Source organism: Cibotium barometz, chromosome 56, assembly GCF_041138505.1.
Source record: "Cibotium barometz isolate CiBa-2024 chromosome 56, ASM4113850v1, whole genome shotgun sequence".
Taxonomy (NCBI): Eukaryota; Viridiplantae; Streptophyta; class Polypodiopsida; order Cyatheales; family Cibotiaceae; genus Cibotium; species Cibotium barometz.
In genome coordinates this window covers 3,157,500-3,229,588 of record NC_141101.1, presented here as the reverse complement: position 1 = coordinate 3,229,588, position 72,089 = coordinate 3,157,500, and the positions used below count along the sequence as shown (strand labels likewise).

The 72,089-nt window shown below is 38.7% G+C and overlaps 1 protein-coding gene across 3 annotated transcripts; it reads right to left on the bottom strand.

The window, feature by feature from the left end:
• Positions 1 to 45,506: 45,506 nt before the first annotated feature.
• LOC147606799 (uncharacterized) lies at positions 45,507 to 65,489 on the bottom strand. 3 transcript variants are annotated; one of them, XM_086791201.1, is made up of 3 exons: positions 65,245 to 65,489; positions 64,031 to 64,533; positions 45,507 to 45,888 (listed from the first exon to the last, which is right to left on the bottom strand). In XM_086791201.1, exons 1-3 carry the CDS (start codon positions 65,248 to 65,250, stop codon positions 45,672 to 45,674), a joined length of 726 nt encoding a protein of 241 aa, XP_086647327.1. In that variant the 5' UTR covers positions 65,251 to 65,489; the 3' UTR covers positions 45,507 to 45,671. The 3 variants fall into 3 exon arrangements, 2 of the variants coding, with proteins under 2 accessions (XP_086647327.1, XP_086647326.1); XM_086791200.1 differs by lacking the exon at positions 65,245 to 65,489 and having other exon boundaries at positions 64,031 to 65,225; XR_015264847.1 differs by lacking the exon at positions 64,031 to 64,533 and having other exon boundaries at positions 45,732 to 45,888.
• Positions 65,490 to 72,089: the final 6,600 nt, after the last annotated feature.

The window sequence follows — 72,089 nt, the reverse complement described above, 5'->3', positions numbered from 1 at the left end:
GGGCCAATAGCATCAATCCATGTGTAGGGAAGAGATAAATCCAAATTTGTAAAAAGAAGATACCCAAAAATGAGTAAATGCTCACATAAGGTGAAGAGTTGAAAATGTACAAGGTTTATTAGTAAAAAACTATGAGCAATATTAAAATGATTCCATTATGACACATATGTAAGGAAGGGGAATTCTTTAAAGGAGGTGCATATTTCACATAAGATGAAGAGTTGAAAATGTACAAGGTTTATTAGTAAAAAAACTATGAGCAATATTAAAATGATTCCATTATGACACATATGTAAGGAAGGGGAATTCTTTAAAGGAGGTGCATATTTCACATAAGATGAAGAGTTGAAAATGTACAAGGTTTATTAGTAAAAAAACTATGAGCAATATTAAAATGATTCCATTATGACACATATGTAAGGAAGGGGAATTCTTTCAAGGAGGTGCATATTTCACATAAGATGAAGAGTTGAAAATGTACAAGGTTTATTAGTAAAAAAACTATGAGCAATATTAAAATGATTCCATTATGACACATATGTAAGGAAGGGGAGTTCTTTAAAGGAGGTGCATATTTCACATGCTTGAATGAGTTTTAAACTCATAAAAATTGAGATATTTTATCTCTCCTCTCTCCTCATTCAAGTCTAGTTCCAAAAAGTTAGCTTAACTGACCTAAAAATGGTCAAATATTGACCAAACTGATTTAGAAAATTCTAGAATCAATTTGTTTGGTTAGGAGCTCAATTTTTCCTATAAATAGAAGCCTCCCCCTTGTTGAAAAATATATAGTGTTTATGCATCGTTACTCTACTCCACCTAAGCCAAGAACTGTGAATTCATTTAATAATTCACTAGTTTTTGGAGCTTCCCTCTTTCTTCAATCCCCATTAGTGGCTCCATCAACATACTTAACCAATTGATTGGTTGGGGGCCTCTACCGTGAACAAAGAATCAAGCAAGTTGTAAGGTAATTAGTGAATATTGATCTTTCTATAATCTCTCAATGTTTCTCTCTTCTCAACCCCTCTCAAGCTTGAGAAGTTTAATTGGTATGGTTTTTTTTAAATGCTATTGAAGTTTGAATAGTGGTGAAGAGTTACATAATGCTATTGAAGTTAATTTTCATTTATGTTTAAATTCTAATGATTTTTATGTAAATTCTCTCTCTCACTCAAGAAATGGTCATACTCATGACCCATTCTCAATCCAAATCAAGCTTTTCATAAAGCTTTTCCTTAACCCAAGATTAAGCTATGCTTGAGGCCAAATTAATGGCTTTTTTCTATGCTTTTAGTTTATGTATATTAATGATTCAATCCATTATGGATTAATAATCCAATTAGAGATCATTTTAATTATTTCCTTAATGATAAGCATTATCCCTTAGAAAAATTGAGATTTATCAGTCATAGCAGCGGAGCTATGGCAAAATTTTTATAAAAATTATGCATAAAATAATCTCATTCAAAGCATAAAAAGAGGACTTCCTACTATATTCTAGGAATTATCATCCTAGATTAATTGAAAGAATTTCATTACAATCATGGAGAAATTGAATTTTAATGTCATGCATAAAGGATAAGTTTTTATATCAAAAGTGTTATTTTTACCATTTTTATTTCATGCATAGAAGTATGCATAATAGATAAATTTTTATATCAAAAGTGTTATTTTTACCATTTTTATTTCATGCATAGAAGTATGCATAATGGATAAATTTTTATATCAAAAGTGTTATTTTTATCATTTTTAATTTTCATGCATAGAAGTATGCATAAAGGAAAAATTTTTTATATCAAAAGTGTTACTTTTATCATTTTTAATTTTCATGCATAGAAGTATGCATAAAGGAAAAATTTTTATATCAAAAGTGTTACTTTTATCATTTTTAATTTTCATGCATAGAAGTATGCATAAAGGAAAAATTTTTATATCAAAAGTGTTACTTTTATCATTTTTAATTTTCATGCATAGAAGTATGTATAAAAGAAAATTTTTATATCAAAAGTGTTACTTTTATCATTTTTAATTTTCATGCATAGAAGTATGCATAAAAGAAAATTTTTTTATATTAAAAGTGTTACTTTTATCATTTTTAATTTTCATGCATAAAAGTATGCATAAAAGAAAATTTTTATATCAAAAGTGTTACTTTTATCATTTTTAATTTTCATGCATAGAAGTATGCATAAAGGAAAATTTTTTATATCAAAAGTGTTACTTTTATCATTTTTAATTTTCATGCATAGAAGTATGCATAAAGGAAAAATTTTTATATCAAAAGTGTTACTTTTATCATATTGGATTTCATGCATATAGGTATGCATAAAAGATATTCTTTTTATACTAAAAGTGTGATTTTCCTCATAAATAGATTTTATGCTTAACTTAGATGCATAAGAGAAATTCTTTTATTCTAAAAGTGTAATTCCCTACCAAATTGAAATTATGCATAAGAAGATGCATAAAAGATTGATTTTAATTTCGAAAGTGTTAGTCTCCTTAAATGGAATTTATGTATAAATAAATGTGTAGAGAAATCTTATATCAAATATAAGAATTCTCTTTTAAAAAAAAGATATGAAATGTGATAAGATGTGATAAGAGGTGTATGAGATATGATAAGAATTGATAAGATGCGTATGGAAAGTGATAGGATGTGATAAGAGGTGTATGAGATGTGATAAGAATTGATAAGATGCGTATGGAAAGTGATAGGATGTGATAAGAGGTGTATGAGATGTGATAAGAATTGATAAGATGCGTATGGAAAGTGATAGGATGTGATAAGAGGTGTATGAGATGTAAAAAGATGTGATAAGATGTGTATGAGATGTGATAAGATTTGATAAGATGCGTATGGAAAGTGATAGGATGTGATAAGAGGTGTATGAGATGTAAAAAGATGTGATAAGATGTGTATGAGATGTGATAGAATGTGTTAAGATGAGTTAGGATGTGTTAAGATGTATATGGGATGTGTTAGGACGAGAATGGATGTAATATGGTTGTATGAATGTGATGTGGATGTATACATGTAGATGTATATGTATGAATGTGAATGTTGATGTGGATGTGGATGTATGGATGTAGATACGGATGTGTATGTATGTATGTGGATGTGTATGTATGAATGAGGATGTAAAAATGGACGTATGTATATAGATGTGGATGTATGGATGTATGTATGTAGATGTGGATGTATGGATGTGATTGTGAATGAAGAGGTGGATGTGAATGTATGGATGTAGATACAGATGTGGATGTATGTATGTAGATGTGGATGTATGGATGTGATTATGAATGAAGAGGTGGATGTGAATGTATGGATGTAGATACGGAATGTGGATGTATGAATATGAATGTGGATGTGTGGATGTGGAAATGGAGGTATGGATGTATGAATGTAGATGTGGATGTATGCATGTAGATGCGTATGTATGAATGTGAAATTGGATGTATGATGTGGACGTACGAACATGGATATGTATGTAGAATAATGAATATGAAGATGTATGTGAGATAATGTAGTCTATATGAGTGAATGGATGAGAACGAGTACACACTGAATGGAATGTGGAATAAGTAATGTGGTCCGAGAGTGGATAATATGGAAAGACAAGAGTTCGTTATAGAAACTGTATTTGTGACTGTTTGTAAATGACTGTTTTATGTCAAGAATGCTGGAGAAGCATTTTGACCGTCTTGAGGATTAAGGTCATGAAGACTGAACTGATAAAGTTGCAACTGCTGACAGAGAGTCAATGGAGGACGTCTCGCGTAGCAAGGTCGATCGAGGTCTTGACCAGCCTCGGCTCGATTTAAATGGTGAGCTTCCGGTACGGTGGATGAGGGACCAAGGAAGCGGCCTATGAGTGAAGCGCTAGGTCACCTGCGAAGGATCCTAGAGGGTGCTGACCATACGGTGCTCGGGCTCTGGGTCGCCGAAGATACCCACACGTGCGTCGTGGAAGATATTGGAATAAGGAGTAAGAGTTATTTTTCTGAAACCGGGCATGGATCTGGTTGATTGACCTTGCTGGTCCTCAACAGATGAGTCCATGGCTCTTTTATATGGATCTGTGGGTTGATCTTGCTGATCTTCCACGGAGATTCCATTCTATTATATGAATATATTGCCGGTTACTATGAGCTAGGAACCATGGAAAAGGCCCCTGAGAGAACAGGTGGTGAGCGTTTTGGTTGCCAATGATGCCATAAGTATACCGATGAAAGAATGACTGGAAATAAGGATTCAACCAGAGACTTTGAGGATTGTCATCAGTGACATAATGGTTTTATTAAAGGATTGTTTTAAAGCTAGTTGATGCTAAGAAAAAGGCAATTTCATATTGGGTGTGTAAGTGGTATGACTAGTTTTATGTTTGCATGAACTTCCGGCTAGGGGGCCTTGGAACTCTTTTCCTTGGTACCCGGGACAAAACCTAACCAAATTCCAAATTGGATCCCATCACTACAGTGGTTGGGCGGTTGGCTAACCCATGGGATCGGATGGGGTTAGGCTGGACTGATGGATCCGTAAATCGAGATTTAATTTCTATTATTACGATAGATGAAGTAAATCCCGGATAGAAATTGTTCTATGGATAGGAATCAATGGCTGTGCCTCTTGATGGGGAAAAAAGCGTTGATCCCAATGATCCAAGTGCAAGTTCTTCCTTGATTTGACCAAGTACCGTTAAAGGTGTAGTCAGATCAGTTTGATCAGTAATGATCTTGACTACGTTAGAGTAAAGAGTTATCCTGGTGGAATCGCCCGTGCTTTCCGGGTAAAGGAAGTTTTTCCGGTTTCGGTTTTGGACAAACCGATGGATTAGTCTCTTGTCCGGATATCCGTGGGCGAGGCCCCGAGTGTGGGACCCCTGTCCCGCACGAGAAGTGCTACTTCCGCTGCTAGTACCCCAAATCCGTTGCATCGGTGGGAACAGGGATCTCACAGTTGGTATCAGAGCGGTTTTGAAAGCTAATAAAGATAATTAAATTCTTATCTGAAATTGGTAATAAGAATTCAGAAACAGCATTTTCATAATGTATTTTCATTCTGTAAGCTTCTTTAATGAAGAAATTTTAATCAAAGAAATTGTTTTTATAGATGGAAGTTCCACATTTATCTGGTATTCCCGACCTCACCCAGTCTCAAGATATGATTGTATTTGCCTTCGAGCATCTCATCTCTTCCGCTTCAACTCAAACAAGCCGAGCAAGACTCGCACGCCATTTCGCGGATTTATATTTTCCTACCCCAGCGGAGAGAATACAACATAAGTGGTTTGCAGGGCAATATGTCCACGCCCATTGCAACCACCATACAATGCTGTGGCAGAATCTCTCATTGACTATGATCCTGTTAAAGCTGAAAATGGTGCGTGGTGTCATTCTATATCATTCGACACCTCGAAATTTTAGACTTTCATGTCGAATTTATAGACTCCTTAGTCGATTTATCCCTAAGGAGAAAATAATAGCTCCCTTCGCAGTTAGAGAACTTATGTAACAGGGCATGACTATGGCCCAGTACCGTCGTCTTATGCGTCTCTCGAAGAGATTTTGAATTTTGGAGCCGAGCCACTCTATGTAATTATTGCAACTTGTATATAAATATACAAATGTTTTTTTTTACGGACGATCGGATAAAGAAAAATCTATTTATCACACTTAAGTCATAGATCTCCAATAAGATCAACTGAGGAGCAAATTATGTCAAAAGTTTATCAAGACGCACAAAAAGGTTGTAATTGTTTGATATAATTCATACAAATTGTTAATTCAAATTGAAATTCGTAAATTAGTAATTGGGTCTTCAATTGGAAGTACCGCAATTGTATGGAACCCTGACTTGCTTGAGACCTAGACATGATGGTATTTACCATATAGTTTCGAGTATCATGACTATCCGTATATACCGAGGGTATAACTGCAGCTCTTTACCGACAGTATATACGAGTAAATCTAAGACTTGAAATTATAAGCGTTAATGCTATCCAGATGATGATTTTGAATGTGGTTGATATGATTTTTAATTCTGTTTGGGAACTGATGAATTGATTTGGATTCTGATTGAAAAATGATGATCCTTGAAAATGGGTTGAAATGTAATAAGCTGAGCGAAACCACAATGTGGATGATTGGGACGAGTCCCTGTAATGATAAATGATGAAAATGATTCAGCAAATCACTATGAGATTAGTGGATTATGTTGTCAAATTGCTACTGTTAATACTTGAGACGGTAGATCAAGTTAAGGGATGACAAATTGAGAACTTGCTTAACTTAAATTCCGTGGAGGAATGTTCAGAAGGAAATTTTCGGTCTAATGGACCATTATCGTGTTAAAGATATGAATGATATGATTTGAATGAATTGTTATTTAATGATGAATTCTATATAAGGGATATTTATCCCCATATTCTGTTGGGTTGACCGAAATATAAGGAACCCCAGAATAAATTGGATCTTAAGCAAAAAAGTTGTCCTCTACTTGCGAGATGAGGACATCTTGCACCTTTTAAGTGGGGTAGAATGTAAGATTCCTCCCCCAGCCTTAGAGGTATACAGGAGTAAGAATCTCCCTTTCTGATCTTATAATTATTCTATCTCTAAAATAAAAGAAAGATTCTGTTTAAAAAAGGAAGAACCTTTTTCCTGAATACTTCTCAAGAGTCCCACCTGTTTTAAGGATTCAGAACAACGAGTTCAGAAGTGAGAATCGATGTTTTGGATATCAAGGTTTTGGTCTCGAGTACGGCCCAAAAGAAGTTCTTTATCTCTTGGGAAGTATAAGAAGTTATCTCCCAGATATTGTGGACCAAAGAAAGTAGGTGATTTAGCTTACGAACTTCTTTTATCTCCTCATCTCAAAGTTCTGAATACCTTCTATAGAAAAATGTGCCAAACCCAAATCATGGAAAGACGGTAAAACTTTAGTGGCAAGTTACCGTTGGCTTCTAAGTTACGCTAGCTCCTTCCTTTATATAAGTCGCAACTTTTACTTGTCGTTCACAGTAATCTTACTTCCATCGATCTTCTTTCCTTCTTAATCTCCTTCATGGCTTGGCAACAAGAATTAGTTTTATCCATGATGATTTCTCACCTTCAAGACGCAAGGGAGTCTGTGAAGAAAGATTTTATAGAGCAGTATGAGCGCTCACTTTTCCCTCACTTGGGAACTTCTGTAGCGCAGACAAAATGGCGGACCTATCAAGACATAACTAGGGTAACACCCTGGGGTCAGCAGCACTTTCGTAACAATGTCCGCTTGGCCATGGTTATTGAAGCTTTGGGTTTGGGTCCCCGATACTACTGCGTCATGAGATCAAGGCATCCTGGATTTTCTGAGCGGGTCTTCTTACTGGCGTGTTTTCTTCCTCATGAGAAGATATGCCTTTACCCCGTTTTTGGCTTGCCTCTCAGAGGTCCTTTTGTTAGAACACCTCATACCACTGAGATAGGCGCAGCAATAACCCACAGAATCATTCCCATAGATGAGTTACCTTATACTTGTGCAGCTTGTGAGGACTGCTTTTGTGACCATATGATGGACGGGCTTATGGAAGTGTAAAGAGTTCCTCTATCTTTACTGTATAAGTTCCGAGAATGAATAAAGTTTAAATCTTGTTCGTATTTTGAATCTTGCTCTCTTTAAGACTTATCTTGGTGGTTAATCTTGATTAAAATTTTTCTCTAAGTCTCATATTCGTGAATCTTGCGAAATTATCACAAGTTGCGAGATGAGGACATCTCGCGTTTTTTAAGTGGGGTAGAATGTAAGATTCCTCCCCCAACCCCTTTTTGATGTCTAGTATCTTCCCCTGTAATCAACCCTCTTCAGAAATATAAAGACCCTGTTGCTAACTATTTTAGCCTAGAGAGAGGAAAATTATTCTAGAGAGAGAATATTCAGATTTTGAATATTTTTGGATAGAAAAATATCTCTTATAATTCAGATGAGTTCCCCTGAAACAGAAATTCAAAAAGAATTTTCCAATGTGCAATTGGAATTAATTGGAAATAGGTATAAAGAACCTTAGTCTAAGGGTCTAGATTTTCAGAAATCTTTAGACTATGGTCCAATTAAGGTTCCTATGGGCCAATAGCATCAATCCATGTGTAGGGAAGAGATAAATCCAAATTTGTAAAAAGAAGATACCCAAAAATGAGTAAATGCTCACATAAGGTGAAGAGTTGAAAATGTACAAGGTTTATTAGTAAAAAACTATGAGCAATATTAAAATGATTCCATTATGACACATATGTAAGGAAGGGGAATTCTTTAAAGGAGGTGCATATTTCACATAAGATGAAGAGTTGAAAATGTACAAGGTTTATTAGTAAAAAAACTATGAGCAATATTAAAATGATTCCATTATGACACATATGTAAGGAAGGGGAATTCTTTAAAGGAGGTGCATATTTCACATAAGATGAAGAGTTGAAAATGTACAAGGTTTATTAGTAAAAAAACTATGAGCAATATTAAAATGATTCCATTATGACACATATGTAAGGAAGGGGAATTCTTTCAAGGAGGTGCATATTTCACATAAGATGAAGAGTTGAAAATGTACAAGGTTTATTAGTAAAAAAACTATGAGCAATATTAAAATGATTCCATTATGACACATATGTAAGGAAGGGGAGTTCTTTAAAGGAGGTGCATATTTCACATGCTTGAATGAGTTTTAAACTCATAAAAATTGAGATATTTCATCTCTCCTCTCTCCTCATTCAAGTCTAGTTCCAAAAAGTTAGCTTAACTGACCTAAAAATGGTCAAATATTGACCAAACTGATTTAGAAAATTCTAGAATCAGTTTGTTTGGTTAGGAGCTCAATTTTTCCTATAAATAGAAGCCTCCCCCTTGTTGAAAAATATATAGTGTTTATGCATCGTTACTCTACTCCACCTAAGCCAAGAACTGTGAATTCATTTAATAATTCACTAGTTTTTGGAGCTTCCCTCTTTCTTCAATCCCCATTAGTGGCTCCATCAACATACTTAACCAATTGATTGGTTGGGGGCCTCTACCGTGAACAAAGAATCAAGCAAGTTGTAAGGTAATTAGTGAATATTGATCTTTCTATAATCTCTCAATGTTTCTCTCTTCTCAACCCCTCTCAAGCTTGAGAAGTTTAATTGGTATGGTTTTTTTTAAATGCTATTGAAGTTTGAATAGTAGTGAAGAGTTACATAATGCTATTGAAGTTAATTTTCATTTATGTTTAAATTCTAATGATTTTTATGTAAATTCTCTCTCTCACTCAAGAAATGGTCATACTCATGACCCATTCTCAATCCAAATCAAGCTTTTCATAAAGCTTTTCCTTAACCCAAGATTAAGCTGTGCTTGAGGCCAAATTAATGGCTTTTTTCTATGCTTTTAGTTTATGTATATTAATGATTCAATCCATTATGGATTAATAATCCAATTAGAGATCATTTTAATTATTTCCTTAATGATAAGCATTATCCCTTAGAAAAATTGAGATTTATCAGTCATAGCAGCGGAGCTATGGCAAAATTTTTATAAAAATTATGCATAAAATAATCTCATTCAAAGCATAAAAAGAGGACTTCCTACTATATTCTAGGAATTATCATCCTAGATTAATTGAAAGAATTTCATTACAATCATGGAGAAATTGAATTTTAATGTCATGCATAAAGGATAAGTTTTTATATCAAAAGTGTTATTTTTACCATTTTTATTTCATGCATAGAAGTATGCATAATAGATAAATTTTTATATCAAAAGTGTTATTTTTACCATTTTTATTTCATGCATAGAAGTATGCATAATGGATAAATTTTTATATCAAAAGTGTTATTTTTATCATTTTTAATTTTCATGCATAGAAGTATGCATAAAGGAAAATTTTTTTATATCAAAAGTGTTACTTTTATCATTTTTAATTTTTATGCATAGAAGTATGCATAAAGGAAAAATTTTTATATCAAAAGTGTTACTTTTATCATTTTTAATTTTCATGCATAGAAGTATGCATAAAGGAAAAATTTTTATATCAAAAGTGTTACTTTTATCATTTTTAATTTTCATGCATAGAAGTATGTATAAAAGAAAATTTTTATATCAAAAGTGTTACTTTTATCATTTTTAATTTTCATGCATAGAAGTATGCATAAAAGAAAATTTTTTTATATTAAAAGTGTTACTTTTATCATTTTTAATTTTCATGCATAAAAGTATGCATAAAAGAAAATTTTTATATCAAAAGTGTTACTTTTATCATTTTTAATTTTCATGCATAGAAGTATGCATAAAGGAAAATTTTTTATATCAAAAGTGTTACTTTTATCATTTTTAATTTTCATGCATAGAAGTATGCATAAAGGAAAAATTTTTATATCAAAAGTGTTACTTTTATCATATTGGATTTCATGCATATAGGTATGCATAAAAGATATTCTTTTTATACTAAAAGTGTGATTTTCCTCATAAATAGATTTTATGCTTAACTTAGATGCATAAGAGAAATTCTTTTATTCTAAAAGTGTAATTCCCTACTAAATTGAAATTATGCATAAGAAGATGCATAAAAGATTGATTTTAATTTCGAAAGTGTTAGTCTCCTTAAATGGAATTTATGTATAAATAAATGTGTAGAGAAATCTTATATCAAATATAAGAATTCTCTTTTAAAAAAAAGATATGAAATGTGATAAGATGTGATAAGAGGTGTATGAGATATGATAAGAATTGATAAGATGCGTATGGAAAGTGATAGGATGTGATAAGAGGTGTATGAGATGTGATAAGAATTGATAAGATGCGTATGGAAAGTGATAGGATGTGATAAGAGGTGTATGAGATGTGATAAGAATTGATAAGATGCGTATGGAAAGTGATAGGATGTGATAAGAGGTGTATGAGATGTAAAAAGATGTGATAAGATGTGTATGAGATGTGATAAGATTTGATAAGATGCGTATGGAAAGTGATAGGATGTGATAAGAGGTGTATGAGATGTAAAAAGATGTGATAAGATGTGTATGAGATGTGATAGAATGTGTTAAGATGAGTTAGGATGTGTTAAGATGTATATGGGATGTGTTAGGACGAGAATGGATGTAATATGGTTGTATGAATGTGATGTGGATGTATACATGTAGATGTATATGTATGAATGTGAATGTTGATGTGGATGTGGATGTATGGATGTAGATATGGATGTGTATGTATGTATGTGGATGTGTATGTATGAATGAGGATGTAAAAATGGACGTATGTATATAGATGTGGATGTATGGATGTATGTATGTAGATGTGGATGTATGGATGTGATTGTGAATGAAGAGGTGGATGTGAATGTATGGATGTAGATACAGATGTGGATGTATGTATGTAGATGTGGATGTATGGATGTGATTATGAATGAAGAGGTGGATGTGAATGTATGGATGTAGATACGGAATGTGGATGTATGAATATGAATGTGGATGTGTGGATGTGGAAATGGAGGTATGGATGTATGAATGTAGATGTGGATGTATGCATGTAGATGCGTATGTATGAATGTGAAATTGGATGTATGATGTGGACGTACGAACATGGATATGTATGTAGAATAATGAATATGAAGATGTATGTGAGATAATGTAGTCTATATGAGTGAATGGATGAGAACGAGTACACACTGAATGGAATGTGGAATAAGTAATGTGGTCCGAGAGTGGATAATATGGAAAGACAAGAGTTCGTTATAGAAACTGTATTTGTGACTGTTTATAAATGACTGTTTTATGTCAAGAATGCTGGAGAAGCATTTTGACCGTCTTGAGGATTAAGGTCATGAAGACTGAACTGATAAAGTTGCAACTGCTGACGGAGAGTCAATGGAGGACGTCTCGCGTAGCAAGGTCGATCGAGGTCTTGACCAGCCTCGGCTCGATTTAAATGGTGAGCTTCCGGTACGGTGGATGAGGGACCAAGGAAGCGGCCTATGAGTGAAGCGCTAGGTCACCTGCGAAGGATCCTAGAGGGTGCTGACCATACGGTGCTCGGGCTCTGGGTCGCCGAAGATACCCACACGTGCGTCGTGGAAGATATTGGAATAAGGAGTAAGAGTTATTTTTCTGAAACCGGGCATGGATCTGGTTGATTGACCTTGCTGGTCCTCAACAGATGAGTCCATGGCTCTTTTATATGGATCTGTGGGTTGATCTTGCTGATCTTCCACGGAGATTCCATTCTATTATATGAATATATTGCCGGTTACTATGAGCTAGGAACCATGGAAAAGGCCCCTGAGAGAACAGGTGGTGAGCGTTTTGGTTGCCAATGATGCCATAAGTATACCGATGAAAGAATGACTGGAAATAAGGATTCAACCAGAGACTTTGAGGATTGTCATCAGTGACATAATGGTTTTATTAAAGGATTGTTTTAAAGCTAGTTGATGCTAAGAAAAAGGCAATTTCATATTGGGTGTGTAAGTGGTATGACTAGTTTTATGTTTGCATGAACTTCCGGCTAGGGGGCCTTGGAACTCTTTTCCTTGGTACCCGGGACAAAACCTAACCAAATTCCAAATTGGATCCCATCACTACAGTGGTTGGGCGGTTGGCTAACCCATGGGATCGGATGGGGTTAGGCTGGACTGATGGATCCGTAAATCGAGATTTAATTTCTATTATTACGATAGATGAAGTAAATCCCGGATAGAAATTGTTCTATGGATAGGAATCAACGGCTGTGCCTCTTGATGGGGAAAAAAGCGTTGATCCCAATGATCCAAGTGCAAGTTCTTCCTTGATTTGACCAAGTACCGTTAAAGGTGTAGTCAGATCAGTTTGATCAGTAATGATCTTGACTACGTTAGAGTAAAGAGTTATCCTGGTGGAATCGCCCGTGCTTTCCGGGTAAAGGAAGTTTTTCCGGTTTCGGTTTTGGACAAACCGACGGATTAGTCTCTTGTCCGGATATCCGTGGGCGAGGCCCCGAGTGTGGGACCCCTGTCCCGCACGAGAAGTGCTACTTCCGCTGCTAGTACCCCAAATCCGTTGCATCGGTGGGAACAGGGATCTCACATATCACTTCTAAATGTCCTAACAAAGAGTCAGAGGCTAACTTTGTATCAGCCTCTAACTCCACTGAGAAATTGTTTTAAATGTCAATGTAACCACACCTATATTCGTAACCTTGTATGCCTAATGTTATAAAGGCAACCTATGTCCAATACCACCTATTCCAATTTTCTTTCATAGTTGGTATTGAGGGGGGGTATTAAGAGACTAAGGTTATGTAAAAGGGGAGAAAAAGGTTGTGTGTGTGAATGGACTTATAGTCCAATAGCTCACCTATTTAAAGGTGGAGCTAGAAGGCATTGTATTGAGCAAGAAGCCTAGTTGTATTTTGAGCTACTTAATAAGCAAGATATTTATCTTGTATTTTGTGAGTCTCTCTCCTCCACATCTTTGATCTAGCATGAGCACCATGAAATTCTAACACTAACCATATAAGCACCTAGAAAAAGAACCTATATATTCTCACATAACTTTAGATCCTCAATTGGACACACCAGTTGCCTTGTAGCCATGTTTCCAAAGGCTTTGACTCAATTTTGACAAGGTCTGACATGACCATATGCCATAATCAAGGCCGGGTTAGATGTAGCCACCGTCGGTAAGCCTCTCTTGGGACTCTAATGTGTAGTCTAGAGATGCATACATGTCAAGTTCCTTCATAGCTAGGTGCTTATCCATTTTTGGCTCAAAATGGCACTGGTGTAGCGACCACCAGCAATAAGACAATAAAGGTACAAATCTATAGGTAAAGTTATAGTAGATGGAAGAGCATGTATACTACCTCACATTTGGATTCACCCTGACAAGAGAGATGTATAAAAGAAAAAGTCTGATTTTTCTTTTTTCGGAGGGAGCATAGTGGCTAGAGAAAGGAGGAATGGTCCCGAATTGGACTATTCATGGAACTAAGGCATATGTGAAATCATTATTTGGTTTTACAACATGAAAGCTAAGAAAGTTCATAATGGACTATGCCTAGATGCCTATAACCCCAAAACAGAGCCACTACAACCACCATGATGTCACCAAATGCCAAGAAAGTGCATTAGTCTTGAAAACACAGATGTTGCCACCACGTCAATAGCCACTTGAGTAGGCCCTCATGCTATGTCAGAGCATGGGCAATGATACCATGTTAGAGTGTGAAAATGCGGAACGATGGAAACCTATTGCACAACATTAAAGCAAAGCACAACACATCTTGGACAGTCCATCTTGAGAGGGGATCTCCTCAAGCACATGTTGTGCCTTTGAGAGAGCACCACGCTTGGCATACATGTCCCTAAGAGCATTGCCTAGCACAATTATTAAAATCCTTCCATATATGCTTATGTTTCTTATAAGCCCTTGAAAAATTTGGCCCACCTCCTGAGCTACATTCATGCATAGCAATCTTGTTCAAACTACTGATACTATGCAAAATATTTCCAAAGTCGAATGCTCTCTCTTGCCCCACCATGCCTCCAATCTTACTGAAATAGATTTCAACATTCGATCCAATGAGATGTAATGGACACTTGAGAGTAGGATAGAAGTTGTAAAACATCTTTATGAGGAGCACACAAAAGTGGTAAGAAAGCTAAATATCTGTGTAGGCCTCTTTTACAAATGAAATTTCTCTTCAAGTTCTATGTTTGATGCTGATGAATCCACAACCTCCAAAGCTTGAAGAATAAAGTGACCTTGGCTGCCATCACCACATACTCCTTCAAGTCGAGATATGGTGATAAGAAAATATCGATGTAATCAACCACAATCTGCAAATATGCCACGATTCCTTGCATACTCCTCCCTTTCTTTTGTAATTGCTTGTGTTTGCTTGTGTTTGCTTGGAATCCTTTGAGCAACTCCCCAATTTTGGCAATCATTTCTTTGTATATCCCCATCTCGTAACTTCTTTTGTAATTTCTTTTGTAATTGCTTGTGTTTGCTTGGAATCCTTTGAGCAACTCCCCAATTTTGGCAATCATTTCTTTGTATATCCCCATCTCGTAACTTCTTTCCAATATAATCTTCAAGCATGATCTTGCAGTGTCTATTGTCTCCATTTGAAGCATGCCCTATTGTATCCTTTAGCTTTGCATTCCACAAACTCTTCACAAGATTCTATTGGTTTTAACGAAAACACTATGCAGTCGTCAATATCACCACCCTTAGCATAGAATAAGCCAAGGGACTGAGTGCCCTGTATGTATTTGCATACTTGCTTGGCAGCCTGCCAATGCTTACCTGTGCATAAACCTACTCAATTGGGGGACCCCAAATTGAATATCTATGTGAGCCTGAGGTGGTGGCTGCAAGGAGAGCTGCAGGAGAGTGTTGAATAGGGTAGCTTGGTTCTATACCTGTGAGCTGCACTATGGGCAACTGAGTGCAAGTAAATAGGGCCCTGTGGGGGTCTCATAAAGGTGACCTCCAAAGGAGCTCGAAATGACCAGAGCTGTTGCATCTCAGTTATTGGCAGCGCAAAATCGGCCAGCACAGCAAGATAAAAATTGATGCTATTTTTATTATGAATGTTTCAAAACCTTTGTGGTGGTTTTTTATTGTATATCACTTGGGAGAAAGGTTCAAATACTCTTTGTGAGTGAAAAAAAAAAGCTTTGTAAAAAGGTCCTTCATATGTAAAGGACTCTACCCTCATCAAGTCATTCTCTCATGGTGAGAAACAATGCCATCCGCATGTGAATCCACCGATGTGGTAAAACCAAAAGAGAGATTTAAGAGCAAACATTTTAAAAAGTAAAAAATCCTTGTCAATAAAGGGAAGGAAGTTCCATCCTAGTGCAGCTAGGTCTTGGGGATTCACGTGTTTTTTAAGTAAAAATTTGGATTTATATGGGGAGGGAGACTTCTTTGTGAAGCAATAAGAGTAGTAGTACACTTATCTTCTTTTGTTGTATAAAATCCTCATCTATAAAGGGTTTAAAGAGGGTAGTTTTGTCATTTTATAACAATGGGAAGCAATGGAAATGGGTACTTCAAAAGGGGAGATAGGTTTGATGGATCTAAGTATCACACTTCGGCCATCAAGATGCAAATGGCTTTGATAGATAGAGAGCCTTGGGGAACTACGAATGGAATTGAGAGGAAACCAAATGCAAGGAATCCTTATATGGTTACAAAATGGGAGAGCAATGATGCAAAGGCCCTCTCATACATTATCAATGGTGTGACAACCAAATACATCAAGTTAGTTCCTCCCCCACTTCTAATGATTCTTCGCTAAGGTTAAGAGTAATTTTTGGTCAAGTAAATGTTACATCTCGTCTTTTCTTAAGAGAAAATTATACAGGTTAGAGAAAGAGGAGAAGACCATAGTGGCTTCTCATAGTAATGACATAAGGTGTCTGATAGACCAGCTTACTTGAAAGATCCCTGTCCCCACCGCACAACGAATTCTGGGGTGCTAGCACAGCGGAAGTAGCACTTCTTGTGCGGGGCAGGATCCCTCACTCGGGGCCTCGCTCCACGGATATCCGGACAAGAGACTAATCCCTCGGTTCTTCCAAACCCGGAAAAACTTCCCTCACCCGGAAAGCACGAACGATTCCTCCGATATTTTGACTCTAATGTAGTCAAGAGCCTTAACTAATTGAACTGATCTGACCGAACCCATAAGTCCCATAGTCAGATCAAGGAAAAGACTTGCACTTGGATCATAGAGACCAATGCTTTTTTCCACATTGAGAGGCACATCTATTGATTCTTTTCCATAGAATAATTTTTATCCGAGATTTACTTCATCTATCGTACCATAACAGAATTGAGTCTCATTTTAGGGATCCATCAGTCCAGCCTAACCCCATCCAGTCCCGTGGGTTAGCCAACCGTCCAACCACTGTAGTGATGGGATCCATTTAAGAATTTGGTTAGGTTTTGTCCCGGGTACTAGGGAAAAGAGTTCCTAGGCCCCCTAGCCAGATATTCATGCAATCTTAGAACTAGTCACACCACTTACACACCCAATATAAAATTACCTTTTTCACAGATTCAGCTATGAAAAAGCTGAATATTCATGTAATCTTAGAACTAGTCACACCACTTACACACCCAATATAAAATTACCTTTTTCACAGATTCACAGATTCAACGATTCAGCTGTCTTTTTCACAGATTCACACAGATTCACAGATTCAGCTGTCTTTAAAACAATCTTTTAATGAAACTATAGTATCACTGATCATAAACCTCCAAAATATCTGGTTGAATCCTAATTTCTAATTTTTCCTTCATCGGTGTACCTATGGCATCATTGGCAACCAGAACGCTCACCACCTATCCACTCAGGGGCCTTTTCGATAGTTCCTAGCTCATAGTACCCGGTAATATATTCACTTATAAAAATCAAAATTGAATCTCCATTGAGGATCAGCAAGATCAACCAACAGATCCATATAAAAGAGCCATGGACTCATCCGTTGAGGACCAGCAAGGTCAATCAACCAGACCCATGCCCGAATTCAGAAAACAACTCTTACTCCTTGTTCCAATATCTTCTACGATGCACATGTGGGTATCTTCGGTGACCCAGAGCCCGAGCATCGTATGGTAAGTACCCTCTAGGATCCTTCGCAGGTCACCTAGCGCTTCACTCATAAGCCGCTTCCTTGGTCCCTCATCCACCGTACTAGAAGCTCACCATTTAAATCGAGGCTGGTCAAGACCTCGGGGCTGACCTTGCTATGCGAGACGCCCTCCATTGACTCTCCGCCAGCTGTTCTGTTGCAATTTTATCAGCTAGGTCTCCATGACCTCATTCACAAGACGATTAAAATGCTTCCCTAGCATTCTTGACATAAAACAGTCATTTAAAAACAGGTCATAAATACAGTTTCTATAGCGAACTCTCGTTTTTCCACATCAATCCACATTATTTAATCCACATCCATTTCATATGTATTCCCATTCTCATCCAATCACATCATTTTCATCTCATCACATCTTTCCTCATTTATCCTCATCAGATCTCATCCACTCGCATCTACCCATATCCACATCTCATCACATCACATCTCATTCACATCACATCTCATTCATTCACATCTATCCCGTTTCACATCACGTTCATTCACATCACATATCATCCATTCACATCTATCCCAATTTATATCACATTCATTCACATCACATATCATCCATTCACATCTATCCCAATTTATATCACATCCATTTCACATTACATCTCATTCATTCATATCACATCACATCTATCCACATCATATCTCATTCATACACATCTCATCTCATTCATCCACATCCATCCAATCATTCACATATACGACTACCCACATCTATCCATACATTCATATCTATCACTTCACATCCACATATATTCATGTCACATCACATCTCTTTACATCACATCACATTCTTTCACATACACATCCACATCCATTCTTTCACATACACATCCACATCCATTCTTCACATACATATCCACATCCATTCTTCACATACACATCCACATCCATTCTTCACATACACATGCACATCCATTATTCACATACATACACATCCACATCCATTCTTTACATACACATTCACATCCATTCTTCACATACACATTCACATCCATTCTTTCACATACATATCCACATCCATTCTTCACATAATTCACATACACATTCACATCCATTCTTCACATACACATCCACATCCATTCTTCACATACACATTCACATCCATTCTTCATATACACATTCACATCCATTCTTTCACATACATATTCACATCCATTCTTCATATACACATTCATATCCATTCTTTCACATACATATCCTCATTCATTCTTCACATACACATTCACATCCATATCATTTATTTACATCCCAATTCACATGACATCACATCTATTCACTCAAGGACCGCTTCGTCGGTCCTCGCTCATCGTACCAGAAACGCACCATTTTTCAACCATACCGAGGTTAGTCAAGGCCTGGGCACGTTTTGCCGTGTGAGCCGTCCTTTGAACACTCCCCACTAGATGATTGCAACCGAACTTCCCTTAAAAAAACATATACCAATTGCTCCCTCCAGCATTCTGGCGTAAGATAGTCCTTTAAGAAAACAGGGTTTCTATGCAAGTTTTTAGTTTGATTTTCTTTTGAATACAAGAGTATTTCTTGAATCAGTATCCCCAAAACTCCTTGATCGGAATTCTGAATTTCATACCAGAATTCCTCGAATTCTATAACCTTGATCCACAAATCAATTCGAAGGGGTCTCAAGCTTAGTTTCAGATTTGGCGGGAGTTTTGAGTGTATTTTTCTCAACTGGTCACACCTTCTTTCCTCGAAACTGACGAAAGAGTTTGGTCTTGGTCATAGTCTAATTCAAAGTTCGAGTCGGATAAGATTTCTCCTAAACTATCTTTCTCGAAAAGGTTTGATAATTCTGTTACTATTTTACTGAATTTCTTTCTTTGAATATTCACTTAACTGATTTCTAAATTAGATATGAATTCTAATGAAGAATAAATTAATCATTTATCTGAATATTTCGATCTCGATAGATTTCCTGAATATTCTTCTTACAATCCGTGTGAATATAAAACGATAGAAATTTCTCTCTTAGAGTATTTAATTATTCATTTATCAAATACTCATAGAATTTAAACATAGAATTTAAGAGAATTCTAATTTTGATTTAAAAATTCTTTCTGTATCTATTTATGCATAAAAATCAACTTCAATGGGAATAACACACATATATATATATATAATCCTTTTATGCATCTATTTATACATAAAATCAAATTTAATAAGAATAACACTTTTAAAAAGAATTTCTTTATGCATCTATTTATGCATAAAAATTAATTTTTATAAGAATAACGCTTTTATAATTAAAAAAATTCCTTTATGCATCTTTCTATGCATAAAAATCAATTTTAATGAGAATAACACTTTTGTAATAAAAAAATTCCTTTATAAATCTTTCTATGCATAAAAATCAAATTTAATAAGAATAATATTTTTATAATTAAAAAATTCCTTTATGCATCTTTCTATGCATAAAAATCAATTTTAATAAGAATAACACTTTTGTAATTAAAAAATTCTTTTATGCATATTTCTATGCATAAAAATCAAATTTAATGAGAATAACACTTTTGTAATAAAAAAAATTCTTTATGCATCTTTCTATGCATAAAAATCAAATTTAATAAGAATAACACTTTTATAATAAGAAAAATTCCTTTATGCATCTTTCTATGCATAAAAATCAATTTTAATAAGAATAACACTTTTGTAATAAAAAAATCATTTATGCATCTTTCTATGCATAAAAATCAAATTTAATGAGAATAACACTTTTGTAATAAAAAAAATTCCTTTATGCATCTTTCTATGCATAAAAATCAAATTTAATAAGAATAATACTTTTATAATAAAAAATTTTCCTTTATGCATCTTTATATTACTAAAAATCAATTTTAGTAAGAATAACACTTTTGTAATTAAAAAAATTCCTTTATGGATCTTTCTATGCATAAAAATCAAATTTAATGAGAATGACACTTTTGTAATAAAAAAAATTCTTTATGCATCTTTCTATGCATAAAAATCAAACCTAATAATTAATATCAGTGATATCCATGCATATTCATTTGTGAATATGTACATGGAGTAATTAGAATATTTCTTTTAGATACAAAAATGGTGGGAATTTCTCTTTTGGAATAACATAAACTTTCTTTTTCATAAAATTTTAGAAAATTTTGCCATAACCTCATTTGTATGGCTGACCATTTCTCATTTTTATCTTTCTATAATTAACTTAATTAACCTAATTTAGATTTATAGAACTCTAATCTATACAATTTTCTAATATCAAGAGAGTAAACAATAAGAAGAGTTTAATTAATCACTTAGTTAATCTTTCTAGGATTAAGAAGGGTTGGAATGTAAAAAAGAGAAGGGTGTGTCCTTTTCATCAAAGGCATAGCATTTGAATTTAATTCAATCATCTGCAATTCATAAAAATCAAGAAAACCATAGGTTTTTCATTAAAATTTATAAACAAAGTAAGAAAATTAGCTTACATGGAGCTTGTAAGCTCTCCTTTGGCTTGAGGGATTTAGGGTTCTACTATTGTTTGAAGCAATAGTGGCCACCAATTCACTTTGAAGAGGATTAGGCCAAAAACAATTGGATTATTAAAAAATTCAATGTAGATGGCTCAGATAGGAGTAGAGTAATAGTGCATAAAACACCATTAAGCTTTTACAAAGGGAGAGGCTTCTATTTCTAGAAAAAAGTGAGCCTCTAGAATTTTTCAGATCAGTTTGGTCAATTTTTGACCATTTTTGGGTCAGTTCAACTTACTTTTTGGATCTAGTTTTGAAATAGGAGAGACGAGAGATAAAAATATCTCATTTTATTGATTAAAAATTGGGGGTAATGATGAGAAAAAGGTGCCTACTTCATGAGGGGAGATCCCCACACTGAGGTGTCAAAATTAAGTTTTTTTAATTGTTTTCTTTGGTCCTTAGTCCACTCATCATCTTATGTGAGCATTTACTCATTTTTGGGGGGGTTTTTCTTTTATTATTTAATTTATCTCCTCCCTACATTTGGATTAATCTTATTGGTACATAGGAACCTTAATTAGACCATAATCTAATTTTTTTAAAAAATTTAGACCCTTAGGCTAAGGTCCTTTATACCTATTTTCAATTAATTCCAATTGCACAATGGAAAGGTCTTTTTGAATTTCTATTTCAGGGGAAACCATTTTAGACATTAGGAGAATTTTTATATCCAAAAATATCTCAATTTTAAATTACCTCCCTCTAGACATTTTCTCTCTCCAGGCCAAAACAGGGTAAAACAAGATCTTTCTTTTATTTCAGAGAGGGGAATAATTATAAGATCACAAGGGGAGGTTCTTACATTTGCACACCTCAAAAGCTGGAGGGAGAAAATAAGCTCTTTTATTCATACAACCTCATGTTTATTGCACCCTTAGGTGCCAGGTTTAGGCTTATGCAAAGAGATATGGGGCATTATTGTAGGCCATCTAGAATGTTGTTTAAGTCAAGTTAGGAGTGGTTATCCATGAGTAGATGGTTATAGTGGAGGAAGAGCCCTCAATATTTTCTCTATCCTTCTCTTATAAAAGAGAAGTTGCCTTTGGCTTTAATAGTGAGGGGCGTATGGAAATTCCTCAGAAGCTATCATCCAAAAGGGGCATTGTCCACTCTGCTTGTCTAAGTAATATTGTAGAAGGTCTTAACAGTGTTCTAATATCACATGTTTGCTTTTTTGTTTAAGATTAAGCTATATGCACAGAGATTAATGCATGCATTAAGCTATGCACAAAGATTAATGCATGCATTAAGCTCTATGCACAGAGCTTAATGCTTTTGATTCATAGAGCTTCAAAAGTAGCTAATATGCTTTGTTTTGTTTGTGTAGACCATGGATCATACACTCGATGACACACTCGCTAGCCCTAATCTCTCCACCTTGCCTACACCAGAGGCAGTGTCCTCGAGCCGATTTTACCATTTCATGTCATAGATGAGCCCCGAGAGCAAAGGGCTATGGTGAAAGCCTACTTTGGGGGAGGCACTGACACTTCTACAAAGTCATCACCACGACCCACCAGGTACAAGGTGAGCAAGCATGATATGACCTTTCTTGATTGTCACCCACGAATAGAGGTTGTAATTCACCAATATAATAGGCCAAGTAGACCATGATGTGGACTTGAAGCCAAACGGGTTAACACCATCCATGCCCAAGCCAAGACGTAAGTGACAGGGCTCATCTTTAAACTTTGGCCATTGATGCTCCACATGTTGCCCATAACAGTGAATCAGCTAACGATCCTCATAATGCCATTGGTTGAGCGATGAGTAGCATGCCATGTCATGAGTTTTGCAATCGCCTTACATTTAAACATGTGTTGGATGCGAGGAATGATAGGGAAGTGTCTCAAAACTTTTTAAGGAACTTTATCTCCTTGGCAAATCATCCCTACAGCGGCTCTCTCCGCATTTTAGACATTGTGTAAGATTCCTCCTCAGCCTGAATAATGAATAAGCTTTTACCTCAATCCCCTATAATCATTCCCTATTTCAAAATGTAACAAAATATTATTTTTCCTTGTTTTTACCTAGAGAGAAGAGAAATTCTAGAGAGAGATAATTCAATATTGAGATATTTTTAGATATAAAAATTCTCCTAATATCTAAAATATATTTCCCCGAAATAAAAGTTTAAAATAAATTCTCCAATGTGCATTAGGAATCAATTAAAAATGATATAAGGGACCTTAGCCTAAGGGTCTAGATTTTCAGAAATTTCTAGATTATGGTCCAATTAAGGTTCCTATGGGCCAATAGGATTAATCCAAGTGTTGGGATGAGAAAAATCAAAAGAATAAAATAAAATACCCAAAAAATGAGTAAATGCTCACATAAGATGAAGAGTTGACTAAGTACAAGGTTAATTAGTTAAAAATTAAGAGATATTACTAAAAAAATGAGATATTTTGGAGAAATGATGAATTTTTGACACCTTGGTTAAGGAGAGGAGGACCTTTGAGGTAGGCGCCTCCTTCACATGTGTGCAAGGGTTTTTTAATTCAAAACAATTGTGATATTTTTATCTCTCCTCTCTCCTTGATCAAACTAGATCAAAAGGGGAGCCAAACTGGTCCAAATCTTGTCCACATTGAGTCAAACTGAAGCTAGAAAAGTCTAGAACCCAGTTGGACTCAGTTTTAGTGGCCTCCCTCACCTATAAATAGACCCTCATTCTTTTGTATTCTCATCTATGAGCTATACCATGCCAGTAGTATTACATTAAAATAATCATATTTTCTATTATCCCTTAAAAACCCTCTACTTTTGGGGAGCTTGGAGCTTCTCTCTCTCTTCAACAACTCTTGTGGAGCTCTCTTCTCCACTTGCTAAACCAATTGATTGGTTGGGGGCTTCACTTCTAGAAAAAGAAGCAAGCTAATCCTTGAGGTAAGAATGAATTTTATGATTTTTTGTTAATATTCTCAAATGACTTCGTTAATCTTTATGCTTATTTAGAATGCTTTCTTATGTATATCTCTCTCTCTCCAAAAAGAATAGTCATTCCTATGGCTAATTCTTTAGCAAAAGAATGCTTCTCATTGATAAATTCTTAATTCAAAACCAAACTCTAAGCTTGTTAAGCTAGAGAATAAGAAAAGGGCATTTTTATGCTTTTATGTTAACAAAATAATGGTAGATTCTTTTAGAATATTTATAAGTAGTTAAAAACTACTTTAATTGATTCTAAATGAGAAAGAGATAATCCCATCAATTTGGGAAAAGAGGAATAATGGAAATAGCTTAATCTAGTAGAATAATCATAATTAAGTTTATGATTATGGTTAAAATTATGATTTAAATTCATAGTTTAGATTTAAGTTTAAGAATAGACCTTCTATCATATTTGCATAACAATGTTTTATTCTTTTAAGAAAAAAATTAAAAATTATGAGTAATAGCAGCGAAGTTATGGCAAAATTTTCAAAAAATAATACATATCTTATTTTTTGCATAATGCTAAAAGAGGACTTCCTACCATATTCTAGCATTGGACATACTATGCAAAAAGAATGATTTTCATCATATTCATCTGAAATAAAATTTTAGTATTTACGCATAAATATTTAATTAAAAGAAAAGATGAATTTTAGATAAATTTATTTTATGCATAAGAAATTTTTAAATGATAAAAGAGAAATTTTCATGATATTTGAAATTCAATCATTTAAATACAAAAAGAGAAATTTTTGGCATATTTGAAATAATGGATATTTTTATTTTTATTTTTTTAAGGAAAGAGAAATTTTAGATAAATTTATTTTATGATAAAAGAGAAATTTCCATGACGTTTGAAATTCAATCATTTAAATGCAAAAAGAGAAATTTTAAGCATATTCAAAAATGGATATCTGTATTTAATTAAAAGAAGAATTTTTATGGTATTTGAAGTAGAGAAAGGTGTAAATTAAATTTTGTTAACAAAAGAGGAATTTTCACCATAATTCCACCTAGAAACTTAGGATTGATAATTAAATTGGTAGAAAGAATATTCTTAGATATTTTAGGTGGCTAAATGACCAAATTGATATTTAACCAAAATTAGATTATTGGAAGAAGAGTATTTTTATAAAAATCCAATATTCTCATATAGAACCGTTTCTTAATCTATAATGGTTAGGAAGGAATGAGATTCATAAAGTTGGAATTTTTCTTACGGTTAGAAGTTCACTAGATTTTTATCTGAAGAAAATCCTTAGGAATCAAAGTTAGAAGTAAACCGAATAATTTTGGTTAGACCACGACTGTGAGAGGAGCGGCCAGTAAACTACTTGCCCATCTCTCGAATTTGAATCAAGCAAAAACCTCATGCGACCAATTCCAATTCTTTACACAAAGAATAGACTACCGTTGAACTAGTATAGTTTACCCTTAACCGAAATCACCAAGAATCTAATTGGAAATTCAGTCAACTGATGGGTAGATTACCTTGACGAGAGATCAATGATTCTCATTAAGAAAATTTGGATTAAGGAAAAAGATTTGTGGAACCAATCTTGAACTGGGAATTCTACTTGCGTAGAACCTCTATTTTCTTTTGAAGGATTGTTTTATGCCAGAATGTTGGAGAAAGCATTTGGTATGTGTTTAACTAAGGAGAAAGCATTTGGTATGTGTTTAACTAAGGAGAGACTCATTGTTTGCAACAGCTGGCGGGGAGTCGTCGAGGGACGTAGCTCGTGGCAAAGCCTACCGAGGTCTTGACCAGCCTCGGTATGGTTAAAATGGTACGCTTCCGGTACGAGAATGGGCGAGGACCAACGAAGCGGTCCCTGAGTGAAGTGCTAGGACACCTAAGTAGGATCCTAGAGGGTTCTGACTAGGTGATGCACGGGCTCGCGGTTGCTAGGACACCCATGCGTACGTCGAGGAAGATATGGATGAACCGAAAAAATGACTTTTGTGAATGGAATTTTGATATTGGATCTCGTTGGTTGACCAGCTGGTCTTCAACGGAGAGTCCGGATGATATATTTTGTAAAACAATGGACTCAATATTTTGGAGGATTATGATCAGTAATACTATGATTTCATTGAAGGATTGTTTTAAAGATAGCTGAATCTGTTAAAATGGCTTTTGTGAATGGAGTTTTGATATTGGATCTCGTTGGTTGACCAGCTGGTCTTCAACAGAGAGTTCGGATGATATATTTTGTAAAACAATGGACTCAATATTTTGGAGGATTATGATCACTAATACTATGATTTCATTGAAGGATTGTTTTAAAGACAGTCGAATCTGTTAAAATGGCAACTTCATATTGGGTGTGTAAGTGGTATGACTACCTTGAATTTTTCTTGAAGCATCGGCCAGGGGGCCTGGGAACTCTTTTCCTCGGTACCCAGGCAAAACATAACCAAATTTTTATAAAGGAATCCCACCAATTCAATGGTTGGGCAGTTGGCTAACCTCGATTGGGGTTAGGCTAGATTGGGGGATTTCTACGATACAAATAGTTACGATTAAGTTACGTTAGTTAGAATAAGTCCTAGGAAGACCCTTGTTCTGTGGGAGGGAATCAGCGCGGCGGCTGTGCCTTGCTAAAGGAGGAAAAAAGCGGTGATTCTATGGACCAAGTGCAAGTCTCTTCCTTGATCTGACCATGTGACTTTCGGGTTCGGTTGGATCAGTTTGGTTAGTTAAGACTTTGACTCATTAGATCAATTCTCCCGTTAGATGATTCTCTTGGTGGAATCACCCGTGCCTTCCAGGCGAGGGAAGTTTTTTCGGGTCGGTTTCGGAGGAACTATCGGGCTAGTCTCTTGTCCAGATATCCGTGGGCGAGGCCCCGAGTGTGGATCCCTGCCCCCACGCGAGAGGCTGAGGCTGCTTCCGCCACCAGCGCCCCCTCGGAGGGGGCATCACGGAGGGGGCGGGGGTTTCACACATTGTGTTGTATCTTAATTAGCCCCTCTAAATAGCATGCAATCATTGGGACATGCGTGAATTTTTGTGTAATCCATACCTAGCATAGAGATCATTTTACAACACCCATCTCATGAGTTCGGTAATAGATTTTGAGGGGGAAGAATATTCTTGAGAAGCCTACAACATAACATAAGAAATCATATGTCAAAATATTAGCAAGGAGAGTATATAGAACATGACCCATTTTCTATTTGAGAGAATAGAATGAGGTGGTCTTACCGAAAAAGAATCGTGACACTTGCATCACTCCATCCATAAGTTATCACATCACATCTCATCACATTCACATCCACATCCATTTACATCACATCATATCCCATCCACATCTCATCACATCCACATCTACATCCATTTACATCACATCACATCTCATCACATCCACTCACATCTTATCACATCGCATTCACATCTTATCACATCGCACTCACATCTTATTTACATCCCATTCACATTTAGTACTGTTTTCTACTTTCGATACCAATGGGACTTTTCTAAGCTTCTGCCAATTGCTTGGCCTAGTTAAAGGTACTTTTTTTTAATGGATATTTTCATACTCTTTCTCAAATTTCTCAAGTGAAATATATTCAATATTCTTCTTTTTGAGCAAAAGATTCATGGAATTTACAAAAATCAATTCTACCCATATTTTCCAATAAAATTAATAATGCTCAAAATTTCACTTTTGATAAATACTCGTAATTTGAATTATGCCAAAAATTTCTCTTTTACCATTTAATTACTTGGATCTCAAATATCATGGGAATACCTCTTTTTGCATAAAAATAAATTTGCCAAAATTTACTCTTTTCTCATAATCAATTAATTATGCATAATTACAAAAAAAATAATTCTCATGAATATGATGAAAATCATTCTTTTTGCATAGGATGTCCAATCCTAGAATATGGTAGGAAGTCCTCTTTTAGCATTATGCATAAAATAAGATATGTATTATTTTCTAAAAATTTTGCCATAGCTTCACTGCTATTACTAATAATTTTCAATTTTTTTTCTAAAGAACAAAAAGCTTGTAATGAAAATATGATAGTAGTTCCTCTTTTATGCTTAAAATCAAACTATGAATTTAAATCATAATTTTAACCATAGTCATAAACTTAATTATGATTATCCCACTAGATTAAGCTAATTCCATTATTTCTCTTTTCCCAAATTGATAGGATAATCTATTTCTCATTTAGAATCAATCAAAGTAGTTTTTAACTACTTGTAAATAATCTAAAAGAATTAACTATTATTTTGTTACACAAAATTATAAAAATACCATTTTTTTAATCTCTAGCTTATCAAGCCTAGAGTTTAGCTTTGAATTAAGAGACTATCATTGAGAAGATCTTTTTTCAAGGGATTTAGCCATAAAGATGGCAATTCTTTTAGAGAGAGAGATTTACTCAAAGAAAGCATTACAATTTAAGTATAAAGGTTAACTTAATGCTAATTAAACATTAAGATACTTAGAGAAAGCTTGATTTGAATTAAAATAATCATTTTGAAAGCTTCTCAAGCTTGAGAGGGATTGAGAAGAAGAAAGTTATTGAGAAAATTTAGAAAAAACCATAAAATTTGATTTTACCTCGAAGTTTGACTTGATTCTCTAATTGCAGTGAAGCCCCCGACCAATCAATTGGTCTGCCAAGAGGAGAAGAGCAACTCCAAGAGTTGTTGTAGAGAGAGAGAGCTCTAAGCTCCCAAGAGAGAGGAAAATTTAAGGGATAATAGAAAATATGATTATTTTAATATAATACTGGCGTGGTATAGCTCCCATATTCCATTACAAATGACTGAGGGTCTATTTATAGGTGAGGGAGGCCACTAACCAAGTCCAATTGGGTTCTAGAATTTTTCAGGTTCAGTTTGACTCAATTTAGACAAGATTTGAACCAGTTTGGCTCCCTTTTTGATTTGGTTTGATCCAGGAGAGAGGAGAAATAAAAATATCACAATTTTTTTAAATTAAAAACCCTTTCGCACATGTGAAATAGGCACCTACCTCAAGAGTCCCCCTTTCCTTACCAAGGTGTCAAAAATGCATCATTATTCTAAAATATCTCATTTTTTTAGTAATATCTCATAATTTTTAACTAATAAACCTTGTACTCAATCAACTCTTCATCTTATGTGAGCATTTACTCATTTTTGGGTATTTTCTTTTATTATTTTGGATTTATCTAATCCCAACACTTGGATTAATCCAATTGGCCCATTGGAACCTTAATTGGACAATAATCCAAAAATTTCTGAAAATGTAGACGCTTAGGCTAAGGTCCCTTATACCATTCTCAATTAATTCCTAATGCACATTGGAAAGTTCATTTTGAACTTCTATTTCAGGGGAATCCATTTTAGACACTACGAGGATTTTTATATCCAAAGATATCTCAATTTAGGATTATCTCTCTCTAGACATTTTCTCTCTCTAGGCCAAAACAGGGTAAAACAAGATCTTTCTTCTATTTCAGAGAGGGGAATAATTACAAGAATAGAAGGGGAGATTCTTACACCTTTACACCTCAAAAGCTGAATGGAGGAATCTTACAAGAAGTTCTTTAGATAGTTGATAAGAGGGACATCAAGTCCATCACCACCTAGGGGCTTTGGGGTTAACCAATGCCGCTTTGGGGTAGGCTTCGTTGGCTTTGGGTTCACTCTTCTCTCCGGCTCACATGCGTCCTCTGCCAACAATTGATCGACTGCATCACTACCCATTGTAGATTCAGCTTCACTTGCCCGCTGCATATGTGGCGTAAACGGGTCATCCATAGTTGTCGAGCCAACCACCTTATCCTTGCCAGCATGTGAGAATTGCTCTATAGGTCAACATGTTCAGTTGTAATTATTCACTAATTGGAAGGAAAGTACATTTCATCTGAAGATGTGAATGAGCTTACCAGTGACTTGAGTGGAGAGGTGCTCTGTCCCTTCCCTAGCCACTTCATGTGCAAACCCAAATTTTTCCTTCTCTATACCTGGAAATCCAATGTGATATATAAAATACATGCAACATCTTAAAATACTAATAGAATAAAACCCATGTTTAACTTACCAAAAGTATGCTCTTTTTTTACAATTGTCTGCTTTTGGCCCATCATCCTCTTTGCCCTGGCAGGAACTTCTTGGTTGCAGTCGCTTGTAACACAAGAACCATACTCTCTGCAGACATGAGCAAATCATAACATGTGGTGGACATGGCAGCAGCGCAGTGAGAAGGCATCTAGTGCGGTATCATCAAATGGACACCCACACCCTATGCACACCCTATGCACACTCCAACTATAGTGCTTTGTTGGTTGCCCTCAACAATAGATGGAGGGAGAGGCTTGATTGTAGTCGGCACTCTTGTCTCACATGTCATATCCATGCTGCCACAAAAGTTTAGGTAGCCCATCTCTCTTTCATACTCCATCTCAGTTTTAGCAAGTAGTGTCTATAAAAACAAGAAAGAACAATCAATTAGTGTACATGCTAGTGCTATGTATTATATAGCACATAGCACAAACCAATAGCATAGAAGCTCTTCAATAGCACACAATAGTAGGCAATGACAAACATGCTAGTATAGTGCATGGGAGTAGTGCAATACTAGACAATCCCACGTGGAATGTGCAATATAACTCATAATAGCACATTTATGTCAATGGATCTTACACAAGTACAACAGGCACTCAATGTGCTATGCAGTATATAGCACACAATAGCTAACACACATTATAGTACAATGCATTACATATGAAGACAATAGCACATGTGCAAGCAATAGCACAAATGCAACTGGTATACACCATAGCACAGATGCATAAAGAATTTATATATCAAAATTAGAATTCTCTTAAATTCTTTGTTTAAATTCTATGAGTAATTGATAAATGAATAATTAAATACTCTAAGAGAGAAATTTCTATCGTTTTATATTCACACGGTTTGTAAAAAGAAAATTCAAAAATTCTATCGAGATGGAATTATTAAGATAAATGATTAATTTATTCCTCATTGGAATTCATAGCTAATTTAGAATCAGTTAAGTGTATATTCAAAGAAAGAAATTCGGTAAAATAGTAACTGAATTATCAAACCTTTTCAAGAAAGATAGTTTAGGAAAAATCTTATCCGACTCGAGCCTTGAATCAGACTATGACCAAGACCAAACTCTTTCGTCAGTTTCGAGGAAAGAAGATGTGACCAATTTAGAAAAATACCCTCAAAACTCTCGCCAAATCTGAAACTAAGTTTGAGACCTTTTGAATTGATCTATGGATCAAGGTTACAGAATTCGAGGAATTCTGGTATGAAATTCAGAATTTCATTCAAGATTAGGGATACTGATTCAAGAAATACTCATTATATTTAAAAGAAAATCAAACAGAAAACTTGCATAGAAACCCTATTTTCTTAAAGGACTGTCTTATGCCAGAATGCTGGAGGGAGCATTTGGTATATGTTTTTCTAAGGGAAGTTCGGTTGCAACAGTTGGCAGCGGGGAGTGTTCAAAGGACGACTCATGCGGCAAAGCCTGCCCAGGTCTTGACCAGCCTCGATATGGTTGAAAAATGGTGTGCTTCCGGTACGATGGGTGAGGGCCAACGAAGCGGTCCCTAAGTGAAGTGCCAGGACACCTAAGGAGGATCCTGGAGGGTTCTGACCAGGCGATGCACGGGCTCGCGATACCTAGGACACCCATGCATATGTCGTGGAAGATATGTATGATGGACGAAATGATTATTGTAATCTGTTACTGGATCTCGTTGTTGCTGACCAGTGGGTCTCAACGGAGAGTCCAGAGCGATACTGTTTTTTGATAAACAAGGGACTGGATGGAAATTTTGAGTTATGATATCTGTAACCAATAAATGTTTGTCAATGGATTATTTTATATGTTAAAGTTTTAAAGAGGAGTGTGTGCGTATCTGTATTCGAAAGCAAAAGTGAAGAAAGGCATTCAAACATGGGTGGGTGAGTAATTGTCTAGTTCTACCGATTCCAGTGGTTAGGGTGTGTGGCTAACCCATGGGCCGGATGGGGTTAGGCTGGAATCAGTGGAGTTTTAATAATTAAAATGAAATAATAGGAATACGCTTAGAATTCGAGTAGTTAAATAAAACCCTGAAGAATTTCTCAAATGAGTAGATCAACGACTGTGTGCCTGATTTCAGTTAGGAAAAAAACATTGATTTCCTTAGATGATTAGATCTATGGCTGTGCCTGATTTCGGTTAGGAAAAAGCGTTGATTTCTTCAAGTTAAGTCAGTGTGATAGTTTTCCTTATATCTGGTTTATTGACGTGAAGGATAGTTTAATCTCTTGAACCCGTTAGAAAATTCGTTAAGAAAATCAAAAAGGTGGAATCGTCCCTGTTTTCCAGGCAAGGAAAATTTTCCCGGTTTCGGTTTCGGAATGACCACCAAATTAGTCTTGTGTTCGCACATTCGGGGGCGAGGCCCCGAGTGGGAAACCCTGCCCCGCGCAAGAGGAAGCTACTTCCGTTGCTAGCAACCTGGAATCTAGTGGCGCGGAGGGGGCAGAGGGGTCTCAACAGCTGGTATCAGTGCGCTGTTGTAAACTTACAAAACAGCAACAAAAATTGCCTAAAATTTTACAGTAAATCTGGGAAATAATGTTTTCACTTGTTAAGATTATGTTTGAAATGAACTTCATAAATTGAAAACTCATAAATTGAACTAGATTTTTAGATGGATACCCCAAATGTGTCTAGCATTCTTGGACTCTCCCAGAGGAGTCAGGATATGATCACCTTTGCCTTCGAAAATCTCATCAACTCCGCCCCACAACTCGAGTAAGCAAAGTGAGACTTGCTCACTTTGAGGATCTATCTTCCTGATCCAGTAGGGCGACGTCAGCATATGTGGTTCTCTGGAGGGCAAAGTATTCGCATCAATACCAATCAATGACAGAGACTCAGTTAGAATATCTCGCTAGCAATGATCTTGATAAGGCTAGGAGTTATGTACAACTCTATAATCACTCACCCCAGAATTTTAAAAATTCTTGCCCTATTTTAAGACTTTTTAGCCACTTTATTCCTAGGAGTAGAATTACTACTGAACCATTACCAGTGATGAATCGTGTATATCATAGCATGTCTCCATCGCAATATCGCCTTTTATGCATACGCGATTGAGGCGGTCACTTTTGGAGCCGAGACGCTCTATGTATATATCAAAAACTTTTGGTAATAAATGATGTTTTATAAAAGATTCCAAATTGTTTTCGTGGTTGTGAATATTGGTTAACAAAATTATCAGAGTAAATCTTATTTTCAAGAATTATGATGGAATATTTATTTGTTTAAGAAACAAATCTCAAAAATTAAATAGTCATAATTTTGTTGACAAAGTTAAAATGACTAAAATATTATTTTGTCAGAATCATGAGGCGTGCGGCCCGTGCCAGGCAGCCGGATCCTCTTACCGATGATGAAGAGTTAGACCTGGACGTTCGTAAAGCCCTGCTTCCTAGAAACCAAAATGAATGAGTTCTTGGAAACTGAAGCAGGATAGCCGGACGATTGAAGAATACCGTCAGGCATTTGCCCTTCTCCTCAAATATTCTCCACTTTTGGATGAAGAGCAGCTGATGGTGGCCAGATTCATTCGAGGGATGAACGAGCCATTGGACACATTAGTGAAAAATGCCAAACCAGTCTCAATGGCAGAAGCTGTTAGAATGGCAAAGGACTTTGCCAAAGCATTTGTTGTTAAGGTCCTGCCGAAGCCTGCACCCTCAAACTTTGAAAGGTTCCAAACCCTGGGAAGTGCTTCAAACTTTCCACCCCCAAAGAGGCAACAAGGCCCTAATCAGAATCAAGATGCTGGGAGATTCAAAAGTGAAGGAAGACCCTTCTCTCAGAACACTTTCTCAGGAGCCCCACCTCTTTTTTCAAGGATTCAGAGGGATGAGCTTAGAAGTGAGAACAGGTGTTTTGGGTGTCAGGGTTTCAGTCAGCCCGACTTCTACCATGTCAAGAGGACAGGGAAGTCCAGGACCTAGAGTGCAGAGACCAGTCCCTTTGTATCAGTCAAATCAGAGCCGTCTCGCCAAAATCAGGGCAATCCTAGGAGGACTCCACCTCTAGGACTCCAGCTCAACCATCTGCCTTTGTTGTCAGAGTATTCTCAGAACTCCCTCCCAGAATTGGGGTAACCAAAGAGAAAGAGCTCCGCCCCAATCTGCAGCCAGAGCAGTTACGATAGCAGAAGTAGTGGAAGAGGAAAGAGGTCAGATTTATGTCGCGATTGAAAACCAAGGGCCAAATCATCAATTCTCTGTCATCCATACTCCAGCTGAGTATAAGGGTAAGCCATTCAAGCTTTTGATTGATTCAGGCAGTACTCATTCATTTATTTCCCCAGGATGCTTGCGTAAGCTAGTCTTAGAACAGAAATCAGGGAAACCTATTATGCAAGTTGAATTGGCCAGTGGGAAGATTCTTTTCACTCACCATGAGACAGATCATATTCAGTTCAATCTAGATGGGAATGTAACTGACTGCCAGAGTTCAGAGTCTTACCTTTGGGATTTTTTGATGGAATCCTTGGAATGGATTGGCTCCACAAAAATCAAGCTGACATTCAATGTCACAATGGAACCATTTTCTTCCGTGACCTTCACACGGGAACAAAGTTCAAGGAACTCGAATTTTTGGATTAGTAAAAGCTTCTAGGTTACTGAAAGGACTTAGAAAGAAGCAGCTCATTTATGTTGTCAAAATGAATCTAATAGACACAAAGTTAAAATCTAAAGAACCAGAATGGTTAAGTGAGTATGAAGATTTATTCCCAACAGAGCTAACTGAGATGCCTCCCATTTGGGAAATAGATCATGAGATAGGATTGACCCCTGGAGCTCAGCTACTAGTAGCCCAGCGCACGTACAGAATGCCAATCCTTAAAGCCATTGAACTCAAGGAACAGCTTAGGTAGCTGTTAGAATAAGGGTTTGTAAGACCCAGTGTTTCACCTTGGGGAGCGCCAGTTCTCTTTCAGAAAAAGAAGGATGGAACGTTAAGACTGTGTGTGGATTACAGAGGTCTCAATCAGCTGACAATTAAGAATAAGTATCCTATCCCTAGAATTGATGAGCTTCTGGACAGGCTAGATGGGTCCAGATCTTCACAAAGATAGATCTCAAATCAGGGTATTACTAGATCAGGACTAATGATCAAGATATCCCGAAGACAGCCATCAATACTTGCTATGGGCACTATGAATTTATTATCATGCCATTTGAATTGACAAATGCCCCAGCTATATTCAATCGCCTAATGCAGGACATTCTCAGAGAGTGTTCTTGTTTTCTTTGATGATATTCTAATTTACTCAAAGAATGCAGCTAACCATGAAGCTCACGTCCGTAAAGTTCTTAAGATTCTAAGGAAGCACCAACTCTTTGCAAAAAAGAGCAAATGCACTTTCTCTGTCGACCATGTTGAATACTTGGGATTTCTGGTATCCAAAGACAGAATTTCTCCAGATTCCACAAAAGTCCAAGCAGTCATAGATTGGCCTGAACCAAAGACAGTGAAAGAAGTCAGAGGATTCTTGGGATTAACTGGTTGGTATAGAATTTTTATACTTAAGTATGCTCTCATAGCTTCCCCCTGACTAATCTTCTTTGAGAGGATTCTTAGGATTATACCTAAGTATGCTCTCATAGCTTCCCCCCTGACTTATCTTCTTTTAAGAAGAATACCCTGTTTCAATGGTCTGTCAGGTGTCAGAGCGCTTTGGTAACCAATCCCATTCTAAAGTTGCCAAATTTCTTTCTACCCTTTGAGGTAGTAACTGATGCCAGTGGTTTTGCCCTGGGAGGTGCGCTCATGTAGGAAGGTCATGCACTGGCCTATGAATCCCGAAAACTCAGAACGTATGAGAGAAATTATGCTGTCCATTTCAGTAGTCTATGCCCTGAAGTTGTGGAGACATTACCTACTGGGTCAAAGATTCACTTTGATGACAGATCATTAGAGCTTAAAGTGGATCTTCACTCAGAAGGATCTCAACATGCGCCAAAGAAGGTGGATGCAGACCCTACAGGAATTTGATTTTACCGCCCAGGCAAAGAAAATGTGGTAGCAGATGCCCTCAGCAGAAAAGCCTCCTTGCTTGCAATCACAGTGGTGTCAAATCCATTAATTAATGAAGCAAGAGAGAAGATCATGCAGGATAGATTCTTTGGCCCTATTGCTACCCTACTTATGCAGGAAAGCAAAACTCCTCAAGAGTTGAACCGAGTTCAAGGGTACAGCCTGGATGAAGGAATTATGTATTATAATAACAGGCTATGCATTCCCAATGATGAGGGGACTAAGGGTCAAATTTTGAATGAAGCCCATGATAGCCTTATAGTAGGACATCCAGGTTTCACCAAGACCTACATGTCTGTAAAGAAAAGCTTCTTTTGGCCTGGACTAAAAAAGGATGTACTTAATCATGTACGTCAATGCCTAATATGTCAGAAAGTCAAGGCCGAGAGAGTAAAAATGCCTAGGAAGTTATATCCATTAGACATCCCCCAGATGAAGTGGGAATGTATCAGTATGGATTTTATTATCGGACTACCTTCAGTGCAATCAGGTTACAACTCCATCTTCGTGGTAGTTGGCAAACTAACCAAAGTTGCCCATCTGATTCCAGTAAAAGAAACCTATACTGCAGTGGATGTGGCCAGAGTGTTCCTCAAGGAAATCTTCAGTTTGCATGGCCTACCCCCAGGAGAATAGTAAGTGATCGAGATCCCAAGTTCACGTCAAGATTTTGGACTGCATTATTTGAAGCAGTAGGAACTTTCTTGGATCTCAGCACAACTTACCACCCTGAGACCGATGGTCAAACAGGAAGGGTGCACCAAGTAATCGAAGATATACTTTAGTCATGCTATGGTAGGGAACCCAAGAAGAAGTGGCTAAGCTATCTGCACCTAGTCGAATTCGCCTACAATGCTTCTTATCACCGAAGTATCGGGATGAGCCCTTTTAAAGCTATGTATGGACAAGACTGCTTAACACCATTAACTTAGTCCGACCCATTGACTAGGGGTTGAGATGTCCAGACATGCTTGACGACATGGAGCAACAGATGCAATCAATCTGCAAGGATATAAAAGCTTCCCAGGATAGACAGAAGCAGTATGCAGATAAGAAGAGGTCAGACAGAAAATTAGAAGAAGCAGATATGGTCTTCATTCGAGTACACCCCAAAAGAAGTTCTCTATCTCTTGGGAAGTACAAGAAGTTATCCCCTAGATATCGTGGACCATATCTGATTACAAAGAAAGTAGGCGACTTAGCCTATGAACTTCTTCTACCTCCTCATCTCAAAGTACATAATGTATTTCATGTCAGCCTACTTAAGAAGTATATACCGAGCCCGAATCATGTGCTTAATGAGATGAACTCTTAACTTCTTCAACCCAAGGGCAGATGGAACTCCAACCTAAAGAAATCGTTAATGTTCGAGACAAGATTCTGAGGAACAGAATTCTGAGAGAATTATTAGTCAAATGGAAGTTCTATCCTTTTGAAGACGCCACCTGGGAGAAAGAAGCCGAACTAATGCGGGATTACTCCCAGTTTGCGAGATGAGGACATCTCGCATTTTTCAAGTGGGAGAGGATGTAAGATTCCTCCCCAGCCCTCAAGATGTCCAGTTTCTTCCCCTGTAATCAATCCCCTTTTCAAAATAATAAAAGATCTTGTTTCTACCTGTCTTAACCCAGAAAGGAAATTGTTCTAGAGAGGGGTAATTCAGTTTTTATATATCTTTGGATGAAAAAATATCCCTTCTTATTAAAATAAATTCCCCCGAAACAGAAGTTTAAAAAGAAATTCCTAAGGTGCATTAGAAATAAATTAAAATGTGCACAAAAGACCTTAGCCTAAGGGTTCAGATTTTTTGAAAATTTTGGATTAAGGTTCTTATGGACCAAACAGATTAATCCAAATGTAGGGAGGAGATAAATTGAAGAATAAACGAAAAACCCCCCAAAAATGAGTAAATGCTCACATAAGATGAAGAGTGGACTAAGGACCAAAGAAAACAATTAAAAAATTAAATTTTGATACCTCAGAGTGGGGATCTCCCCTCATGAAGTAGGTGCCTTTTTTCTCATCATTACCCCCAATTTTAAATCAATAAAATGAGATATTTCATCTCTCCTCTCTCCTATTTCAAAACTAGATCCAAAAAGTAAGCTGAACTGACCCAAAAATGGTCAAAAATTGACCAAACTGATCTGAAAAATCCTAGAATCAGTTTGCTTGGTTAGAGGCTCACTTTTTACTATAAATAGAAGCCTCCCCCTTTGTAAAATCTTAATGGTGTTTATGCATTGTTACTCTACTCCTGTCCTGAGCCATCTACATTGAATTTCTTAATAATTCAATTGTTTTTGGCCTAATCCTCCCCAAAGTGATTTGGTGGCCACTCTTGCTTCAAACAAGAGTAGAACCCTCAATCCCTCAATCCCTCAATCCCTCAAGCCAAAGGAGAGCTCACAAGCTTCATGTAACCTAATTTTCTTACTTATTTACAAACTTTAAATATATGGTTTTCTTGATTTTTATGTTTTGCAGTTAATTGAATTAAATTCAACTGCTATACCTTGATGAAAAGGCCACCCCCTTCTCTTCTTTACATTCCAGTCTTTCTTAATCCTAGAAAGATTAACTAAGAGATTAATTAAACTCTTCTTATTGTTTACTCTCTTGAATTTAGAAAATTGTGTAGATTAGAGTTCTATAAATCTAATTTGGCTTAATTTGAGTCAAATAAAGAATGATAAAAATGAGAAATGGTCAGCCATACAAAGGAGGTTATTGCAAAATTTTCCAGAATTTTGTGAAAAAGAAAGTTTAATTTTATGTTATTCCAAAAGAGTAATTCCCACCATTTTTGCATCTAAAAGAAATATTCTAATTACTCCATGTACATATTCACCTATGAATATGCATGGATATCACTGATATTAATTATTAAATTAGATTTTTATGCATAGAAAGATACATAAAGGAATTTTTTTAATTATAAAAGTGTTATTCTCATTAAATTTGATTTTTATGCATATAAAGATGCATAAAGGAATTTTTTTATTATAAAAGTGTTATTCTCATTAAATTTAATTTCTATGCATAAAAAGATGCATATTGGAATTTTTTATTATAAAAGTGTTATTCTCATTAAATTTAATTTTTATGCATAGAAAGATGCATAAAGGAATTTTTTTAAATTATAAAAGTGTTATCCTCATTAACTCATTAAATTTGATTTTTATGCATAAAAAGATGCATAAAGGAATTTTTTTATTAAAAGTGTTATTCTCATTCAATTTGATTTTTATGCATAGAAAGATGCATAAAGGAATTTTTTTTATTACAAAAGTGTTATTCTCATTAAATTTGATTTTTATGCGTATAGAAAGATGCATAAAGGAATTTTTTTTATTACAAAAGTGTTATTCTCATTAAATTTGATTTTTATGCATATAGAAAAAAGCATTAGGGAATTTTTTTATTACAAAAGTGTTATTCTTATTAAAATTGATTTTTATGCATAGAAAGATGCATAAAGGAATTTTTTTATTACAAAAGTGTTATTCTTATTAAAACTGATTTTTATGCATAGAAAGATGCATAAAGGAATTTTTTTAATTACAAAAGTGTTATTCTTATTAAAACTGATTTTTATGCATAGAAAGATGCATAAAGGGATTTTTTTATTACAAAAGTGTTATTCTTATTAAAATTGATTTTTATGCATAGAAAGATGCATAAAGGAATTTTTTTAATTTTAAAAGTGTTATTCCTATTAAATTGATTTTATGCATAAATAGATGCATAAAAGGATTTTCTTTTATATAAAAGAGTTATTCCCATTGAAGTTGATTTTTATGCATAAATAGATGCATAAAGAATTTTTATATCAAAATTAGAATTATGTTTAAATTCTATGAGTAATTATAAATGAATAATTAAATACTCTAAGAGAGAAATTTCTATCGTTTTATATTCACACGGTTTATAAAAGAAAAATTCAAGAAATCTATCGAGATCGAATTATTCAGATAAATGATTAATTTATTCCTCATTGAAATTCATAGCTAATTTAGAAATCAGTTAAGTGTATATTCAAAGAAAGAAATTCCATAAAATAGTAACTGAATTATCAAACCTTTTCGAGAAAGATAGTTTAGGAAAAATCTTATCCAACTCGAACCTTGAATCAGACTATGACCAAGACCAAACTCTTTCGTCAGTTTCAAGGGAAGAAGATGTGACCAGTTTAGAAAAATACCCTCAAAACTCCCGCCAAATCTGAAACTAAGTTTGAGACCCTTCGAATTGATCTGTGGATCAAGGTTACATAATTCGAGGAATTCTGGTATGAAATTCATAATTCCGTTCAAGAAGTTTTGGGGATACTAATTCAAGAAATACTCATTGTATTCAAAAGAAAATCAAACTAAAAACTTGCATAGAAACCCTATTTTCTTAAAGGACTGTCTTACACCAGAATGCTGGAGGGAGCATTTGGTATGTGTTTTTCTAAGGGAAGTTCGGTTGCAACAACTGGCGGCGGGGAGTGTTCAAAGGACGGCTCACGCGGCAAAGCCTGCCTGGGTCTTGACTAGCCTCGGTATGGTTGAAAAATGGTGTGCTTCCGGTACAATGGGCGAGGGCTGACGAAGCGGTCCCTGAGTGAAGTGCCATGACACCTAAGGAGGATCCTGGAGGGTTCTGACCAGGCGATGCACGGGCTCGCAGTGCCTAGGACACCCATGCGTATGTCGTGGAAGATATGTATGATGGACGAAATGATTATTGTAATTTGTTGCTGGATCTCGTTGGCTGACCAGTGGGTCTCAACGTAGAGTTCAGAGTGATACTGTTTTTTGAGAAACAAGGGACTGGATGTAAATTTTGAGTTATGATATCTGTAACCAATAACTGTTTGTCAATGGATTATTTTATATGTTAAAGTTTTAAAGAGGAGTGTGTGCGTATCTATATTCGAAAGCAAAAGTTAAGAAAGGCATTCAATTATGGGTGGGTGAGTAATTGTCTGGTTCTACCGATTCCAGTGGTTGGGTGGTGGCTAACCCATGGGCCGGATGGGGTAGGCTGGAATCAGTGGAGTTTTAATAATTAAATTGAAATAATAGGAATACACTTAGAATTCGAGTAGTTAAATAAAACCCTGAAGAATTTTTCAAATGAGTAGATCAACGGCTGTGCCTGATTTCGGTTAGGAAAAAAGCGTTGATTTTCTCATATGATTAAATCAATGGCTGTGCCTGATTTCGGTTAGGAAAAAGCGTTGATTTCTTCAAATTAAGTCAGTGATAGTTTTTCTTCTATCTGGTTTATTCAGGTGAAGGATAGTTTAATCTCTTGAACCCGTTAAGAAAATCAAAAAGGTGGAATCGTCTCCGTTTTTCGGGCAAGGGAAATTTTCTCGGTTTCGGTTTCGAAATGACCACCAGATTAGTCTCGTGTCCGGACATTCGAGGGTGAGACCCCAAGTGGGAAACCCTGCCCCGCGCAAGAGGAAGCTACTTCCGCTGCTAGCAACCGAGAATCCGATGCGCGGAGGGGGCATAGGGGTCTCACAGATTTCCCTTTATGGATATCATGTCTCATTGATAGTTTCCCTCTCACTTGTAATCTCCATTTGTAGTTTCAAAGCTCCTCATCACCACTACCTTTCTTCTTCTCGTGCTAGAAAGTTGGTTGATCCCTTTTTCCATAACATTCCTCCCATTTGAGGAATAATTACTCTCAGTCAAAAGAAGAACTTAGTAGGAAACAACCTTTGTATATAGAAAATGAGAAGGTATAATGATACCATTGACAATTTTAAATAAGAGTAAAAAATTAAACTTTTGGTAAAGAATTTGTCAAATGACATTAAGCATAAAATGATTGAAACTAGGTTTAAGTATAATTAAAACTATAAAAATGATGTAGTAAAATATTGTCACATGCATGAGTGTGACTATTTAGAAAGCTTACTTGAGTTGCTTTTAGCATACCAACTCAATTGAAAAGATATTAACGGAGAAAATACATTAAAATTTGAAATTTCTACAATATGAAGTTTTCACTAATTTCAAGAGTTTCTAGTGACAAAAATATGGTAAGGAATAATTATCTTTTCTGAGGTGTAGTCTAGATTTTAGGTATTCCAAATTCACCATAAATTCCCCATTAGATATAGTTGGATCATCTTCAATATTATAAGAGTTGATTGGTTTTTGTGAAATTTTTGAAGCCTTTCTTTGGTGCCGATTTTCAAGAAAATTCTATTTTTTTAATAGAGGCTTTGTTGATGCTTTTTGGGCCTTTGAAGATGGTTTTGTAAACCTTCATTTAAGGCTTTGTAGGCCTTTGTTTAAGGCTTTACAAGCCTTATTACTAAGTCTTTTTATTAAGCCTTTTTTATTTTAGGGCCAAACAGCTACACGATTGTGCAAAAGGAAGAGTTATCGCCGAGCGAAGGGACTGTGGAATACAACGCGGCCTTCTTCTTCTAAGGGTAGGAGGAAAACCTTCGCACCCCGCTAAATGTTTCCATGGAAGCCGATCTGAGAAAGGTGGAGGATTAAACAAAACCGCTTTTCATCAACTCTCACATGCCTAAATCCACCCAAGCATATATTCAGCATCAAGTATTAAATATAATTACCCATGATACTGAGCTAAATTACAGTCACACCCTTGTGCACTATAGAGAAAGTACACGTCACATGTAACATACATTACATTCATTTAGGATGTTGTTTTTATGGAAACATGTGAAAGTACCACATAGGTTCATGTTAAGCCGTGTGGATTCGAATGAATACGGTCGCCGGAGTCCTTGACCCATCTCGATCGGGACATGGGTGCACTCCTGACACGATTGGTGTGAGGGGTAGGAAGTAACTCTAACACGATGAGGGGTAGGAAAAGTAACTCTGATAGTATCAAGCAGGGGAGGCCCAGTGGCTTGGATGTATGCGTCAATCATTTGTGGCTCCTGGCATTGATGCCTAGAGTGTTCATGCTTCTAGAAGTGGCCTGGCTATCTAAAGCGACTCCTTTGGATGTTTTCACAGGTGTTAGAGTCGAATGTGAGACTTGTTGCCCTCCGTTGGTCACAACACATTGGTCCAAGAGTGCTCGAGCTCAGTAGTGCATACCTTTCTTGTCTGAGGACCACAATCGTGGAGTCTTGGAGTCGAGGAGATACTTTGGTTGTTTTTTTTACAAAATCTGCAATATTTTATGTTAATGCATTCTAGATGTTTATTTTATGTATTAAACAGTTAAAGTATTGTGTATATTTTATTTGAAGAAATGAAATGTTGACGTGAAGTCGGTGAGTGGACTCAGTATGAAATTGTGAGCATGTGGAATGAAAAAAAAATCAATGGTGTGTGAGTTCACATCGCCTCCATATGCCCAATGGTGTGTGAGTTCACATCGCCTCCATATGCCCAATGGAGGAAGGAAGGCTAGAGGATTGGACAGGGCTAGGTTGAGTCTATAGATTTAGTTGAAGTTGTAACAAATCAAAACTAGAAAGCACTAGGTTGAGTCTATAGATTTAGTTGAAGTTGTAACAAATCAAAACTAGAAAGCAGGAGGCTGGGTGGATTCGAGATTAAGGGTGCTTTCCAAACATGAGACCCAATCATTTTGAAAACTTAGAGACTTGGTAAAGATAGGAATTAGTTTTAATTTAGAGGATCAACAAATCTTGATAGAATTGGTCATCTTCATAATCGAGGAGTTAGGACACCATGTTGAGCCTCGAGGAGGATGATTCCTAATGGGTCCAACTTGTGGGAATATGAAGAAGACACTCGTAGGAATCATGTTTATTTCCCAACAAAAGGTCTATTCGAGTCCAGTTATGCAAGAAGATGTTGGATAGCCAAACATTGGAATTTTGACACAAGGAGGCCCGGAGTGGGATGCTCTACCCTCATAGTAATCTTTCAATGTAGATTTATAGTTATTGAGGGGTAGGCGTTTGAGAGAGAGAGAGAGAGAGAGAGAGAGAGAGAAGAAGAAGAAGAAGAAGAAGAAAGAGTTTGCGGATAAACATGTAAAGCTTGTAAGTTAAGGGTTTTTCACACACATTCTAGTCCATAAGAAAAAGAAGAAGAAGAAGAAGAAGAAGAAGAAGAAGAAAGAGTTCGCGGATAAACATGTAACGCTAGGTTTTTCACACATTCTAGTCTATAAGTCACTTGTACCTTAGTCTATTCTCAAACTCTTTACTCTCTCTTACCTTACACATTAGGCATTGGTCTAGACATATTACTCACCATATCCTAGTCCATCACAAGCTTTTAATATTACAATCACCTCCTTATTGAATATCCAAGCCTTATTGGCTTTCAATCATCATGCACTTGGGAGTCACTTCTAGAACATTTCTTTATTTAATCTCGTCTTCCAATCCACCTTTCTTATGTAGGGCATATTCGACACAACACATGCTCCCTACATTTGTGGCATTGTTATCATCAACCTTTTACCAACGTAATATTTTTGGTAACTACTATTTTTAGTAAGTGGTTTTTACATAGAATTTCTTGCAGACATAACCAAACCAATGCTCTATCTATTCTTGACCTTCACAATTTTCAAGAAATAAGAGTTTTAATGGAAAAAAATAGTTGAAGATGCATTCAATTGACCCGTGTTGATCTTTGATTATCGTTGACTGGGTTCACGAGGGGGGTTTTACACCCCTCCCCTTATGGTGCTTGGGGAGGGGGAATAATTGAACCTATGTGCTAGCTACCTAGATGTCCATTATCTAGACATGCATTGAACGTTAGCCTCTTGAGGCTTGATCTGCTAACACATACGACTTGGAAATGTTTGGTGCACTACCAAATGAAAATTGCATGCTTGTATGAATCCCCATATTGGTATGTGCCTAAGGTTCAAAGAATTATTCCCCTTCCCCATTGCCTTAGTAACGTGGACCCAAGGTAGGGCCACATGGTACCGCAAGCGTACAAAGGTTGTGCAATGATTAAGGGTATCAAATGAATGTAGTGTTAACCAGATTAATCAGACATGGTTCACAAGACTAACCACAATATACACATGCTATGCTAGCTCATCAATTCAACATCTATCATTTTCACAATGTATAGCAACCTACATTCCTTATAGCATACAAACTGCAACTTAACAAGCAAGTTGATCCATTGAAGCTCCCTTATCACAAGCACTCAAATGCAGAGCTTATCTCGATATGTTTACAATATTAAGTATTCTCCATCTCTTTTACTATGCAACTTAAGTAAATATTGTGATGTGAAAGATCATGTGAATAGTGCTTTGCATCATGACTTGTATCTTCTTCTCAAACTACTTTCTCTACAACAAAATGGAACCTTTTGTATTAGATAATGAAATGAAAGCTTTTTTCATGTGGTTGTGGGCGCACATAAATTGTAAGCTTGATATACAAACGGGAGCTTAATGGAATCATAAGAGGCCTTGGATAAGTTGGCTGCCTCAACATACCATGGACAACTACCCATTTATGATTACGTGAAGAAGGCACTAACATGAAAAAGCCATGGCAAAACAAAAGCAAAGACCATGCATGCCAGTAAAATGTTAAAAAGTCTATGATTTTGCCAACAATGTGCTCCATTGGATGCCTCAGCTGCCCTTGCATCACCATCATTCCAATTCTCCATGAAAGTTGCATCGCTCCTCCCGCTCACATTATGCACAGTTGAGCCACATATTTCACAAGTCCTGCAGCCAAATTCCATGACTGATTGGCAATGGTTTGCTAAGCTGTGAAAACTCACAATTATATAGAGGCAAGAGACCAGTGCAGCAAGTACATAGAAAAACAAGCAAGCTGTAAGAATTCCTCATGCATGGGCATCCAACATGGAAAGGGATGGCAGTCAGAACAGGAAGGCACAACTTATCTGCCTACGCCACAGTAAAAAAATCAAACAAATAAAAAATGACTTCCTTTGCTAAGATAGAGAAGGTTCTAATGCAAGGTAGCCTTCTGATGCCCACCTTCTCATTACAACACATGCATCTTCTGAACCCTGGGTCAAAATAAATACATGATCTGGATCACTCAGCAATTTTTACACTCCAAGCTTTTGATATAACTTCAATGCACAGCTATTTTATCTTCGGTTTTTGGCAAGCTTCAAATGAAGACACTACCAACTTGATCTTCTCGCACACAGAAACCTCTCCAGGATTTGAGATACCTCTATCCATGGACAAAGGACTGCCTGAGAGCATTGGGTGTCAAGCAGGAACGGGAGCATAGGGAAGGAGGCTTGTTAGTCTTGTACTCAATTGTGGTGTAATTTTAGCTGGGAGGTTGGGATTGGTGAGAGAACCACGAGGACAGGTCTAGGTTTTGGCCATTTGGTCAAAATAAGGGTTGACCATGGCCTTGCAGTGTGTGACCAGTGTGTTGGCTTCCACTTGGTTTCCCAATCACCTCACATTAAAACACATTTGTCTCACATGCCATGTTTTCTTGACTTTAGCTTTGACAAGTCCTTACAGCGTTAATGCAACACATCCAAATATGAAGTGAAACACTACACACACAATGTGTTACAAGGCATCCCTCTTGCTCAAATTTGATTGTCAAATACAACTCAGGCACATGAGTCATGACACAGATGATACACGAGAGAGATGGGAAGGGCCCATTCCCCATTTCTGACCCGTCATACCAAAGTGATCTATTAAGTTTACTATTAGCTAAGCTTTGCACACGCCAAAGAGAAACTTGAGCAATATGAGTCGGTTCATGGAGCTCAAAGATGGCACAAAGGAAGGACAGCACCAGAAGCAGCAAACTTGGAGCAGCACAAAGTGCGTGTACAGTGGCTAAATCTTTTTCTTCTGTGGGCAAACTTTTACATCATCCTGTACTTACTGGCTTGCTTCATGTCAGCCTCTTCAGCCTTAGCGTTACATAACTAAGCTGACTCCAAGTTCTCCATTCGTGACTCCTGATGCGGTCAGCCTTTGGCTTTATATGTTGCCTTCTATTAACTTAAAATAAAACTAGAAGAATATATCCTATGAGGTGTAGAAGATAAAGCTTGCTACAAGGAATAAAAATACTTTAACTGCTAACTGCTAATCAACAGAAAACTATATAAAAATCTAATCTATTGGCCCATGTGTCCGCGAACCTCTCTCCCAAGCCAGAGGCTAAGGCTCCAATCCCATGAACCATGCCAATCAGCCCTGGTATGCCACCAACGCCTGCCTGCTGAGGCCTTCGGCATGATCGGCCGTGATCCGTTGAATCCAATCGTGTTCCTAGCAAGGGTCCTCCCAGACCTCCCAATCCACAGGCACTAGTGGTGCCACACTGCCAAGTCTTCAGGAGCAGACCCCGGATCAGAACACCAATCAAGGCATTATCTGAGGGACCCGATGAGAGTATTTACAAGAGCAGCGGTGCTTCTTCTCTTGTACCATGGGGCACCCCAAGCATGAGTGCCCTATGAGGCCAGCTACTCCCACGAGTTCGCCTGCCTCTACAGCTTCAATGGCTGTTTTGGATCCTCCAGCTCACTCTCCCCCACCAGCCTGGGAATCATCACTCGAGAGCTTGAAGCTAAGCAAGGGAGAGTTTCCCCCATATTGATTGCCATCTCTAAGTACATGAATTGTACACGTGCACAAGGCAAGGCCATGGCTAATCCTAGATCTAATCCAAGCATTTAGCCCTAATCTACATGCATCATCATCAAGTTAGCATCCTATCAGCACTAGATTTCAGCATATATCTATTAGTTGGCAGCAGTAGATGCCAGTCGGCAGCATCAGCCAGGGTCAGCAGCATTTATCCATATTTATGGTGAAGAGTTTGGCATTTTATGTCAACACATTTCATGTTAGAGGACACAGAAGCTGGCCGACAGCCCCTGGAATTGGCCGACCAACATCCATGCATCATATATAAGGAAGTACTGCATTAGCTCATAATTCATCTTTCTTCCTTTTGGAGATTGGTCATAAGTTGTGTCATGTGCACAGTGTATATCTACCGTGTGCGATACGCATGCAAGACTAGTTTCGAGGCTTGGGGAAGCTTGGAACTAGGCAGGCTGATTGACGAGCTGAGTTAGGGATATACTAACGGGCGGGCACCGAAGTATGGACGGGCGGGCGGCCAAGTGTGGACGCCCGATGACCGGCCAAGAGCCTATAAAAGGGTGGCCAAGGTTAGTTATTGATTATAGAGAGTCTCGCGAGTTTGTGAGAGCTCTATGGTCTTGGAGCCTGGATCTAGTGCAAACGTGCACCTGCTTTATGCAGCCGAGGCCGGCAGCAATCTCGAGGCCCGCGAGGGCAGCTTCGTGGCGGTATGGGACGTCACGAGGAGGAGATTGGTCGGTACGTCAACCTAGTTAGCTCAGTTCGTGGCTCGGTGGGAACATCCAAGACTGTGGGCTCGCCCATGGCTGTCATGGTTGGGAGGTGGGTCAGGCCTGCACCCCCTTGTTGTTTGTTTGCAGGATTCGAGTTTCGAACCAAGATCGATCACGAGGGGATCCGTGGGGATTTGACAGTGGTATCAGAGCATACCTCGTGAACGAGCAAGTTGGTAGGTAGAGAAGAAGAGGTCGAAGAACGGTATGTGTTAAAAAAAAAACTTGCTGTTTTTTCTGTGCATACTGCAGTTTTCAGATTTGGTATGTGTTTTTCCTTCATCAAAGAACCCCATGTTGATGGGAGATGGTAGGTTTAGAAGGGTTGATTGCTTTTGCAAAGAAGAGGCCTGTTTTGTTGTGCAGTCGCATAACTTGCAGGGAGAGAAAACAGAAAAAAAAAAAGAAAAAAAAGCATAATGCTTTTCGTTGTTTTTTTTGGCGAATGAGAGAGAGAGAGAGAGCGAAGAGAAGGGTTGAAACGTGGTGGCGTGTTGGACAACGTGCTAGAGGTCGTGTTGGCGCCATGTTTGTGGGCAGTGTTGTGGCAAGCGAGTACATAGTCGGCCAAGAAAGCACATTCGCACACGTTCGTGTGCAAGCCTTGTGCGCAAGCGGACTTGTACGCAGGCAGGGAAGCAGGCGGCCAGGCCTGCATGACCAGGCGGCCAAGCCTGCCAATCGAGTCGGCCAGGCCTGCGTAGCCAGCCAGGCCTGCGTAGCCAGCCAGGCCTGCGTAGCCAGCCCAGGTGTGGCCAGGCGTACTCGAGGGTGGCGCAGCCTACCTATGCGCACTCAGGCGGCGCCGGCAAGAAGGGCAGCGCAGGTTGACGTCAGCGCCAGCAGCGCACGCCGCCAGTTAATCCTGGAGGGATCGCAAGGTGGAGATGCTTCCAATCCAGATTCAGGACTACAAAGATACTCTGGAATGCTATGTTATGCATCTGGAAAATGTAGACTTGTTATTAGGGATTGAGTGGTTTAAGACTCTTGACGTCCAGATAGATTGGTCTAGTAATATTTTTTCTTTTCAGCATAGGGACACCAAGTATAGTATTTTAGGTGATTGTATCCATCCCTCTCAGGGACCTCTTGTAAATACTATTGATTTTGGAAATATAATGGATTCTTCTTTGTACACCGCTTTCCATTGTGTCTTGATTCCACTTTCTTCTTTTCTCATCCCTTCCTTGGATGTGAATGAATTAAGTGTGTTTGAAAGCAAAGAATTACAGAAGATACTTGATTTTCAAGATGTATTTCCTAAGGAATTGCCATCGGGTTTACCACCTGAACGGGCAGTCGATCATCGTATTGACTTGATCCCTGGTGCTCATCCTGTGAGTATTCCACCTTATAGGATGAGCCAAGCTGAGGAAGATGAGTTGGCTAAACAGCTCGAAGATTATTTGAGAATGGGCCAGATCCGTCCAAGTAAATCACCTTGGGGTGCACCTGTGTTGCTTAGGAGAAAGAAGGACAATACTTGGAGAATGTGTATAGATTACAAAAGATTGAACAAGCTGACAATTAAGAACCGTTATCCTCTCCCTAGATCCGATGACCTGATTGACGGGTTAGCAGGAGCGAAATATTTCACGAAGATAGATTTGCGTACTGGCTACCACCAGATACGTATTCATGAAAGGCATGTCGAAAGAACCGCCTTTCAGACTAGGTATGGCCATTACGAGTTTCTCGTATTACCTTTTGGGTTAACCAATGCTCCAGCCACTTTCCAGCAAATGATGAACGATCTTTTTCGTGAACATTTGGGGAAATTTGTGGTGGTGTTCCTGGATGATATTTTGATTTATAGTCGTACTCTTGAGGATCATGTCAGACACCTCACGATTGTCTTAGCTATTTTAAGACAGAATCGACTATATGCTAAATTGAGTAAATGTGAGTTCTTTATGACCGACATCATTTACTTGGGACACAAGATCACTAGAGATGGATTGAGCATTGACTATGACCGAGTTCAAAAGGTTTTGGACTGGCCTATACCGCAAACAGTGAAACAACTTCGTTCTTTTCTCGGTTTTGTTGTTTTTCTTCGGAAATCTGTACGGGAGTACTCTCAGCTCACACTACCGATGACCGACTTATTGAAAGGTCGTGGACGTAAGTCCAATCAGCCTATCACTTGGAATAACGATTTGGATATGGCCTTCAGACTTTTGAAAGATAAAGTCAAGGAAGCACCTATCTTAGCATTGCCTGATCCTAGTCGGCCTTATGTTCTTGAAACTGATGCCAGTGACTATGCTATCGGGGTTGCTTTATTTCAAGATGGTAGACCGGTTGCTTTTGAAAGTAAAAAGCTAGACGACACTCAATCTCGTTGGCCAACCCTTGAGAAGGAGCTTTATGCTGTGATTCATGCTCTCAAGGTTTGGAGACATTATTTATATGGCTCCAAGTTTGTGGTATTGAGACTGATCATCAGTCAATCAAGTATGTATGTGATGCAGATGATTTGAGAGGCAGGAAAGCTCGTTGGGCAGAGTTAATGCAAGATTTTGATTTTGAGATCCGTTATCGGAAAGGGTCCATGAATAATATTACAGATGCGCTTAGTCGGATTAGAGAGGTGAATTCTTTGTCGTTCACCGAGATTTCTACTGACTTATTTCAGTCATTGAGAGAGCTTTGCAGGACTGATAGTTATTTTGGTCCATTTTGGCAGAAGATCCAGGACGGGAGCTCATTGATTGACCAAGACTCGGTGACTGCGCAGTCTACCATTCACGGTGCAGGAGGTCAGTGGATGATTCGGAATGGTTTACTATTCCGTAATGACAAAATTTGTGTACCACAGATCCCGGACATTAGGTCCAAGATTCTGAAGGAGTGTCACGACGCCCCTTCTGCTGGACACCTTGGGGTACACAGGACATTATCTTTAGTGAAACACACTTTTTATTGGCCGAAGATGAAAGAGTATGTAGAAGATTATGTTCTCAAGTGTCAGATTTGTCAGGCAAATAAAGCTGAACGCGTTAGACAGGCTGGGTTGTTGCATCCTTTGCAAATCCCAGGTAATAAATGGGAAAGTATTGCCATGGATTTTATTACCGGATTGCCAAGAACACATCAAGGCCACGATTCTATTTGGGTTGTGGTAGATCGCTTGACAAAAATGGCTAGATTTTTACCGACCCGGAAGACTATTACAGCCACGCAATTAGCTCGGCAGTTTATCGAGCAATTGTTTAGACTGTACGGGTTACCGCAGGACATAGTCAGTGATAGGGACTCTAAGTTTACGAGTGATTTTTGGAAACTTGTTTTTGAGAAGTTGGAAACAACTTTGAATTTAAGTTCCTCTGATCATCCTCAATCTGATGGCCAGACTGAAAGAGTGAATCAGATTTTGGAGGATATGCTTCGAGCATATGTATCCAAAAGACAGAGTTCATGGGAGGATTATCTTCCTATGTTAGAATTTGCATATAACAGTACTAAGCATACGAGTACAAGGTTTAGTCCTTTCATGCTCATGTATGGTTTTCAACCTAGATCACCTGTTACAGTAGGATTCTCAGGACTTCAGCATGATGCAGCACGTAATTTTTTGCAAGATATGCAGGAAATGTTACAAGTTGCGAAGGAATCTATTAGAAGTGCTCAAGACCGAGACAGGTTTTATTCTAATAGACATCGTTCACCTAGAGAGTTCTCTAAAGGAACGATGGTGTATTTGCGAGTTCCGAAAGATTCCGACACTTTACGGACAGGTAGATCTTCGAAATTATCCCCTAGATAATACTGTGGACCATTTCATGTTTCACGACGCATTGGTTCAGTCGCATATGAATTGGATTTGCCTTCTCATGTGAAAGTTCATCCTGTATTTCATGTCAGTAGACTTAAGGAAGTACTGGGTGGAGCAGATCAGTTAGTTACTCCTCAAGAAATTATAGATGTCCAGGACATGACATTTGTTCCGCACGACCCTGAAAAGATTCTTGGATTTCGTGAACGAAGATTGCGTAGTACGCTTATCACGGAATACAAGATCAAGTGAAAGGATCGTGTTGAGGAGGACGCTACATGGGAGACATTGACTTCTCTTCAGAGAGATTATCCTGGCTTTTTAGTGAGCTCAGGAGTGAGCTCTTAGAGGAAGGGGAGTATGTCATGTGCACAGTGTGTATCTACCGTGTGCTATACGCATGCAAGACTAGTTTCGAGGCTTGGGGAAGCTTGGAACTAGGCAGGCTGATTGACGAGCTGAGTTAGGGATATACTAACGGGCGGGCACCCAAGTATGGACGGGCGGGCACCCAAGTGTGGACGCCCGATGACCGGCCAAGAGCCTATAAAAGGGTGGCCAAGGTTAGTTATTGATTATAGAGAGTCTCGTGAGTTTGTGAGAGCTCTATGGTCTTGGAGCCTGTGAATGGGAGAGTTAGGGTTCAGGTTAATTCATGTGGGAGACATACACAGAGAAACAAGGGAGAGAGAGAGAGAGAGAGAGTTGTGGGGATAAGTCAACTCATGAAGATATGAGTGTGTGTGACTCCCCTATCACACATGTATATTGCACTAGTACACATAGTGCACTTAGTACATTAAAAGTACTAAGTGTACTATGTACTATAACTTATGGGCTTGTACACACTATAAGGGTGGGCATAACGCCTTTACCCCAACAACCTCCCACTTAAAGGCAAAGTGCCCTTAAATGAAGGAAAAGAAAAATCAGCATGTACATGATAATATACAAGGCCATATCAAGGCTGAAACTGGCCTCATCCAATGCCCATCAAGTGTCTGCAATGAGCAAACCGCTCCGGAGGCAAACTCTTTGTCAACAGATCAGCCGGGTTGTCATCCGTATGAATCTTAACAAGCTGAATTTGCTTGTTCTCTATCACCTCTCTCATGAAGTGATACTTCACATCCACATGCTTCGTCTTTGCATGAAAGACAGGGTTCTTTGCCAACTGGATGGCACTCTGACTGTCACAATGCAACAATGGAATATCCCCTGTATAACCCAAATCAACCACTAACCGAGATAGCCATAATGCCTCCTTGCAAGCCTCTGTGGCTGCAATATACTCGGCCTCTGTAGTAGATAAGGCTGTGCACTTCTGCATCCTGGATATCCATGACACAGCACCTCCTGTGAATGTAAACACATAACCGGTAGTAGACTTCCAGTTATCTGGATGACCGGCATAATCCGAATCCGTGTAACCATGCACTAATGCATCCTGTTTGCCAAAACAAATGCACATATCCTGTGTGCCCTTCAGGTATCTCATGACACCTTTCACTGCTTCCCAATGCTTCTTGCCAGGGTTGGCCATGTATCTAGAAACTACTCCCACTGCAAATGCAATGTCCGGCCTAGTAGCAACCATGGCATACATGAGACTGCCACAAGCTGAAGCATACGGAACCTTGGCCATATCAGCCCTGTCTCTATCAGACTGTGGGCTGTCCATAGCACTGAGTTTCACATATGGAGGCAAAGGAGTACTAGTTTTCTTCCCCCCGTCCATATTGAACCTCTGCAAAACTTTGCCAATGTATTCCTTCTGAGACAAATACAACACATGCTGATTTCTGTCCCGAAGTATCCGCATACCCAAGATGTGATTTGCATCACCCAAATCCTTCATATCAAAGGTTTGATGCAGCCTCTGCTTCAAGGTATCCATCTCCTTACGAGATTTCCCGGCAATCAACATATCATCAACATACAAGATGAGGATCAATAGACTGCCATCCAAAGCTTTCTTGGTGTACAAGCAGTGATCTATGTCACTTCTCCTGAATTTCTGGGATTTCATGAATGTATCAAATTTATGATACCATTCCCTTGGTGCCTGTTTGAAGCTTCTCCTTTCCACTTACTGCATAACCCTCTGGCTGTTGCATATATATCTCCTCATGGAGATCACCGTGAAGAAAAGCAGTCTTCACATCCATCTGAATCAAGTCCAGATCATCATGCGCAACCAAAGCTAACACAGCTCTAAGTGTGGTCATTTTGACCACTGGAGAGAAGATTTCCTCAAAGTCCACACCATATTCCTGCTTGAAGCCCTTAGCCACTAACCTGGCTTTGTATCTTGGCTTTGCATCTGGTGCAACTTTGAGCCTGTATACCCACTTGCATGGCAAAACCTTCTTCCCTGCAAGCAAATGCACCAACTTCCATGTTCCATTTTTGTGCAGAGAATCCATCTCTGACTTCATGGCACGCTCCCAAAGAGCTTTGTCTGCCCTCTGTAAAGCCTCCTTATAACATGAGGGCTCCCCACAGTCAGTAAGCATCAAATAGTCAACCCCTGGAACAAACCTGTCAGGGGCTCTGGAGGGTCTTGTGGACCTCCGTACCCAATGACCATCATTTGCAGGTTGCTGTCCAGCCTGCATATCACCCATTGGTGGCTCCTGTTCCATGCCATAAGGCTGAAATATCATGCCCGGTATCTCCTCCAACTGTGGTATATCCATAGGGATATCTTCTGCCATCTCTGGCTGTCCATTTGGACCATTTTCAACACCATTTAAGGGCTGGTTTTCCTGCTGTAATGGCTGATTTACAGCCCTTTGTTGTTATACATGATGTCCATCATCATCAAAGATGACTCTGCCAGGCTCCTGTTGCCTTGCAGGCTCCTTATACATGCATGTTTCATAAAAAATGACATCATTGCTGCGTATAATCTTTCTATTCACGGGATCCCAAAGTCTATACCCCATTTCACCTCTATCACCATATCCTAGGAATATGCATTTGTGAGACTTAGGATCAAGTTTGGTGCGCATTTCCCTGCGTATGTGCACGTACGCAACGCAACCAAACACTCTCAAGTGCTTGTATGACGGAGGCTTCCCTGTCCATACTTCCTCTGGCACTTTCCCACCAAGCCTCGTGTTAGGTGACCTGTTTATAAGGTGAACAGCTGTCATAACAGCTTCAGCCCAAAAACCATGAGGTAATGCAGCATGTGACAACATAGAACGGACCTTCTCCTGTATGGTCCTGTTCATCCTCTCTGCTGTCCCGTTTTGTGGAGGATCATAAGGAGTAGAGAGCTCCCTCTTGATGCCTTTAGCATCACAAAAGTCCTGAAACTGTTTGGACATATACTCTCCACCATTGTCGGAACGCAAAGCCTTCAGTGTTTTGCCAGTTTGATTCTCAACATGAGCAACAAACTTCTCAAACACTGAGAATGTATCACTCTTCAAACGAAGAGGATAAACCCACACCTTGCGTGTGGCATCATCTATAAAAGACACAAAATATTTTGCCCCTCCCAAAGAAAGCTGAGGCATCTCAAATACATCTGTATGCACAAGCTCTAACTTAGCATCTTTCTGTCCAAGAGCTTTCTTGTGGGGGCACTGTAGTTGCCTACCATATATACAATGCTCACAAAACTGAAAACTTGAAAACTTTAGAGAAGGCAAGTAACCCAAACGAGACAATTGCTCCATTCCCTTGACACTCATGTGTCCCAACCGGCTATGCCACATAGAGATTTCCGGCAGCTCGGTTGCATTACATTAGCATGGTGACAAACACCTGCATGCATGAAATAAAGAGTGTCCACCTTAGAGCCTCTGGCAACAACCAGTGAGCCCTTACAAATCTTCCACTTTCCACGACCAAATGTGGTAACATAATCAGCATCATCAAGCTGTCCAGTAGAAAGCAGATTCTTCTTGATCTCAGGCACATGCCTGACATCATGGAACATAAGCTGTGAGCCATCTGAAAACACAAGCCTCACATCACCTCTGCCAAGAATCTTGCATGCATGGTTATCACCCAAATAAACCACTCCTTCATTGCCAGCAGTATACCTGACAAACAAGTCTCTGCAACCTGTGACATGAAAGGAGGCACCTGAATCAATGATCCATGAGTGCATACCATGACCACCTGTAAGAAGTGAATGGGCATCAAGTGAAGACGTAAATAGGACCTCATCCTCACTGCCACCTGCATGTGACACATTGATTTCTTCAATCTTGACTCCACTTTTGCCCTTTGGCTTCATCTTTCTCTTTGTCTTTGCCTTTTCCCTTTTCTTTTTTATCATTTTTCCATTTGTAGCATTGCTTTTTAATGTGTCCCTTCTTGCCACAATAATGGCATTCCAAATCCTTTTTGGAGCGAGACTTGCTCCTTCCCCTTTCTTGGCTTTTACCCCTTTGCTGGGATCTCCCACGTGCATTCATTGCATTGGACTTTCCAACAGAGTTGTTTTTCCTGTTCATCTCTTCTTGAAGAAGAGCACCCTCAACATCTGCATATGACAGCATAGCATTCGAATTGCTAGTGGCTGTCCTGAATGTATCCCAGCTCTCTGGCAAAGTGCATAACAGAAAAGTGGCTTTGAACTCATCGTCCACTGCCAACTTTTGATTTATAACTTGGCTGACAATACCATTAAACTCATTGAGATGGGCTGTCATAGATGCCCCTTCCTTCATCTGAAGACCTATGAGTTTCTTCAACCAATACACTTTGCTTGAGGCACTTTGCTGGACATACAAGTCCTACAATCTCTGCCACATTCCCCAAGCTGTCTTCTCTTCACGAATGCTGAAAAGTAATGAGTCTGACACAGACAACATGATAGTAGATCTTGCCAGCTCATCCATATCTTCCCACTCTTCAGCAGTAAGAGAAGCGGGCATTACACCCCTTTCTTTGATAGGCTTGTGCTGCTTTTTCTGGAGCAACACATTGTAGCACTGGGTTTGCCAAATATCATAATTATGCGAGCCTTCAAGCTTCTTGATGTGAAGCAATGAAGAGCTCTCACCTATGGTTGCCATAGCAATATGCAACCTGTCAATGCCTGACTCCCTGCAAAAATGTGCAAACACTGCACCAAAAGCACACACAGTGCTCACAGTTTTTTCTCAAGCTTTATCTCCCACTGCGGAAGCACAAATGCAACTTTTCTCCCACTGTATGTGATGAAATCACCAAAATCTGGTTGCTGCAGATTTTGGACAGCACCTTAAATGTGCTCTGTTGCCCTTCCAAAGTACTGTACAGCAGTACCAAGTGCACACCAATGATGTACCAAACCTGTACCGGCAAGTACAGCAGCTGAAATTGAACCTTTTGGTCACTCAAAACAGTGTACAGCCATGCCAAAACTTGCACAAAGCTGTGCCAAATCTGTACCAACAGGTACAATAGCAATAAATGCTCTCCTGGCTGTCCAAATGAGTGAAAATCAGACTTTTACAATCCCGAACACTGCATACAACAGTTCCGAACAGAAATTGGGCAAAAGCCCCTTGACTGCAAGCTGATTTCTGAGGATTCAAGGCATAAAAGTCTTGCCTGCTGCTTTGCCAAGCTCAACAAGCATACAAACTTGAAAAGTCCCTTGATTTAAGATCAATTTCTGATCATACATGGTACATTGACGCACATGAAGGCATCCAGAGTGTTCACGATGCTTCCCCCTGGCCACATATACATCCAAATAATGAAAGCCCCTTGATTTACAGGCACATTGAGTGCTTGTAAGGCATCAGCACATTATCCACAGCATCAAATGCGATCGCCTGCATGCAAATCAACCCAATCGGCACAAAAGCCCCTTGATTTGCACTGCAATTTGCTGCAAATTTTGCCCAAATGTGCGATTTCTCACATCATACAGCATGTATGAGTGCTTAATTGCACAATTACATCAAAAGCCCCAAATTTCGACATCCAATTTCCTGCAAATTGATCGTGATTGTGACCAATTTCCTGCAAATTGATCCTGATTGTGACCAATGTCACCCAATTTTGCCAATTTTGCTCAAAAATTGAGCAATTCGACACCTATACCTGCTCAATTGTTGATTGTACTTGCTCAATTGCAAATCCCAAAAAAAATTTGAGGAAAATACCTTGTAATTTCTGATTTTTCTTTAATTTGGAGGCTGAATTTTGTTGTTGCAGGAAAAGGGGGATTGATGATTTTTGTTGTTGCAGAAAATCTGATGCTGTTGCAGAAAGGGGGTGTCGTAATTGATGATTCGTGTAGCCGAGTTCACAAGCTGTATTCGTGCAGGTGAGCGGTACCTCGCAACTTTACCCTGTTTGACGTTGCAAACAACAACGGCAATTCAGTGGTACCGACCTCCCAATTGCAGTAAGGCGGGAAGCACCTTGCTGGGAACGATGCCTAAGACGGCATGCACAACCTCCAGGAATGCTGCTAGTTGCAGAAGGCGAACGATGTCCCCCACAGCATTAAAGGCTCCGTCGATGGACTGCTTGCGCGAGGCCTGCAGCCAAATGCTTGCGCAACATTGTAAGCCGTGAGGTAAAGCACGACTATGCTGTTACGCGCCATCCTGGACAGTCTGGAGTTGGGTTCGATGGATTCGAAGGCGTCGACTGCGTCAGCCACCACAGCACTGACTCGCGGTAGTAAGGGGTGGTTCCCAAGCGAGCGAAAGGGCCCCCTGGAAGGGCTCCTGCAATTCTGCGGCTATTGTGATGCAGCTGCGCCCCTTGCGAAGTGGCTACTCTCCTCACGTTTCAGCTGCCCGTGGCTACTCTCCTCGCGTTTCAGCTGCCCGTGGCTACTCTCCTTGCGCTTCTTCTCCAGGCGTATGATGTCCACCAGCTTCTGTAAGCGCACACACTCAGCTCGTTTTGCAGCTCTTCTACGGTCAATTTCCAGCTCTGCACCCTTGAGAACAAAACCCTAAAACCAGAGCTCTGATACCAGTTGAATGGGAGAGTTAGGGTTCAGGTTAATTCATGTGGGAGACATACACAGAGAAACAAGGGAGAGAGAGAGAGAGAGTTGTGGGGATAAGTCAACTCATGAAGATATGAGTGTGTGTGACTCCCCTATCACACATGTATATTGCACTAGTACACATAGTGCACTTAGTACATTTAAAGTACTAAGTGTACTATGTACTATAACTTATGGGCTTGTACACACTATAAGGGTGGGCATAACGCCTTTACCCCAACAGCCTGGATCTAGTGCAGACGTGCACCTGCTTTATGCAGCCGAGGCCGGCAGCAATCTCGAGGCCCGCGAGGGCAGCTTCGTGGCAGTATGGGACGTCACGAGGAGGAGATTGGTCGGTACGTCAACCTAGTTAGCTCAGCTCGTGGCTCAGTGGGGACAACCAAGACTGTGGGCTCGCCCACGGCTGTCATGGTTGGGAGGTGGGTCAGGCCTGCACCCCCTTGTTGTTTGTTTGTTCGTTTGTTTGCAGGATTCGAGTTTCGAACCAAGATCGATCACGAGGGGATCCGTGGGGATTTGACAAGTTGTCACTAGCCCTTTTGGGAAGGCTTATGGCCAAGCATAAATGTAACCTTTTTCTAATGTACATAATACATTATATTGGAAAACCTGTCTCTCTCTCTCTTCTTTCATGCATTTTGTGTTAATGTTCCTACAGGGTGCTTGAGGGTTGTGATTAAGGTATGAAGGATTCCGCTATGTCACATAAACTCCACTAGTGATCCAATCCCAAATGAGGGGTCACCAGGACTCCTGGAGTGTCATGGTCTTATAGAAGGCCAGCAAGTCCAAGTCTTATTCATTGACTTCATTCGATAGGGCCATACTCGATTTTGCCACCAACATGTGTCATAGCGTTGCGTCAGTAGCACATGGTGCTATATATACCATCATATGGCTAGATGAATCTAAACTTACGAATAATTTTAAAGAAAGAAGATAATCCCTAAAAACAAACAAATCAAAAATAGGAAAGCTTAATATAGAACACCCGAGAAGAAATAATAATAATAACTTGCAAAACTAGAAAATACATAGGTAAATCACACACACACAACTTCTAAAAGAATTTCTAACAAACAAGCTAAACAAATTTTGAATGACTAATTAGCAACAACAAAACAAACTTTAAATGACTAATTCACTAAAACAAAACAAACAAAGACAAGAATACAAAAAGTGTGAACTTTACCTCAAAGATTGTCCAATCATGACGTATAAGATCATCAACTCCATCATGCATAGCATGGACTAGTGCTACGACATCCCTACTCACGTCATCAATGCCAAAGAGTAGGTGCAAGTTTACGTATAAAAATTTTAACCTAGATCTAGAAGAGGACTTTTGTGCATGATTTCATAGTCACACCCTTGACAAGTGCAGACATGAGTTTAGACATGAGGTGGTTTCATGAGTACCAACCTACTATAAGAATACACAATAGCAGAAGCTGGATCAACACAATACAAAGCACTGAATTGCAGAAAGAAGTGGAGGGTAAACAATATTACTGCTTGGTATCCGCCCACCTGTGTGCTCCGGTCCGGATAAGGAGATTTGACGGCAATCTAGAAAGACTCTAGCCAGAGGATGTCTTACTTACAAGAGTACTTGAACACAATGAACTCGATGATGAACTAAGGTTGCCAAACTAGTCTATATATAGTACCTAGGGTTGGCATGGACATAGGTCGGCCACGTTGGCCAACCCACAACTTGGTCCAAAATGATTGGGACCATATTAGACTACAATAGATTCCCTAGGGACTTCGCGTAGCTCCCACAGCCATCTGAGACCGTCTGGACCCTCAAATGGGCCCCATGACCCAAGAACCAGAGAATTAGGATTTGACTCTGAAGAGGGAGCCTAAAAAATGGCTACCACATCCAAGGAAGGAAGCAAGCACCCAAAACCTCGCCAAAAGAAACAGAATCCACCTCCCAAGCGTCAACCTCAATGAACCTTCAAAGATGGGTAGCCAAGGCAAGTACAATGCCCACGTAAGGACATGGTATGCCACCGCCACCATTTGGTCACATATCTACCTATGAGCACAAATTTGGCAAGCCGGAGCCTCAAACAAAGATGTTGTACCCTCAACCCGAGCCCCATTGGATTCTCGTCAAAGTGTTCGAAGCTCGAGACTTCTACAAAGGAAACCCTTCTGTCTCGGTCCTAAACCCCTCACGATTCACACCCCAGTCTCCAAATTTAAAGAGAGTCAAGCAGCAACCTTGAACCCCAATCTAGCCTGATCGCTAGGCCTCTGAGGGAGAGTCTTCACAGTTGTCATCTGCACTAGGTGGAGAGAATATTTGGCTTCATGGCGGTTCTAGGCCAGTACACGAGGACTCTTCACTAGCCATTTGCATTGGGTGAAGTATCATCAATGACTACTTTCATGGAGGCACCACATGAGGACATGTCAACGGATTGGTCTTAACCTTTGGAGGATATAACAATAGGTGTCTTCACTGTGCATAGATTTTTTTGGAGACTGTACGAACAACAATAGCCGAAGTTTTTTCTTCGATGTATCAACAATGGATATATTACTTGGAGTGGTGGTTTAGACATACAAGTGCCAAGCAAAGCTGATGAATACACATTTGGTGCTCTTGATCCTACTTTCTTCCTTCAAGGTGCATTAGATTTGGTGCACACAGTTCTTGAGATCAATCTGAGCCGATGCATTAGCGGGACTGGAGTGTGGATAGCGGAGTTTTACCAAGCCATTTTTTGGAGTGTTCTTCCCATGGGCTGTTGGAGGATACACAGCGAAAGTGTTGGATCAGGAGAGAGTTGGTTGTCTGCAAGTTTCTTTGCAGATCTTTGTGCTGACACGGTGGAGGATAGAATGTGAGTCTTCGCACTAAACGCAAACGTCGCAAAGTGATCTTGCAGTGTTTGGAGTCTTAGGTACCATGGATGAGCTTTGCGTGCACCTTTTTCTTTTAAGAAAGGTCACTTCATATGGACGTCGTGTAGCTGAGGACAACTGCAATGCAAGCGGGGGAGAATATGACACATCTCACCTACAATTACACGCACACAACAACCAAGGTGCGCAACAGTCAGGCAATGCAAACGGGGGAGAATATGACACATCTCATTTGCAGTTACACGGACACAACAACCAAGGTACACAATAGTCAGGCAACAATCAGCAACAAGACGACAAGCAAGCGCTTGTGCTAGGTGGCAATCGACAGCATTAATTGCTAGTCATGGGCAATAATAGCAAGCCGACATCATTATTCACTAGCCGAGTAATACACCCGTGCATTTATATATGTACATAAGGAAATTGTCAAAATCATCTGCATTTCTCAACGCTAGTCTTTCGCCATTGTTTCTCTTAAGATCGTTGGATGGCTAAGGAGATCTTTAGTAGTGTTGGGCTCAAGTTTGCATCTTCACCCTCAAACATCTTTTGGGCTAGAGATTCAGTTGTAACACTTTCTTCATGTACATAATACAGATCAGTAGTTTAGGACTCTTGCGTGCCTTGTGCTCTATTCTCAAACCCTAGCACATAGACATGAGTGTTCTACATGTGATAATCTAATAATAGAGGGGAACATATAAGGAGTATGGTGAAATGTTGTTCACATATCTTTATGTAAGACTTAAGATAATCTCACAATAAAGAGTACTTATCTATGTTTTAGAGGAAGAAGTAGTATGGAGGTAATATCTGAACTCTTGTGCAAATTTGCATCTCAAACACCATAAATCTTCTATAAGAGATTGGTCCTTCCCAAGAGGCCAAACAATTCACATGGTTAGAACAGCACACCCATGATCTGGCTTGATGCATACATAATGTACATGACAATAATTTGATACCCATATACAAGAGCTGCCATTATCTCCAACCCTATTTAAGGGCCTTACCGCCATCTCCAACAAAGAGTCATACGCGGCTTTCCGGCCATCAATGATTTAAAAATTATCATAGAATAGCCAATGAGGTGATAGCTCAAGTGGTAGAGATGTTTGACTAGGACAAAGAGGTCCTAGGTTTTTTTTTTTTTAACCGCCCATGGGTGGTGAAAAATGGTAACTATGGGAGGATCTTGGACTTAAGGCCAATAGGGAAAAAAATGTATCATAGAATAAGACTCAGTCTGAGAAAACGTAGGAGGATGCTCCACCTCACCAATGGTCGTTCCATTCACAATTATAGGCAAGAGCCACTAACTAACCAAGAGAATCTTCATCAACAGGTTTTGTTTCACCAAAATTGATCAAAAAGCCAAGTTTAATCCTAACTGGGCATGAATGCTAGCAATATGCTCAGCACATGCAAGTCAGAACGTCGCCCCTCCTCAAACCCAAACACCACAATGGGCATGTAAAGGCAATCCTTCTCTCTTCCCAACACCAGAGCTGATTTGAAGTAGCCTAGAGCTTATTCATCTAAAATTATATTCTAGGGGGAGAAAATCTGAGCATGTGAAAGTAAAACTATAATAATCAAACACACGATGCATATCAAGCCTAATGTTTATCAGCAAACAAAGATTTGCATACTCGTGTGAAAGTAAAACTGAAGGGTCAAAACACGTAATGCAGAGAAAACCCTAGTTGCTATCAGTAAACAAAGATTTGTATACTCATGCTTACTTCTCCAGATGCCATTTTACAATGCATAAGATGCTAAGATGAAAAGTGACGTGCATTTGAATCTTACCTGTTTCCCTTGATTTTGAACCATGCCTCAGCACATTGTCGATGAGCAAAGGCCAGGTCATGTTTGCACTCACAGCCTAGCTCAATTGTAGGACCACTCTCAGGCTGAGCAGTATGCCCCAAGTAGCATACCCTACATACCCTCTCCTCAGAGCTTCCATTTTGGTCAAGGTTTTCTTGCACAGCATAATTCACTTGATCTAATTGGCTCTGAGGCAGTAATGAAGATAAACCCTTCTTGAGATCCAAACTCCTTTCTGCCAAGTTTGCAGCACTGTCTCTCCCTCTCTCAAGGTCTACACCTGTGTCTCTCTGACTTAAATGTGCTCCGTTATTTTCATTGAAAGGGCTGCTTACACCTGATGTTGAGATTTGGGCGCTGTTGTCGCTGAGGAGATGCAAATCTTGAGGACTTCCCCTTTGGGCATCTACAGTTTCTGCATTGACCGACCTTTCAGCTTTACAGAGTGCAGGAATGGAGGAGTTATGAATAGATGACAATTCCTGTTCCACATCATCCCGATTCAACTGCGAGCACTGCACTATAAAAACCTGAACTGAAGCTAGTGAGGTTGGTTCATTTGCAGGTGCTGCAGACAAATCAGGATTTGGCAAGGACCTGATGTCCATTTCTGGCGACGCTAGAGGGGTGAGAAATTCAAAGGCCTATGCAAGGGCTTGGTTGATGGATGCATCTTAGATGCTGAGCAAACCAAGGAGCTCAAGCTATCTTCGGGGCACATGCACACAATACTACGTATGGGAGCATATTCTTTGCTGATCAAAATCGAAGAGCCTACATGTGCATTGAGGAAACATGTATCCCCTCACTAAAGACGTCAGACCGCATGTGTTATGGGGTTTGTTAATGGTGAGATGATCGCCCCATTATGGTCAGGAGTGCCCTATGAGGGTGGAAAATGAGATGGAAACGTATATATGGGTATCACCAAGAAGATCAAGGAAAAATCTGTGGATGGAAAATCTAAACTTAAATCTGAAGGGGGGACTAGGCACTGCTATGGAAGGAAATTCAGACAGTACTTTGTACATGATAATTGCACTGTCATGGAGCATGAGGCAAGGTTGTTTCAAGGCGTGTATGGAAGGGGAACATGGAAACAATCTCAGCCCAGCATCCCGGTGACGTTAAGAAAATCTCTCTCTCTCTCTCTCACACACACACCCAATAATTGGGCAAGATGAGATGTATACCTGCATACGCTGTACAAGCTTTACTCCACCGCCAAAAGGGAGCGACCTTCTAGGATTATGGACGGGACGCTGAAGCTATGCTTGCGTGCATGAGGGGTCCCAAGCGCGAGACAAGAGGGATACCCAGTTCGTCGCCATCGCCACGGCCAAAACCAAGAGTTCGCGTCCTCCTGCCCTCCACGAGTTGTCACCCCAAAAGGGCCGGTCGGCCTTCCTTATCTCGCAAGAATCGTTTTACCTGTTCTCTCAATTTCAAAACTTGTACATTTTTTATCTCACAATTTAAGATATGTAAGAGAATTTTTTTTCCCACTAGTGCAAAGTTTTTTTAATTTTTTTACCATGAACATTCAAAACCAAAAGTGTTACAACTCTATGAGAGAGAGAGAGAGAGAGAGAGAGAGAGAGAGGGGAAGGCACTTTATACCTAGCACTCCCTTTATGTCCCAACAACCATCTTTTTCTTGAGTTGCTTATAGAGGCCTTTTCTTATAGTTTGGACACTTATGAGACTCACTTTATACAAGCTTTAAGATGTCAAAACAATGCAACTTTTGGCCTTGAAGACTCTTTGTTGGGGATGTCAACACATGTGCCTTGGACACCTAAATTTTTTATGGTTTTTCAATTCACCATACTTCCATCCTCTTGCTCCGATTATGACTCTTCATCTCAAATTTTCACTCTCTACGCATGTTCCACGATACGATTCAAAGATTCCTATAAGGTTGAGTCGATGTTTCACCCATTTCCCATAGTATTCTTTGCGCTAGACCCACCAAGTATACGACACAATCAAGGTGTCTTTATGAGTTATCTTGGGTTTAGTACCCAATTTAGAGGTTTCCGTATCTGGCACAATCAAAGTTTCTATTATGAGTTGCCTTGGGTTTAGTACCCAGTTCAGGAGTTTTAGTTTTGTTGTCTAAAAGAGATGATGTTTCCTCTCAAAGCTTCATTGACTCTCAAAGATTCATTAACTCTATCTATGATGAAATAGGCATTTCCAATCATTAGGGAGATATGAAATGGATTAAGAAAAGTGTTAAAAGCCTAATCCCACCCACCCAAATAACCTCATGGTTTTCTAGGCATTTAATGAAAGGGATAAAAGTTTTGGTTCTATTTTCAAGTGGTTGTGTGGAGCATGTACAAGTGCATAAAGATAGTTTAAGAAAAAATTGCAACATTTGAAGTGGAATAGGCTACTTACAACATCCATAAAACCTTAAAATAAATGGACCAATTATACCTAGTTTGAGCCATGTCCCTCCACCCTCCATATGTGAAATCCGAGAAATGCACCATATCCAAAAATCCCCCCTCCAACATAAAAAATAAAATTACAACACACCCCACACACCATAGACACCACATATTATCCATGTGAAAATCTCTCTCTCTCTCTCTCTCTCTCTCTCTCTCTCTCTCTCTCTCTCTCTCACACACACACACACACACACACACATATAGCTTATGTTGAAACTATTGAAAGACACTGGATACAAGCACTACTACATGCATGTACTAATAGACTGATGACCAGAGACAATGGGAGCACATTTTAATAGTTTCATATTATAACTTATGTTGAAACTATTAAAAGACAGTGGATACAAGCACTACTACATACATGCACTAATAGACTGATGGGAGCCCAAAACCATAGACAATGGGGGCACATTTCAAAGGTGTAACATTGTATGCCCCAAAGTTCATCAAGATTAGATGCATTTTTTTGGTTGAGACTTTAAATAGTATTTTTTTGTGAGTAGAATGATTTTTGAACTATAACTTATGACTTACTAGAAGCCCAAACTTACGTTGTGAGTAGCATCATTTTTGAACTTTAACTTATGACTTATTGGAAGCCCAAACTTCACAGAATTTCTTTATTCTAGCTCCCTAAGTGTCGGTGTCCTGTCAAGACTCGGCACTTATGTGGTTCCAGACCACCTAGTCGGCTCCAGAAGAGTGGTGACTAATGTAATTGTGCCCAATGCGATAAGCCAATGCTAGGACGTTGAGTTACATGTCTACCTAAGCTCGGGGACTTAATCGTGATGGACTACATAGAGATTAATTCCTAGGTCTGTAATGATTATGGATAAGAGTCACGCTAGATAGGAACGACTCCTGATCTTGCATAGAAGTTAGTTCCTGGATCCTTCCTAATTCCGAACATGAGTCATGTCCAGACAGGAACGGCTCTTGATCTTGATAGGATTTAACGTCCAAACAAGAATGCAATTAACACAGACTGGAGAAGGGATATACAGAATTATGCAGTGCATAATACAAATGTGATGGAGACCAATCCAAGAAACATTCTTTAGTATTGCTAACATAGGGGAAATCACATGCTCCTACACACATAGCCATGGAGTACACATGTACACATGAGCATGGACTAGGAGGCATGGATCAAAAACAAGAATAAAAACACAAGATAAAGATATAATCAAAACATCATAGTGTATTCCATTTCATGTATATCATATTGTTTATGTACAAGAATTATGTCCAATTTGCATACAAGAGAGGCTTTATATAGCCATCCAACCATGTGACTCTTGGGACACCCATGTGACTTTTGGGCTCCCATAACCTCCACAAGATCCTAACTCCCCACTAGCCCTCTTGTAACCACTTCTTGATATGACATCTTTTCATGACCAAATTCCACAATGCTAGGGGGTGTTCACACCCGTCAACACCTCGCTTCCCCTTTGTCTAGTTGGGGGTGTACTATCTCCTATCAATGCTAAGTACATCATTAAAATTTGTCAATAAGTGGCTGCTAGCAGGTACAATGCAAGCCATTTGAAGTTGTACAATACAATCATGTAGAACCACATGAAACAAATGGTAGACCAAGGAGATGGTGGAAAAATGATTTCCACCAATCTGATGAAGAGTCCACAAGTATATGCTAATGTGAAGAATCTCATCCATGGGAACTCAAGTGTGCTACCATCTCTGTCAATGTAGCAACCTGCTTCTTCTCCATGTGTCCAAGAAGTCAACTTTATCTTTGGAAGTCCACAAAGTGAGTTCTCCCTTGGGTCCTGAAATTACAACACCCAACAAATAACTACGTTCTAGAAATCATTACATCATATTCTTATGCTTTTAATATTTTCATTTTGGTTTTTGTTTGTTCCTTTTTCTTACAGGCAACTCAGTAGGGACCTTAGTGAGCTTTTCCTGTGGACCTCATGCCTTCTCACTTGGTCTTACAAGTGTCTTGGCAGGTATCTCACTGAGCTTTCTCCTCCGGCTTTCATGCCTCTTTACCTGGGACTTATAGAAGACTCAGTAGGGATCCTCAAATGGGCTTCCTCCGGACCTCATGCCTTCTCACTCAGTCTTATAGGTGTCTTAGTAGTATCCTCAGTGCAAGACTCATCCCCTAGCCCTCATGCCTCATTTTAGGACTTTGGTCAGGACCTCGCATGGGCTTCCTCTGGACCTCATGCCTTCTCACTCGGCCTTATAGGAATCTCGGTAGTGTCATGGCCTCATATTTCCATACTGAAATGATCTCAGCCTCACCAAGCTGGTGCATGCGTTTGGAATTCATTTGTACCTTATGTATTGGTGCCTCCGAAACCTGTGCTTCCAAAAGTGACTCCCCATCTAGCTCAGAACAACCTTGTAAAGTGATTATGCTCTGCACCTATTCAACAAATCTTGGATAAAAATTATCCTCAGTAGTACTTCCAAACACCTGTAACTTCTTGACAGTTGTTGCAAGCTCCATTTGACAAGTCTCAATTGCTGATTGTGGGCCTTCCATAGAGAGAGAGAGAGAGAGAGAGAGAGAGAGAGAGAGAGAGAGAGAGAGAGATGGAAGCCTGTGCTGCAGAACTCTTTGATTCAATTTCTCAGTTGCACCCACAGAAGAGAGAGAGAGAGAGAGAGAGATGGAAACCTGTGCACAGCTCTGTGCATGCTCAAGGTAGAGAGACAGGGAGAGATGGAGTTCTGTGCACAGAGAGAGAGAGAGAGAGAGAGAGAGAGAGAGAGAGAGAGAGAGTATCTCACGACCACTACTCTCAGAGGAGTGGAGTCATGAAGACATTTCAGTTGGCTTCACTTTTTTAAAAATGTTTCTTTAAAGTCTTTTTTTAGAGGAGTGGAGTCGTGAAGACGTTTCAGTTGGCTCCACTTTTTCAGTTGGCTTCACTTTTTAAAAAATGTTTCTTTAAAGTCTTTTTTTAAGATTGAGGCACCCTTTAAATTACCAATATGAAGTGCCAAATAGTATGGCCTGGGTGTCCATGGACACTAGCTATTGAGCCACCTATTCATGCTTTCACCCGAGAAGAGGTAGCTTAAACACAGATAAGAGAGCAAGTTAGGCAAATACAAGGTGAATGTATTATGAATGAGGTGATTGAACCACCAAGTACAATACCCTTTTATAGGCACCAAACCCTATTTTTTGACTCTAACTAAGAAGTTTTCCACACCTAGAGACCTAAGAAGTTTTCGTTCACACCAAGTTGGCTATAGACCTAATGACCAGATGCCCATATCCCCAATGTCACATGATATTTTGGGTATTTCTAACACTCTCCCTCATCAAAATATCCATGGCTACTATGATGCCAATGCTAGATTTAGTTAATGTTTACAACGTTATTTATGATGACTATCCAAGTGCCTATAGATTTTATCATGGTGGTTAATACCAATCAATGATGACATATGCTACACTTCTAGTTATGATTACATTTCACTTAGGATAGTCTAGGGGTGACCACAGGTGGTGGGCTAGCCTCTAGGAAGCCACCTATGCCTTTTATAACATTAATAAGGATTTTTAACAATCCCAAAAAGTCCAAAGATTTAGATTTTGAGGGACGACTCGGGCAGAGAACCCTTCACTCAACATAAAAGAGAATTTAGAAAAAAGGGAGAATCTCCCCTCGATGACCAATATGGTGATGAAGATCTTCTTGATGTAGCTTGTAATGTCGATGTAGCTCTTGATCTTCCTTATGTTGATGTAGATCTTGATGTAGATGTAGCGCTTGGTCTTCTTCATCCTTGATTTGATTGTGTAATGAAATCCATGTAGGCAAATATGGATTATGTTCTCAATGTGTTCATGAAGCCTAACATGATGATGATGCATATCCCTTTCATATGATAATGTGTTAAATGTGTTTAAGGGGGTCTTAGCCTTATCATTGGGACCAATGTTTTGTCCTTGTAAATTTTCTTTATGAGCATGATAGATGAGTTACATCATGAAGCATTCAAGCTCAAAAATTACATTGTCCCAAACAATGCTAATATAGATTTATACCCAGTTTTGTATTAACAAATTGACCACTCAAATAAAGGAAAAATTTTGATTTGAATATTTAAAAAGGTTATGCAACACTTGAATGTGAGATATGAACCATTAATCGCCCTAAAAACCTTAGATTATTGGCACTAATCAAGGTATTAGTGAATGTAATTTTTTGTTTATTGAGTAGAAAATACCTTGATTTTTGGAGAGCACCATCGGAGGGGAAAATGAAGGGGAGTTTTCAATATGAACCTTTGGCAAGCTGTAGAAAGTCTCCAATGGTAGGGTTTAACCCTCAATGGTCCAAAAATACTAGGATTAGTGCAGATTAATCACTAATTAGTAAGGACAAAGAACTGTTTGTAGTGTAGAAAAGAGGTCCACTTGGAGTGTAAAATTGAAGGGCTTTCTCAAATTTTCTTCAAAAAAAAACTTTAAGTGGCACTTGTAGCACTAGGTCTAGTTGTGTTTGAAGCCCATAAACATTTGATTAGTACTTCTAATCATGTATTAATCTCACCTTTGCCAAGCTACCTTCTGTGATGCACTCAGAGCTAGATCTGCTATGGTGGCGTTTTTTTTTTTTTTGGCTATTTTGACACTACAGATGGATTCGCAGCCCTCGAAAACCCGCAGAGCTAAGTGGTATTGTGTCGGTTTTGCTGCGTTGAAGTGCTGGATCGTTTTTCTTAAAAAAAACGCAAGCCTCTTTTTAATCTGCGAATTTCGCCGTACACGATTACGTTTTTTTTAAACACCGTACTACACAACTGCATTTTTTTTTTGCCATTGAAGGAAGCATCATGCTGAGGCACCCTTGAGTTAGAATCAAGCCTCAACTATTAGTTTGAACAATGATTGGCTCTCTGAGGAGAAATCAAAACTCCATTGAGCAAGGGTTGTGGGAGAAGATGTCCTAGACGTGAAGAAATGGTGAAAAAATGATTAACTACTAATCAAGATTAGGATATGTGGGAAGATGAAGCTAATGATGCTGAAAAAGAGTGAAGTATATGATAAGAATAACATTAACACTGTGAATCATGGCTCTGATACCATGTTGGCAATCATAGGAGGTCAACCATGAAGCTATGGAGGATGAAATCTCTCCATGACTGTGGAGTGTGAAGAAGAGAGAGAAGAAGAAGATCGAGCACACAAAAGAGCACAAGTTGGGCAAATACAAGGTGAATGTATTATGAATGAGATGATTAAACCACCAAGTACAATACCCTTTTATAGGCACTAAACCCTATCTTTTGACTCTAACTAAGAGGTTGTGCACATCTAGAGTGTTCACACCAAGTTGGCTATAGACCTAATGATCGTATGCCCATTTATCTCAAAATCAAATGCTTGTAAAGTCTACATCGACCTCTAACACATGTTGAGATTGTTCTAAGTAAATATCCATGTTATGTTCTCATGGTTAGTTACCATAGTGAATCTCTATCCAAGAAGATAGTGTCTCCATAATTTCAATGCATGCACAACTGCCAAAAGTTCTAGATCATGAACTACATAATTATGCTAGTGAGGC

Bases quoted from the DNA above. Each gene is read 5' to 3' on its own strand.
- LOC147606799 (XM_086791200.1), bottom strand. From the start codon at position 64,659: ATGGACATCAGGTCCTTGCCAAATCCTGATTTGTCTGCAGCACCTGCA. The intron at 45,889-64,030 runs GTAAGATTCAAA...ATTTGGCTGCAG, and splicing joins TTCAAAATCAAGGGAAACAG to GACTTGTGAAATATGTGGCT.